The 72,089-nt window shown below is 38.7% G+C and overlaps 2 protein-coding genes across 2 annotated transcripts; one reads left to right on the top strand and one right to left on the bottom strand.

Annotated features, from left to right (window-relative positions):
* The first annotated feature begins 25,216 nt into the window (after positions 1-25,216).
* On the top strand, positions 25,217-39,673 carry LOC149395143 (Tetratricopeptide repeat (TPR)-like superfamily protein). The gene is made up of 23 exons (XM_089615565.1): positions 25,217-26,084; positions 26,319-26,380; positions 26,622-26,714; positions 27,963-28,035; positions 29,807-30,052; positions 30,422-30,486; positions 30,604-30,735; positions 31,696-31,737; positions 31,823-32,347; positions 32,461-32,618; positions 32,863-33,355; positions 33,501-33,563; positions 33,656-33,757; positions 33,861-34,181; positions 34,267-34,359; positions 34,440-34,541; positions 34,634-34,738; positions 35,258-35,391; positions 35,860-36,043; positions 36,460-36,591; positions 36,681-36,793; positions 37,043-37,115; positions 37,211-39,673. The coding sequence occupies exons 1-23, from the start codon at positions 26,015-26,017 to the stop codon at positions 39,143-39,145; spliced, it is 5,316 nt and encodes a 1,771-aa protein (XP_089471691.1). The 5' UTR covers positions 25,217-26,014; the 3' UTR covers positions 39,146-39,673.
* A 3,002-nt stretch (positions 39,674-42,675) lies between these two features.
* HHP2 (heptahelical transmembrane protein2) lies at positions 42,676-45,100 on the bottom strand. The gene is made up of 4 exons (XM_089613972.1): positions 44,666-45,100; positions 44,479-44,571; positions 44,300-44,378; positions 42,676-43,526 (listed from the first exon to the last, which is right to left on the bottom strand). The coding sequence occupies exons 1-4, from the start codon at positions 44,920-44,922 to the stop codon at positions 42,849-42,851; spliced, it is 1,107 nt and encodes a 368-aa protein (XP_089470098.1). The 5' UTR covers positions 44,923-45,100; the 3' UTR covers positions 42,676-42,848.
* Between the last annotated feature and the right edge of the window lie 26,989 nt (positions 45,101-72,089).

Genomic DNA, 72,089 nt, shown 5'->3' with positions numbered 1-72,089 from the left:
ATTGTCTAGAAAAGGCTTCTAGAAGCTTTTCCATTTATTCATGACAACATGAAAAAGGCCCATTAAGAATTTTCAATAAAATTCTTATGAAATGAAATTAATCCACAAGGCCCAATAAGACTAGTATTGGCCGAGTGATGCATGTCATCAAATGACCTTGTCAAAAAATTTATTGACATTCATTTCATCTTATGTCTCATAAGACAAAAATACCCTTTTGACAATTTTCATTCTTGTTTTGACTTAGCTTCCAGTTTAACTATTCCTACTCGATGTGATTCGTGACAGTGACCTCATGGACCCAAATGAACAAAGCTTGAGCTAAACACTTGGACTCGAAATTTCACAAACCTTTTCCAAGTTTAGCTTAATGTCAACTGACTCCACTAAAGAGTTGACACTGAAAATCTCTTGGTTCAAATGAATTTATTTTCTACTCAAGAATTCAACCTAATTATGATGAGCGGATCCACTGAATATTATCTATGTTTACCCTTCATGAATGTCATCAGCTAGTCGGGATTTACTAAATTACCATTTTACCCTTCTAGCTGTTATTTCCTCAACTCCTTTGTCGCTTGTGAATAAGTTAGAAACAATGTATTGACGAGGAGCTAACAAGTCACATTGTTTCATCCAAAAGGGTCAGGACTCAATTTGGACACTGGCCAGTTCATTTATTCACACTCCAAGGAACAAAGCATGAGGTGACATGCATTGCATTTCAGCAATCTTGTACATGAATTCCATATCTATGAGAACTTCACAAAGTTACTCATGACATTCTCACAACTTAGTACTTCACCAATAGGCCCTGTTCGGAATCACATAGTGAGTCCGAACTCTGACTTTCTCAAATGAGAATACTAAGGTGTGAAATGACATGTCTCATTTCAGGATTAAGGTAAGCATGATGCAATTCATACATAGTGACTTCGAGACATAAGAGGTTAAATGGTTTGTTCTTATCTTGTCTCTAGAAGTGCACTGGTCAATTCAGTACCTTCGGAAGATGCCTAGAAGAACTATAGAGTCTCCAACTCTCAATGCCTCGTAACCAGACATCATAGATTCTTCTAACAATCGTACTGAGGTCAATAGTCATTTGACCCTAAGATTGCGAATATATCGTTTTAAGCAAACTACGAAGAGTTTGGTCATGCAAATCTACATTTGTCTCTTTGTAAGTTGTTAAGTTTGTTTATGGACTAAAAGACTAAGGTTTTATCATAAAGCTTCAAACAAAGAAAGAATGAATGAACGTTTCAACTTTTTATTAATGAATAAGCAATTACAAGCAAGAGTCTTAGTAAGACTATATTACATCAAATGTACATAAATAGACACTACTACTCTTCTTGTGGGCACCATTGACAACACTGACTCCACTAAAGAGTTGACACTGAGAATCTCTGTGTTCAAATGAATTTATTTTCTACTAAAGAATTCAACTTAATTGTGATGAGTGGATCCACTAAATATTATCTATGTTTACCCTTCATGAATATCATCAGCTAGATGATATTTATAAAATTACCATTTTACCCTTCTAGCTGTTATTTCCTCAACTCCATTGTCGCTTGTGAATAAGTTAGAAACAATGTATTGACGAGGAGATAACAAGTCACATTGATTCATCCAAAAGGGTCATGACTTAATTTGGACACTGGCCAGTTCATTTATTCACATTTCAAGGAACAAAGCATGAGGTGATATACATTGCATTTCAGCAATCTTGTACATGAATTCCATATCTATGAGAACTTCACAAAGTTACTCATGACATCTTCATAACTTAGTACTGCATCAATAGGTCCTGTCTATATCACATAGTAAATATAGCACTCTGACTTTCTCAAATGAGAATACGTAAGTTATGAAATGACATGTCTCATTTCAGGATTGAGGTAAGCACGATGCAATTTATACGTAATGACTTCGAGACATAAGAGCTTAAATGGTTTATTCTTATTCTGTCTCTAGAAGTGCACTTATCAATTCAGTACCTTCAGAAGATACCTAGAAGAAGTATAGAGTCTCCAACTCTCAATGTCCCATAACCAAACATCATAGATTCTCCTAACAATCATACAGGGATCAATAGCCCTTTGACACTTAGATAATATGCAGTTTTAAGCCAACCATGAAGAGTTTGTTGATGCAAATCTATATTTGACTCTTCATTTGTTGTTAAGTTTGTTTTAGGACTAAAAACTATAGTTTATCATAAAGCTTCAAACAGACAAGGAAGAATGAATGAATGTTTCAACTTTTATTAATAATTCAGCAATTACAAGCAACAGTCTTCGTGAGATTTTATCACATCAAATGTACATAAATAGAGACTACTACTTTTCTTGTGGGCACCATTGACAACACTGAGTACCCATTTGTGCTTGTCCACAGTAAGGACTATGTCGAAGTTATGTTTCCAGTCGACGTAATTTTCCCCTTCGTGTTTGTTTGAGGAAAGGATGGTTGAGAGAGGGTTGAGAGACATTATGCTGAAAAGTTGAAACAACTTTATGATTAGTCTTTTTGTTTAGGATTTAAGTTTGTTTAAGTTTAATAGGATGAACAAGACATGAAAAATTTAAAGGTGTTATGAACGAAATGACACTTTACTCCTTCGAGGGAAGGCCGCAACGAGTCTCCTTTCATAAGTAAATGACTCATCATTAATGTATCGTGAGAATGTCAATACACCATATTTGACTAGCTGTTTTATAAAAAAGTTTGATCACTCACATCCTTTCGCAGGGCCTCGAGGGAGGATTACTAGGGATAGAGTCTAACTGTGTAACCAACCACTCAGTCCAAGTGATTGATTTTGAAAAAACAATCCACCGATGGGAGGCCTTGTCTCATTGTCTCACTCTTGGACGTAGCTCATTGAGCAATGATCAGAGCAAAGCGCCGTTGAGTACTCTCATTTAAGAGAGGGCCACGAGGGTGACTCTTAGTCTGGCGAAAATTGCACTTTTCATTAGTGTTGGGGATCGTGGGTTGTAAACAACAAGTATCACCCTCTCACTTAGTTTTTAGAGTTGGCATATCGTCTCTTATAAGTTCGGAAACGAATATCCTAGTTATAGAGCGATAGAGTGGAATTCTAGAAAGGAATCTTAGATCTACATGTTCAAGGAAGAGCATTGTTAGTGCATAAAGGCACAAGGTACATACTCGGATATTTTCCTATTTTCTATTCGGGAAAGTGCATGAGGGAAGTGTGAACTACAACTCACTTGAACACTTGAAAGTTTGAGATCACACATCTTTATTTTTTCGGCTCGTCTTCGAGGAGACCTCCCACTCAAATTTTCAAGAGCATATAAATTTTGAACATATGTGATATAGATATAGTATTGAATAGATTTTGAAAAACATATATGATTTGGATGACAAAATATTTTCAAGTTTGAAAGTCAAAACGATTTTTAACAATCAAACTAGTTTTTAAAGAAATTCAATTCAAGTAAATTTTTGAAAAAATCAATACATTTTAATCTTTCACATTATGTTTCTTATCTTATGAAAAAAAAATTCTCTAGGAAATTTTCTCATTAGAGTTCTATAACTCATGGAGTGGGGTCCTAAATCCGGATTTCAAAAATTCTAAAAAACTAGACTTTTGGAGCAGCTGCGTACCTCAGAGTAAAATCGCCATAACAGGCGGCTCCAATATCCTTTTGACCAAAAATAAATGGCATTGGAAAGAGGACAAATAGACCTTTAATTTGATTTAAGAATCATTAAGTTTCAAATTCTGAGCAGCGAGTTATGCCACTTTTCCAGTAGGTTTTTCTCGAGCTCAAAGAAAACTGAAAGTAATTAAAGTCCGGATTTGAGTGCAAAAGAATCGAGTGACCGAGTGTTTTAGAGAGTTGTTAAAGCTTTTATATGAGTCTTATTCACATGGTAATAACATAGTATAAAAGTAAATAACAACAAACATAAAACGAAACGAGTAAATAAACAAAACTCGCAAGACAATATAACTAGTCATGAAATTACCCGAAATTTCTCAAATTTAATAAAGCATGTTTTTCATTATGAAAAAATTAAAAACTTTTAGAACTGATTCTAAAGTGTTTTAATAACATCCCAAGGTCATAGAAAATCAACATGATTTTTAATTTAAAGAGACAAGCAATAAATTAAAATAAAATCTAAGAAAACAATTCTAACTTTTCAAAAAACGAGTAATCTTTCGAAAACGATTTTCAAGCTCATAGTTTTAATGACATGTACATGCTTAACTTTGACCATAGCTCTGATACCATTTTTTGGAATAGATCTAGTATTAAGAAAAGTTTAACACTTCTTCAAGCAGCGGAAAATAAAAATTTCTTTAAACAAGTAAAAACAATTCTTACTAACCAGGACAAAGAACAAGAACATGTTATTTTAAAATTAAAACTATCTAAGAGCATTTACTCATTTACTAACCTTTACGTAGCTTGATCGTTGAGAAGCTTGTGGAGGTTGAATCGCTCGTCTCCCTACGCAGCTCGTCTTTCTTCGTTCTTCGGGAATTCGAGTAACCACAAAAGTTTCTATCACATGAATAACTCGAGGTAAGAAGGATTTAGTGTGTGGGCACTTTTAAATACGACGACTCAAGAACAAGTCTTAGAGTCGAAGAGCTAAAATAAAACGCTAGGTCAAATGTGGACCTAGGTTCTAAAAACAAAAGCGAAAAGGGTTAGAGAGAGAGAGAGGGGCGCCCACAAAGTCTAGAGAGAGAAGCTCTCAATCTCTAAAATTATGTGTTTGAATTGTGAATGAGGTGGGGTATTTATAGGAGGAGTATTATCTTCAAAAGGTGGTTTCCTCTTTTCTATAGAATATCACATATTCATGAGCAAAGATTTGCGCTCCTTTTCCTCATTTAACATGTCCATCATGCCTTCTAGAAGGCCTTGGATTTGTTTCCTCTTTTGTTCCCTCCTAGCGTTGGCCGCCCATATCACTTTCCTCATAGAGGAAATTTGTTTCCTATTTTTCTTTTGGCAAGTATATTCATACATTAATGCACAAAATAAATCTCTATCTCTCCTTGGGTTGGACGAGCAAGGCTTCTAGAAGGACCTTCTAGATGTTTCTTTATTTGTTCATGACAGCATATGAAAAGCCCATTAAGAATTTTCAAGTAAAATTCCATGAAATGAAATTAATCCTCAAGGCCCAATAACATCATTATGGCCGAGTGATCCAATTCCATTATCATCATATGAAAATGTCAAAAAAACTTATTTATTGGCATTCATACCATCCCATGTCCAAAAAGACAAAAATACCCTTTAGACAATTTTCATAAAACATGTCTAGTTCTTGTTTTGACTTACCTTCTAGTTTAACTAATCCTACTTGAAATGACTTGTGACAGTGACCTCATGGATCCAAATAAACAAAGCTTGAGCTAACATACTTGGACTCAAAAGCTCACAAACCTTTTCCAATTTTAGCTTAATGTCAACTGACTCCACTAAAGAGTTGACACTGAGAATCTCTATGTTCAAATGAATTTATTTTCTACTCAAGAATTCAACTTAATTGTGATGAGTGGATCCACTAAATGTTATCATGTTTACCCTTCATGATCATCAACTAGATAGGATTTACAAAATTACAATTTTACCATTCTAGTTGTTATTGTTGGAATTGATCTAGGGTTAAGAAAAAATTTAACGCTTCGAGCAAGCGGTGGAATTTAAAAAATTTCTTTTAAACGAGTAAAACGATTTTACTAACCTAGACAAAGAGCAAGTACATGTAAATAAAAACTATTATGAGCATTGAATAATTTACTAACCTTTGAGAATCTTGAACATTGATGAGCCTTCGGAAGGTTGAAGCGTTCGTCTCCCCTCGCAGCACGTCTCTCTTCTTTCCTCGGCAACTCGAGCAACCACGAAAGTTTCTATCACTAAAATCACTCGAGAGAAAAGGAATTAGTGAGTGGGCACTTTTAAACACGACGACTCGAGATCAAATCTCAAAGTCGAAGAGCTAAAAATGCTAGGTCAAATGAGGACCTAGGTGCCAAAACAAAAACGAAAGAAAACTACAGAGAAAGAGAGAGAAAGGAGAAGTCAGCCAAGGTAGAGAGAGAAGCTCTCAATCTCTAAAACTTGGGATGAATGAAATGTGAAGAATGAGGGCTCTATTTATAGGAGAGGTTTTACCTTCAATAAGGTAGTTTCCTCTTCTATAGAATATCACATAGTCATGAGCAAATATTCCCTTCTTCTCCACATGAGTCACACGGCCAAACAACGCTTCTAGAAGCCTTGGATTTGTTTCCTCTTTTGCTTCCCCCTTACCCGTGGCCGAAATCCCACCTTTCTCATAGAGGAAATTTGTTTCCTCTTTTTCTTTTGGAAAGTATCTTGATACATTTATGCACAAAATAATCTCCCTTTTATGCACAAAATAATCTCCCTTTTTCTCCTTTGGGTTGGGCGGCCAAGAAGGCCTTCTAGAAAGCATTTCTAGATTTTCTTCACTTGTTCATGACGACATAAGAAAAGCCCGTTAAGAATTTTCATGTAAAATTCTTTGAAATGAAATTAATCCACTAGGCCCAATGAACACATCATGGCCGAGTGATTTAGGTCATCATATGACCATGTCTAAAAATTTATTGACATTCATTTCATGCTATGTCCAAAAAGACAAAATTGCCCTTTTGACAATTTTCGTAAAACTTGTCTCGTTCTTGTTTTGACTTAGCTTCTAGTTTAAGTATTCCTACTCGATATAATTAGTGACAGCGATCTCATGGAACCTAATGAACAAAGCTTGAGCTAAATACTTGGACTCAAAAGTTCACAAACCTTTTCCAAGTTTAGCTTAATGTCAACTGACTCCACTAAAGAGTTGACAATGAAAATCTCTCGGTTCAAATGAATTTATTTTATACTCAAGAATTCAACCTAATTGTAATGAGTGGATCCACTGAATATTATCTATGTTTACCCTTCATGAATATCATCAGCTAGTCGGGATTTACAAAAATACCATTTTACCCTTCTAGCTACTATTTCCTCAACTCCTTTGTCGTTTGTGAATAAGTTATAAACAATGTATTGACGAGGAGCTAACAAGTCACATTGTTTCATCCAAAAGAGTCAAGACTCAATTTGGACACTGGCCAGTTCATTTATTCACATTCCAAGGAACAAAGCATGAGGTGATATATATTGCATTTCAGCAATCTTGTACATGAATTCCATATCTATGAGAACTTCACAAAGTTACTCATGACATCTTCACAACTTAGTACTTCACCAATAAATCCTATTCATAATCACATAGTGAGTCCGAACTCTGACTTTCTCAAATGAGAATACGTAAGCTGTGAAATGGCATGTCTCATTTCAGGATTAAGGTAAGCATGATGCAATTCATACGTAGTGACTTCGAGACATAAGAGGTTAAATCGTTTGTTCTTATCTTGTCTCTAGAAGTGCACTGGTCAATTCGGTACCTTCGGAAGATACCTAGAAGAACTATAGAGTCTCCAACTCTCAATGCCCCATAACCACACATCATAGATTCTCCTAACAATCGTACTGAGGTCAATAGTCCTTTGATCCTTAGATTGCGAATATATCGTTTTAAGCAAACTACGAAGAGTTTGTTCATGCAAATCTACATTTGTCTCTTCATAAGTTGTTAAATTTGTTTATGGACTAAAGACTAAGGTTTTATCATAAAGTTTCAAACAGACAAGGAAAAATAAATGAATGTTTCAACTTTTATTAGTAAATAAGCAAATTTAAGAAAGGGTCTTCGTGAGACTATATTACATCATATGTACATAAATAGATACTACGACTCTTCTTGTGGGCACCATTGACAACAAACTCCCACTTGACTCAAAGGAGATGTGAGTAGTCGTTTATGCCTAATCCCTCTCGATGTTGGTCGAAGACCTTGTTCGCTAGGGCCTTTGTGAATGGATCTTCCAGGTTATCCACCATTGAGATCTTCTTCACTTCAACGTCTCCGCGGTGCACGATCTCTCGAATCAAATGGTATTTCCTCTCAATATGTTTAGAGCGCTTATGGCTTCGAGGTTCCTTTGAGTTAGCGACAGCCCCACTATTATCACAATAAAGGGTCATGGGCTCATCGACGTTTGGAACGACTTCCAAATACTTGAGGAATTTTCTAAGCCATACAGCCTCTTTGGATGCTTCACAAGTAGCTACATATTCTGCTTCCATTGTGGAGTCAGCAATACAAGATTGCATAATACTCCTACATAGAAAAGCTCCACCATTAAGGATGAACACAGATCCCGAAGTGGATTTCCTAGAATCCTTATCCGCTTGAAAATCGGAGTCGGTATATCCCGTCATAGTTAGGTCAGTACCTGAGTATGTAAGCATCAAGTTCCTAGTTCTTCGAAGATACTTGAGAACATGCTTAACAACAATCCAGTGCTCGGGTCCAGGATTGGATTGGAAACGGCTAACTAGGTCAACTGCGAAACAGATGTTAGGTCTAGTGCAAAGCATAGCACACATGAGACTTCCTACGGCTGAGGCGTAAGGAATTTTTCTCATGTCCTCAATATCTTGTGTAGTCTTGGGAGACTGGTCATTAGAGAGAGAGACTCCATGCCTAAAGGGTGTTTGTGTTGAAATTGATCAAGGGTTTAAGAAAAAGTTTAACGCTTCGGGTAAGCGGCAGAATTTTAAAAATTTTCTTTTGACAAGTAAAACAATTTTACTAACCTACACAAAGAGCACGCACATGTAAATAAAAACTATTATGAGCATTATAAATTTACTAACCTTTTTAGAAGCTTGAATGTTGAGAAGCTTTTGGAAAGTTGCAACGTTCGTCTCCCCTCGCAGCACGTCTCTCTTCTTTCCTCGGCAACACGAGCAACCACGATAGTTTCTATCACAAGAATCACTCGAGAGAAAAGGAATTAGTGAGTGGGCACTTTTAAACACTACGGCTCGAAAACAAGTCTCAAAGTCGAAGAACTAAAAATGCTAGGTCAAATGAGGATCTAGGTGCCAAAACAAAAAACGAAAAGAACTTAGAGAGAGAGAGAGAGAGAGGATGGGCGGCCAAGCTAGAGAGAGAAGCTCTCGAATCTCTAAAACTTGGAATGAATGAAATGAGAAGAATAAGGCCCCTATTTATAGGAGAGGCTTTACCTTCAATAAGGTAGTTTCCTCTTTTATAGAATATCACATATTCATGAGCAAAATTGCCTTATTTCCCTTTCTCATTTGGGCGGCCAAGAGAGGTCTTCTAGAAGCAAAATTGTTTCCTCTTTTGCTTGCCTTCTCCTTGCCTTGGCCGATTCCCTCTTTCCTCATAGAGGAAATTTGTTTCCTCTTTTTCTTTTGCCAAGTATCTTCATACATTAATGCACAAAATAAACTCTCTTTCACACTAGGGCTGCACACAATTTTATCTCCCATTCCCTTGGGTTGGACGGCCAAAAGGCTTCTAGAAAGCCTTTCTAAATTTTTCTTTACTTGTTCATGACAACATAAGAAATGCCCATTAAGAATTTTCAAGTAAAATTTTATGAAATGAAATTAATTCACAAGGCCCAATGAACATATCATGGCCGAGTGATTTAAGTCATCATATGACCACGTCAAAAAAAAATTTATTGACATTCATTTCATGCCATATCCAAAAAGACAAAATTACCCTTTCGACAATTTTCGTAAAACTTGTCTCGTTCTTGTTTTGACTTAGCTTCTAGTTTAGCTATTCCTAATCGGTATGATTTGTGACAGTGACCTCATGGATCCAAATGAACAAAGCTTGAGCTAAATGTTGGAATTGATCTAGGGTTTAAGAAAAAGATTAAACGCTTCGGGAAGCGGCGGAATTTTGAAAAATTTCTTTTCAAGTAAAAACAGTTTTTACTAACCTAGACAAAGAAGCAAGTACATGTAATTAAAAACTAATATGAGCTAGAAGTTTACTAACCTTTCTTGAAGCTTGAACCTTGAAGAAGCTTTTGGAAAGTTTGCAACGCTCGTCTCCCCTCGCAGCACGTCTCTCTTTCTTTCCTCGGCACCTCGAGCAACCACGAAAGTTTCTATCACTAAATCACTCGAAATAAAAGGAATCAGTGAGTGGGCACTTTTAAACACTACGACTTAAGAACAAGTCTTGAAGTCGCACAGCTAAACACTAGGTCGAGTGAGGACCTAGGTGCCAAGACAAGAAAAATCGAAAATAAACTAGAGAGAGAGAGAGAGAGAGGATTTTCGGCCACAAGTTCTAGAGAGAGAGTCTCTCAAATCTCTTAAACTTGGATGAATGAAATGTGAGGAAATGAGGCTCCTATTTATAGGAGAGGTCTCACCTTCAATAAGGTAGTTTCCTCTTCTATATAATATCACATATTCATGAGCCAATTTCCTCTTTTTCCCTTTGAGACACTCGGCCAACACAAGGCTTCTAGAAGCCTTGATTTGTTTCCTATTTTGTTCAAGGCTTACCTTTTCTCTCAACATGGCCGATTCCCTTATGCATGCATATGCAAATTTGTTTCCACTTTTTCTTTTGGCAAGTATCTAAATACATTTATGCACAAAATAAACTCTCCGATTTCTCTATAGGGTAGGCGCCCAACATGTCTCTAGAAGGAGCTTCTAGAAGCTTCTTCATTTATTCATGAGAACATGAAAAAAGGCCCATTAAGAATTTTCAATAAAACTCTTATGAAATGAAATTAATTCACGAGGCCCAATGATCAAGTCATGGCCGAGTGACATTAAGTCATCAAATGAACTTGTCAAAAAATTTATTGACATTCATTTCATCCTATGTCTCAAAAGACAAAAATACCATTTTGACTATTTTCGTTCTCGTTTTGACTTAGCTTCCAGTTTAACTATTCCTATCGAAGTGATTCGTGACAGTGACCTCATGGACCCAAATGAACAAAGCTTGAGCTAAACGCTTGGACTCAAAAGTTCACAAACCTTTTCCAAGTTTAGCTTAATGCCAACTGACTCCACTAAAGAGTTGACACTGAAAATCTCTCGGTTCAAATGAATTTATTTTCTACTCAAGAATTCAACCTAATTATGATGAGCGGATCCACTGAATATTATCTATGTTTACCCTTCATGAATGTCATCAGCAAGTCGGGATTTACTAAATTACCATTTTACCCTTCTAGCTGTTATTTCCTCAACTCCTCTGTCGCTACTGAATAAGTTAGAAACAATGTATTGACGAGGAGCTAACAAGTCACATTGTTTCATCCAAAAGAGTCAGGACTCAATTTGGACACTGGCCAGTTCATTTATTCACACTCCAAGGAACAAAGCATGAGGTGACATACATTGCATTTCAGCAATCTTGTACATGAATTCCATATCTATGAGAACTTCACAAAGTTACTCATGACATTCTCACAACTTAGTACTTCACCAATAGGCCCTGTTCGGAATCACATAGTGAGTCCGAACTCTGACTTTCTCAAATGAGAATACTAAGGTGTGAAATGACATGTCTCATTTCAGGATTAAGGTAAGCATGATGCAATTCATACATAGTGACTTCGAGACATAAGAGGTTAAATGGTTTGTTCTTATCTTGTCTCTAGAAGTGCACTGGTCAATTCAGTACCTTCGGAAGATACCTAGAAGAACTATAGAGTCTCCAACTCTCAATGCCTCATAACCAGACATCATAGATTCTTCTAACAATCATACTTAGGTCAATAGTCCTTTGACCCTTAGATTGCGAATATATCGTTTTAAGCAAACTACGAAGAGTTTGTTCATGCAAATCTACATTTGTCTCTTCGTAAGTTGTTTAGTTTGTTTATGGACTAAAAGACTAAGGTTTTATCATAAAGCTTCAGACAAGGAAGATTGAATGAACGTTTCAACTTTTTATTAATGAATATGCAATTACAAGCAAGAGTCTTCATGAGACTATATTACATCAAATGTACACAAATAGACACTACTACTCTTATTGTGGGCACCATTGACAACACTAAATACTTGGACTCAAACATTCACAAATCTTTTCCAAGTTTAGCTTAATGTCAACTGACTCCACTAAAGAGTTGGCACTGAAAATCTCTTGGTTCAAATGAATTTATTTTCTACTCAAGAATTCAACCTAATTGTAATGAGTAGATGCACTGAATATTATCTATGTTTACCCTTCATGAATATCATCAGCTAGTCGGGATTTACAAAATTACCATTTTACCCTTCTAGCTGTTATTTCCTGAGCTCCTTTGTCGCTTGTGAATAAGTTAGAAACAATGTATTGACGAGGAGCTAACAAGTCACATTGTTACATCCAAAAGAGTCAAGACTCAATTTGGACACTGGCCAGTTCATTTATTCACATTCCAAGGAACAAAGCACGAGGTGATATACATTGCATTTCAGCAATTTTGTACATGAATTCCATATCTATGAGAACTTCACAAAGTTACTCATGACATCTTCACAACTTAGTACTTCACCAATAGGTCGTGTTCAAAATCACATAGTGAGTCCGAACTCTGACTTTCTCAAATGAGAATACGTAAGCTGTGAAATGGCATGTCTCATTTCAAGATTAAGGTAAGCATGATGCAATTCATACGTAGTGACTTCGAGACATAAGAGGTTAAATCGTTTGTTCTTATTTTGTCTCTAGAAGTGCAATGGCCAATTCAGTACCTTTGGAAGATACCTAGAAGAACTATAGAGTCTCCAACTCTCAATGCCCCATAACCAGACATCATAGATTCTCCTAACAATCATACTGGAATCAATAGTCCTTTGACCCTTAGATTGCGAATTTATCGTTTTAAGCAAACTACGAAGAGTTTGTTCATGCAAATCTACATTTGTCTCTTCGTAAGTTGTTAAGTTTGTTTATGGACTAAACGCTAATGTTTTATCATAAAGCTTCAAACAGGCAATGAAGAATGAATGAACGTTTCAACTTTTTTATTAATGAATAAGCAATGACAAGCAAGAGTCTTCGTGAGACTTTATTACATCAAATGTACAAAATAAAGACTACAACTCTTCTTGTGGGCACCACTGACAACAAACTCCCACTTGACTCAAAGAAGATGTGTGTAGTCCTTCATGCCTAATCCCTCTCGATGTTGGTCGAAGCCTTGTTCGCTAGGGCCTTGGTGAATGGATCTGCCAGGTTGTCCACCGTTGAGATCTTCTTCACTTCCATGTATCCGCGCTGCACGATCTCTCGAAACAAATGGTATTTCCTCTCAATATGTTTAGAGCGCTTATAGCTTCGAGGTTCCTTTGAGTTAGCAACAGCCCCACTATTATCACAATAAAGGATCATGGGCTCGTCGACGGTTGGAACAACTTTCAAATACTTAAGGAATTTTCTAAGCCATACAACCTCTTTGGATGCTTCACAAGCGGCCACATATTCTGCTTCCATTGTAGAGTCAGCAATGCAAGATTGCTTAATACTCATCCATACAACAACTCCACCATTAAGGATTAACACAGATCCCGAAGTGGATTTCTTGGAATCCTTATCCGCTTGAAAATCGGAGTCGGTATATCCCGCATAGTCAGGTCAGTACCTGAGTATATAAGCATCAAGTTCTTAGTTCTTCGAAGATACTTAAGAACATGCTTAACAGCAATCCAGTGTTCGGGTCCAGGGTTGGATTGGAAATGGCTAACTACGCCAACGCGAAACAGATGTCAGGTCTAGTGCAAAGCATAGCATACATGAGACTTCCTACGGCTGAGGCGTAAGGAATTTTTCTCATGTCCTCAATCTCTTGTGTAGTCTTGGGAGACTGGTCCTTAGAGAGTGAGACTCCATGCCTAAAGGGTGTTTGGCCCTTCTTGGAGTCTTGCATCGAGAAGCGATCCATCACCTTATCAATATAAGATGCTTGAGAGGGCGACAGAGTCCGGTTCTTCCTATCTCGAAAGATTTGGATCCCCAGAATATACGCGGCTTCTCCTAGATCATTAATATCGAATTGCTTTGCCAGCCAGACCTTAACCTCAGATAACTTACCCACATCATTAGCTATGAGTAATATATCATCGACATATAGTACCAGAAACACAACTTTGCCTTCGTGTATTAACTTGTAAACACACGGTTCATCTATTGATTGCTCAAAACCGAAGCTCTTTACAGTTTCATCGAATCTAATATTCCATGACCTAGATGCTTGCTTTTATCCATAAATGGACTTAAGCAACTCACAAACCTTGGTGTCTTGACCTTCTTCCACGAAACCGTCTGGTTGAGCCATATAAATGCGCTCGTCAAGATTGCCATTCAGGAAGACAGTCTTGACATCCATTTGCCAGATCTCATAGTCGAGAGCTGCAGCTATGGATAGAAGTATGCGGATGGATTTAAGCATCGCGAGTGGCGAGAAGGTTTCTTCATAGTCAATCCCTTCTTGTTGGGTATAACCCTTAGCCACAAGTCGTGCTTTGAACATCTCGACGTTCCTATCCGGACCCCTTTTCTTCTTGTATATCCACTTACACTCTATAGGTTTAATCCCTTTGCGAAGGTCCACAAGTTTCCAGACTTTGTTGACATACATCGAGTGCATTTCAACTTTCATGGCGTCAAGCCAAAGGTTTGATTCAGAACCAGCCATCACTTGGCTATAGGAAACAGGGTCATCCATGTCGGAGACGGCTAGGAGAGAGTCTCCATAGGACATGTACCTTTCAAGCTTTTGAGTAGCCCTCCCACTACGTCGAAGTACTACTTGACGAGATTCTGATGAGTTAGGTTGTGTTTCAGTTGGGGTAAGAACAATTCTTACAGATGAGGTAGAAGCTTCCTCACCCAACTTTTCTTCAAGCACAATTTTGCTTCTAGGTTTTGCATCATTCATAAAGTCCTTCTCAAGGAAACGAGCATTCGTGCTAACGAAAGTCTTATCGTCCTCGGGACTATAGAATGTGAAACCTTTGGTTTCCTTTGGATATCCAACGAACAAAAGTAATTATGACCCACTATCCAACTTGCTAGTCTTTTTCCTCAGCACGTGTGCAGGGCAACCCCAAATTTTGATGCGGCCAAGATTTACTTTACAGTCAGTCCATCGTTCACAAGGAGTACCAAGAACCGTTTTGGACGGAACTTGGTTCAGAATGTAAGCGGCTATTTCGAGGGCATATCCCCAAAAGGAAAGAGGGAGTGATGAGTAACTCATCATTGATCTAACCATCTCCATAAGAGTTCGGTTTCTTTTCTCTGACACTCCGTTTTGTTGAGGTGTGTCAGGTGCGGTAAGCTAAGAAGTGATACCTTCTTCTTTAAGAAAGTCATCGAACTTTCTAGACATATACTCACCACCTCGATCGGATGGAAGGGTTTTGATATGTTTGCCAGTTTTCTTTTCCACTAAAGCCCGAAAGACCTTAAATATGTGAAAGGTCTCGGATTTGTGTTTGAGCAAATAGACAAAACCGTTTCTTGAGTAATCATCGGTGAAGCTAACGAAGTATTTGTATCCTCCCCGTGCATGTGTACTGAGCGAACCACATACATCAGAATGTACAAGTTCCAGTAACTCAGTGGCTCTTCGACCATTAGCTGAGAAAGGTCGCTTAGTCATTTTTCTTTCTATACAAGATTCACAAGTAGGTAGTGAACCTGTTGCAGAGGCTTGGAGTGGACCATCCCTCACAAGTCGTTTAATCATGTCTAGACTGATATGACCAAGTCTTAAGTGCCAGAGATATGTTGATTTTGTTAGATCGGAGGATTCAGATAGTTTGATCCTTTTTGGCTCCCTAACTAGATCATTATCTATTTCGGTGTCTAAAAGAGGAGGTTGAATGGGATAAATATTAAAAAGACCATTCTTCATGCATGCATCAGTGAAAAAAGAATTTGTAAAAGAAATACGAATTCCATTCTTTATAAACTTTAAATAATAATCTTGCTCGAAAAGTTGAGCAACAGATATTAGGTTTTCCCAAATGAAGGAACATAATAAACATTATTCAAATTTAAAATGCGATCTTCAAAAGACAGCGTCACGGATCCCATAGCCTTCGTAGACACCACGCTCCCATCACCCCACTTGAAGTAGAAGTCGCCATCCTCTAAGCTTTTGCTTTTCCTAAAACCAGTTAAGGAGCAGCAAATATGGTTAGTAGCAGCGGAGTCAATAATCCACGATGATACATTATTAGCTACTAAAAAAGCTTCGGTTATAAGTACAATACCTTTTTCCTTATTCTTGAGGTAGGCAGGACAATTCCTACGCCAGTGACCAGGCTCATTGCAGTGGTGGCACTTGTCTTTAGACTTGTCCACCTTCGGAGCCTTTGGCGTCTTCTTCTTCTTTTGAACCTTTGGTTGGTTCTTCTTCTCAGCCTTGCGAGGTCTCTTCTTAGATCCATAGGTGGAGGCAGTAGCATGTACCTCTCCTTGAGCCCTCTTTTTCATAGTGAGTCCCTCAGCGGTTTGAAGCTCCTTCATAAACTCGGTAACAGTGTACTCTAGCTTGTTCATGGAGTAGTTCAATTTGAAGGTATCAAAAGACTCAGGGAGAGTTTCCAAGATCATGTCTATTTTAGTCTCCCCATCAATCTCAGATCCAAGGATCTCCATTTCGTTTAGATAGCCAATGATCAGCATCATATGATCTCTAACGAGAGTTCCACCCTTCATGCGACAGTTCATAAACTGTCGGACCGCTTGTTGCGTAGCTTGACGTCCTTGCCCTCCAAACATCTCATGGAGATTGTAGAGCATATCGTGGCAGTCTCGATGTCACAATGTTGTTGTTGCAACACATTGTTCATAGATGCCAAAATATAGCACCTCGCAATCTCATCGGATCGAAGCCAGGCCGCCAACGCGTCTTTCCCCTCTTATGTTGAATCTTCATTCGTTTGAGGAGGACAGGGGATGGTGAGAACCCATTTGTGCTTGTCGATAGTAACGACTATGTCGAGGTTACGTCTCCAGTCGACGTAATTGTCGCCTTCGAGTTTAGTCGATGAAAGAATGGTTGAGAGAGGGTTTAGAGACATATTGCCTATAACAGTTGAAACAAGTTTATGATTAGTCTTTGGTTTAGGATTTACGTTTGTTTAAGACTTGATAAAATCCAAAGGTGTTATAAACCAAACGATAATTTACTCCCTCAAGAGAAGGCCGCAAAAAATCTCCATTCATAAGTAAATGACACATCATTAATGCTTAGCCAAGATGTCAATACACCAATTTTGACTAGCCACCTTTTAAATTGGTTTGATCATTCATATCCTTTCGCAGAGCCTCAAGGGACGATTACTAGGGATTGAGTCTAAGTGTGCAACCAACCACTTAGTCCAAAAGATCAACTTTGAAAAAACAATCCCCCAAGAGGAGGCCTTGTCTTCATCGTCTCACTCTCGGGCGTAGCTCATTGAACAATGATCGAAGCAAAAACGCCATAGATTACTCCCATTGAAGAGAGGGTCACAAGAGTGACTCTTAGTCTCACGTTAATTGCTTCTTTCATTAGTGTTGGGGATCATGGGATACAAACAACAAGTATAACCCTCCCACTTAGTTTTTGGAGTTGGTACATCAACTCTTATAAGTTCGGAAACGGATTTCCTAGTTATAGAGCGATAGAGCAGACAAATAGAAAAGAATCCTAGAGGTTCATGTTCAGAGCAGTGTTAGTGCATAAAGGCACAATGTACATACTCGGATCTTTTCCTATTTTCTATTCGAGAGAGTGCATGATGGAAGTGTGAACTTCAACTCACTCGAACACTTGAAAGTTTGAGATTACACATCTTTATTTTTCGGCTTGTCTACGAAGAGACCTCCCACTAAAATTTTCAAGAGCATATAGATTTTGAACATATGTGATATAGATATAGTTTTGAAAACATTTTGAAAACTTCTTTGATTTGGATGACAAAATTTTTCAAGTTTGAAAACGAAAACGGTTTTTCAAAATTCAAACTAGTTTTGTAAAAATTCAATTTCAATTAAACTTTCAAAAATCAAAACATTTTAATCTTTCACATTATGTTTATAATCTTGCAAAAAACATTTTTGCTGAAGAAAATTTTCTCATTAGAGTTCTATAACTCATGGTAGTGGGGCTGAAAATCCATATTTCTAAAAAACTGGGCTTTCGGAACAGCCCCGCAGCTCGGAGTAAAATCGCCATAACTGGCGGCTCCGATGTCCTTTTGATCCGAAACTAATTGCATTGGAAATAGGACAAACAGACCTTTAAGTTGTTAAAGCTTTTATTTGTGTTTTATTAACATAGTAATAACATAGTATAAAAGAAAACAACAAGCATAAAACGAATCAAGCAAATAAAAGAAACTAGAAAGACAAGATACCTAGTCACAAAATTTACTCGAAATTTTCTCAAACTTAAAAACACGTTTTTCAGTATAAAAAATTAAAAACTTTTAGAACTAATTCTAATGTGTTTTAATAACATCCCAAACTCATAGAAAAGCAACATGATTTTTAATTTAAAGGCATGAGCAATAAATTAAAAAAATATAAGAAAACAATTCTAACTTGTCACAAAATTAGTAAACTTTCGAAAACGATTTTCAAGCTCATAATTTTAATTACATGTACATACATATCTTTGACCATAGCTCTGATACCATTAGTTGGAATTGATCTAGGGTTAAGAAAAAGTTTAACGCTTCGAGCAAGCGGCGGAATTAAAAAAATTTCTTTTAAACGAGTAAAACGATTTTACTAACCTAGACAAAGAGCAAGTACATGTAAATAAAACTATTATGAGCATTAAATAATTTACAAACCTTTGAGAAGCTTGAACGTTGATGAGCCTTCGGAAGGTTGAAGCGTTCGTCTCCCCTCGCAGCACGTCTCTCTTCTTTCATCGGTAACTCGAGCAACCACGAAAGTTTCTATCACTAAAATCACTCAAGAGAAAAGGAATTAGTGAGTGGGCACTTTTAAACACGACAACTCGAGAACAAGTCTCAAAGTCGAAGAGCTAAAAACGCTAGGTCTAATGAGGACCTAGGTACCAAAATAAAAAACGAAAGAAAACTAGAGAGAGAGAGAGAGAGGAGAAGTCGGCCAAGGTAGAGAGAGAAGCTCTCAATCTCTAAAACTTGGGATGAATGAAATGTGAAGAATGAGGGCTCTATTTATAGGAGAGGTTTCACCTTCAATAAGGTAGTTTCCTCTTCTATAGAATATCACATAGTCATGAGCAAATATTCCCTCCTTCTCCACATGAGTCACACGGCCAAACAAGGCTTCTAGAAGCCTTGGATTTTTTCCTCTTTTGCTTCCTCCTTAGCCTTGGCCGAAATCCCACCTTCCTCATAGAGGAAATTTGTTTCCTCTTTTTCTTTTGGCAAGTATCTTGATACATTTATGCAAAAAATAATCTCCTTTTTCTCCTTTGGGTTGGGCGGCCAAGAAGGCCTTCTAGAACGCAATTCTAGATTTTCTTCACTTGTTCATGACAACATAAGAATAGCCCATTAAGAATTTTCATGTAAAATTCTTTGAAATGAAATTAATCCACAAGGCCCAATGAACACATCATGGCCGAGTGATTTAGGTCATCATATGAACATGTCAAAAAACTTATTGACATTCATTTCATGCTATGTCCAAAAAGACAAAATTACCCTTTTGACAATTTTCGTAAAACTTGTCTCATTCTTGTTTTGACTTAGCTTCTAGTTTAATTATTCCTACTCAATATGATTAGTGACAGTGACCTCATGGATCCAAATGAACAAAGCTTGAGCTACATACTTGGACTCAAAAGTTCACAAACCTTTTCCAAGTTTAGCTTAATGTCAACTGACTCCACTAAAGAGTTGACACTGAAAATCTCTCGGGTCAAATGAATTTATTTTCTACTCAAGAATACAACCTAATTGTAATGAGTGGATCCACTGAATATTATCTATGTTTACCCTTCATGAATATCATCAGCTAGTCAGGATTTACAAAATTACCATTTTACCATTCTAGCTGTTATTTACTCAACTCCTATGTCGTTTGTGAATAAGTTAGAAACAATGTATTGATGAGGAGCTAACAAGTCACATTGTTTCATCCAAAAGAGTCAAGACTCAATTTGGACACTGGCCAGTTCATTTATTCACATTCCAAGGAACAAAGCATGAGGTGATATATATTGCATTTCAGCAATCTTGTACATGAATTCCATATCTATGAGAACGTCACAAAGTTACTCATGACATCTTCACAACTTAGTACTTCACCAATAGGTCGTGTTCAGAATCCCATAGTGAGTCCGAACTCTGACTTTCTCAAATGAGAATACGTAAGCTGTGAAATGACATGTCTCATTTCAGGATTAAGGTAAGCATGATGTAATTCATACGTAGTGACTTCGAGACATAAGAGGTTAAATGGTTTGTTCTTATCTTGTCTCTAGAAGTGCACTGGTCAATTCAGTACCTTCAGACGATACCTAGAAGAACTATAGAGTCTCCAACTCTCAATGCCCCATAACCAGACATCATAGATTCTCCTAACAATCGTACTGAGGTCAATAGTCATTTGACCCTTAGATTGCAAATGTATCGTTTTAAGCAAACTACGAAAAGTTTGTTCATGCAAATCTACATTTGTCTCTTCGTCAGTTGTTAAGTTTGTTTATGGACTGAAGACTAAGGTTTTATCATAAAGCTTCAAACAGACAAGGAAGAATGAATGAGCGTTTCAACTTTTATTAATAAATAAGCAATTGCAAGCAAGAGTCTTCGTGTGACTATATTACATCAGATATACATAAATAGATACTACTACTCTTCTTGTGGGCACCATTGATAATAGTTATTTCCTCAAGTCCTTTGTCGCTTGTGAATAAGTTAGAAACAATGTATTGACGAGGAGCTAAGAAGTCACATTGATTCATCCAAAAGAGTCATTACTCAATTTGGACACTGGCCAGTTCATTTATTCACATTCCAATGAACAAAGTATGAGGTGATATACATTGCATTTCAGCAATCTTGTACATGAATTCCATATCTATGAGATCTTCACAAAGTTAGTCATGACATCTTCATAACTTAGTTCTTCACCAATAAATCATGTCTCTATCACATAGTGAATCTAGAACTCTGACTTTCTCAAATGAGAATACGTAGGCTATGAAATGACATGTCTCATTTCAGGATTGAGGTAAGTATGATGCAATTCAGACGTAGTGACTTCGAGACATAAGAGGTTAAATGGTTTGTTTTTATTCTGTCTCTAGAAGTGCACTGGTCAATTCGGTACCTTCAGAAGATACCTAGAAGAACTATAGAGTCTGCAAACTCTCAATGTCCCATAACCAGACATCATAGATTCTCCTAACAGTCATACTGAGATCAATAGCCATTTGACCCTTAGATTGCGAATATACAATTTTAAGCAAACCATGAAGAGTTTGTTCATGAAAATCTATATTTGACTCTTCATTTGTTGTTAGGTTTTTTTAAGGACTAAAGACTATAGTTTATCATAAAGCTTCAAACAGGCAAGGAAGAATGAATGAATGTTTCAAATTTTATTAATAATTCAGCAGTTACATGCAAGAGTCTTCGTGAGACTATATTACATCAAATGTACATAAATAGAGACTACAACTCTTCTTGTGGGCACCATTGACAACAATGGTGTGGGTGATGAACATGAAGAAGCTCCTTCTGAGCATGTACTTTCACAGTTTCTCAATAAAGCTCACAGTCATGAAGAGCCCAAGAAGAAGACATCTACCAAGAGAAAGGTCCTTGAAGTAGAAGATTCTAAGAGGGATGCTATTGTTAATGAAGCTACTAGAGTCCTACGAGATGAAGATGAGACGGAAAGTGATGAAGAACCCCACAAAAGGAAAAGAGATTATCCATCTCGAAAGAAGAAAGCTAGTCCAACTAAGAAGAAGAAGAAGGTTGAACATGTTCCTTCTTCTGTCCTTGAACAAGTGTCTAGTCTCTCTAAAAAAAGGAGGAGTCCTTCGAAGAAGAAGAGTGCTACTACTATTGCACATGATTTTCGCAAAAGAGGTGTCTGGTTTGCTTCTCAGGCCTTTGCTGAAAGGTGGGATGCTATGCTCAAGAGATCCGTGATTCATGAGAAAATCTTGCTTGAAGAAAAGTACACAGTTCCAGAGATCGTGTCATTATTGAAGGAGGTAAATATCTTTCCTACTGTCACTTCTTCTAGGAAGTTCTCTATTCGGCTTGTTAGATAGGTGATTGCCAATATCCCATAGAAGTTTTGAGATGTTTCTAGTCTAGATTTTGGTACTCTTAAGGTCAGAGGAAATGAGTTGTCTATTACTCCTGGGTCTACAAATTCTTTCTATGGGACAGACTCAGTGGAAGAGTTTTAGGGGGAGCAAGACTTTGACAAGATTGCTCGTGTGCTGACAAGGAAGGAGAGAACATGTTGGGTTGATCAGAATCTGTACTCTATAGATATGACCACTAAGTTCTCGTTGCTCTATGACATTGCCATCAAGAACTAGAATTGGTTACCCAATCTTCATAGGGGATCAATGAACAAATTTATGGGTCAAGTTCTGTTCTCTATCGACCATAAGTAGAAGATAGACATTAATCAAATCATATTTGATCAAATTGCTGCTCATGGAGCCTCATGAAAAGTCAACATTGCAATTGAGTTTCCTTCCTTGATCTATGAATTAGTGATTAGTCAACATCACAGTCTGAAGGCTGATGACGGTGCACTTTGTGGAGAGCCTTTGCGTTTCAATGCCGATCCCAAGTTATACACTGGGAAACATGAAAATGTTATTGATGGGGTGTCTGCTGCTCCAGATGTTCAAGGAGATGTTCAACCATCCTCCTCCAGTGTAGGTATACCTTTTTTGTTTCTTCTGCTATAAGACAGAGGATTATCATGGAGCTTGAAATAGAGATCAAGGAGAAGATTGCTGAGATCTAGGAGAAGATCACCATGTCAAAGATGAAACTTACTGCTCTCCTTCGTGACATTAAGTTGTTCAACAAGTTGTTCAATAGGAGTTGAACAGCCATTTTAATCACGTTAAGTAATTTCACCAAGTAGTGAAGACCCTAACACCAAGAATTCATGTCGAGACCCTCATGCGTCGAGCATTGATGCCTCATGCTGAGTAACGGCAACCGCGAGACCCTCCTACACCGAGCATCGATTCCCCATGACAAGTAATGATATAATTCCAACTTGTTAGAGATAAAACTTGCTTTGATACAAAGCATACCAACACTGTGACGATGAACTCGGACTAGTGTTTATGCCTTCACAAAACATTGATATTCAAGTTTAGTGTTTATGCGACCACACGCCAAGAGACGTGAACCTTTGAATAATAAGGATTCCGTAAAAATGTGTAAGTTTGCTTGATAAGTCGGTGATGAACTCGACCGAGTCTTATACCAAATGATATAAACTACGCGAACAATGTGCCCTACGACCCAGGACCAATGTTGGTGCCTTTGCAAATCTAAGATCTTCCATTTATGTGATTCTACAACCCAAAGCCTAGAGACGTGAACCTTGGAATAATGAGGATGCCGCAAACAAAGTAAATGAATAAATAAAGTAATTTGGCTTTCTGTTTTATCAAACCTCCTTAAATATTGAAATACAAAACAAATTCGAGTTCTTAGTTGTCTTAATATAAATAGGCTTGTGAGACATTATTTAGGCCTAATGATATTAAAATAAAAAAAATTCTAGCTTAATACCTAACACATATGGGTTTTCATTAAACATGATTAAAGCCCAAAAAACTCATAAAAAATGCTCTAACATTACCATACAAAGAAATAACTTAAGAAACAAAATTCAAAATGAGATTTCTTCTACAATGGTGTGAATGACATAAGTTGGCCGCCGCTTGTGCTCACTAGTACAAAAAACAGCATTGTGTGCGACTTTTTTCGCACTTAAAAGTCAAAAGTCGCACCCGATGGTCATGACTTTTAGGTGCAACTTTTAGGTGCGGTTTTCCGCACCCAAATTCGCACCCATAAGTCAGAAAAGCGAAAAAGTCCGCGGGAAGACCATTGGGTGCGACTTTTCGCACGCAAAGGCCTACAAGGTGTTCACGTTCTCCTCTTCCTTGATACGTTCTGCCCTTTCATTTGTGTTTGGTTTTCTAGTTTGCGTCGCTTCTTACTCTAGCTTTATATTTCTTTCATTCTACTTGGTTTAAGCCATGAACTCTTCTTTGAAGTCTTGAACCCATGAACTTAGAATTGTTATCATATAATACCGTTGTTTCTTCTTCAAGGATCATATCACCATCTTCATCATTTCTCCCGATCCACCAAAACATACGCGTGACTTTATCTACTGATCGACAGAAGTGCTTAGGAAGACAAAACGTTGCCATGGCGTAAACCAAGATACTTTGAATCATTGACTTGCCTAAGGTAGTATGATTAGACTTGAATAAAATGGTCTTTATCATCCAACCTTCTAGGCTACCATATGCACTTTTTTTTAGCTTAGCGAAGCTCTCTCCACGATTACGGCCAAGGGATAACGAATTTGTAAGATATTGGATATCTTGGTTACATTTAACCATCCCCAACATATTAGAAATCCTATTCGGTGATCAGCAGCACTATTGTTAGAGAGGATGGGCCCAAAATTTTGGATGTTGATTCTTTTCTCGAGCCATGCTAGGTATTTTTTAATGCATCGCCACAACTCATTTGGGGGGTGTGTGTTGTAGTCATTTTCTACGACACATAATTATTTTTGTAACGGTTTTCTTATCTTCTTGTAACTAGTAAAAATAATCATTATAGATTAGATACTTGAAATTTGGTTATGAAATAGACAGCTGGTCAAATTTAATTAAAACTCCTTACCATGTTCAACCTCTCGGATGTAATTACTGCATTCAAATGACTAATTAACCATAACATTAGAAAAACGGAATGAACTATTTTGTTAAAAAAAATTCCAAATAACTATCTTGTACACACGTGCCATTCACTCATACCCATGAATCTCAATCCTATCACGTATCCAAAGAAATAAGATTGGAGAGTCCAAACTAAGACTTTATGATATGATATGATATTAGCCTTTTATTTATTTAATCATATTTTCTATAAAAAAAAAAAGACTCAATATTGTAAAAAAAAAAAAAAAAAAAAACAAATTAGTTCCGTAATTGAATTCTGAAGAGCTAGAAAAATCTTTAAGGGAGCGCGATGGTGGTGATGATGTGTCCAAGAGAGAGTTGTGTGGAAGAGGCAAGAAAAACGAGAGGCCCCAAATCGCTGCTGATAGCCTTTTTCATTCTCACAGTCTCAACTTTGTACTCGTCTGTGATATAATACAAGGCACTGCCTTTGCCTCACCTTATCCTATCCCATCTCTCTCTCTCTCTCTCTCTCTCTCTCTCTCTCTCTCTCTCTCTCATTTATATCAATTTTCCCTCCTAATCACTCGTTCCCCTCAAATCTCACAACCCCTCACTCACGCCCCATTATTTTTCTCTTTGTTTCTCGATTTCTCTCACTTGCTCTTCTTTATTACATATCACTTACTCTACTACTATACTATCACTTGCACTACTACTACTACTAATACCAATACCCACCAACAACACTTTAATTCAAGTCCTTTTCCAATCCTTTCCCTCATGTACCATTATATATAAGAAAAAGAGAGCCTCATTTTCCTCTTCTTTTTTTTTTTTTTTTTTTTTTTTTTTTTTTTTTTTTGGTTCAAGGAAAAAAAAAGAGTATAAGCAGAAAAGCTAATGTTTGGCGTATTGGGTATTTCTTGGACTTGGATTTAAAAAGCTAGATTTTTTTTCCGAAGTGGGTTGTTCTCTTGATACAAGCCTATTTGAATTCTCTAGTTTTCTTGTGTTTGTGTTGACGAGCAAAAGAGGAATATTTTCATTGGTACCATTGTTGAAGAGAAAGAGTAAGAGACGGAGAGCCCATTGAAGAGCTGCACCAACTCCCGAGAGTTTTAGGAAAAAAATTACGAAAAGAAGAATAAAAAAATGGCTCCAAAAACAGGCAAAGCAAAGCCACACAAACCCAAAGGAGATAAGAAGAAGAAGGAAGAGAAAGGTTCAATATCCACTTGCTTATCTCATATTTTCTGACTTATGAATAGTTTTTTTTTTTTTCAAACCTTAATCTCGACCAAGAGAAAATCATGATGAAATTAAATATTTTCGATTCTTATTATTTTCTTATCTTTCGTATGGGGTCGAGTTGAAAGGCCGTGGATTGAGTTTTTTGTTTTTATTTATTTTATATTCTTTCAATTTAATTAATTAATTTTTTTTTTTCATTTTGCAGTTTTGCCAACAGTGATTGAAATCACCGTCGAAACTCCGGACGAGTCACAAGTGACTCTCAAGGTTTGCATAAATAATAAATTCCAATTAAGCACGTAATTAAACATGTAACGCTTTTGTTTAGTACATAATTTTGGACGCTATAGACTAATATTCAGCCACTTAGCGGCCTTGTTTAAGAAGCTACCACACATTTTGAGCTGTACATAATTCATATATCTTATTGTTCTATCATCGGTTCTCGAATTATTTTTCTTTCATGGTATTTTTGGTTTGTTTTGTAATTTTTGGAAAAATATTGCAGGGAATATCTACGGACAGGATTTTGGATGTGAGGAAGCTTTTGGGAGTACATGTAGAGACGTGTCACTTGACCAATTTCTCTTTGTCACACGAGGTAAGTTCTCATGAAATTTGAATATATTAAATTTTACCGACTTTAATTTTTACCACAAGGTCCACTTACCTAGTTATATATTTATTTATTATTGTAATTAATAATGAATTATCGTTTAAGTAAATTAGTAATGATATTCAACGTTCTTGGTCAAAGTATATTAGGACAATAGTGTAAATACTGATGTTGGAGCATATACAGTAATTTTTTGGTATTATTTATTGTGGGTTTCTCTATATTTTCTTCTTCTTCTTTTTCTTTTATCCTAAACAAGAATTAATCCAAACGTGTTATCTGCACATGAGTTCTATAAACTTTGTTCGACAAATTATTTTCAACCAAGATTGTTATTGCCCCACCATTTTTCTTGGTCTTTCTAGGTCCACTTGACTTGCATTTTTAATTATTAGGAAGAAAAAAAAGAATTAACATCACGAAGAAAAAAAAACTCACATTATTAATACCTAAATTTGTACATGAAGAAAATGGCATACATTTGTACAACTCACAAATTAGAGAAGTGAAATTTTAAATTTGGAATTGATATGATGAATAAAATTTAGAGATTAGACAATAAAATTAAGACTTTTATAATGGCGTCTGGCCTTTTGTGCTCGAGTTTTTTTTTTTTTTTTTTTTTTTTTTAATATTTTAAATACAATTTGAATTGGTATGCATATTCAGAGGAGTAAAATAGAAGATTCGTAATTTAGTACCCTGTATTTTATATTACTGACATATAATAGTAAAACAATTACGAGCTCGGTCTTTGTGTTTGTGAAAGAATGTTTGTTTCGTTATTTTTTTAGGATTTTTTTTAAAGAGGTGATAGAATGCTATTAGAATCTAGGAAATTGTAAACATATATTGAACTTTTGGCGGTGTCGGTATTTTATACATTTACGATTAATGGACTAATTAACGAGGCCAACAAATGCTCAACAACTACAATTAATAAATAAAAAAAATTCATTAACAATTCCAGAAGAATACTCCTTTGAATTAAAGACTATCATAAATTAACTCTTAAAATTTCAAATAACTTATTAATGTTATGTGGTAAGTTTTTACGTGGGACCCATGAAAGTAGTCCACCATATTTTGTCTTTGTTATTACTATTATGTTTTTTTTTTCCAAGGAATTTATGAACTTCTATTCATTGTTAACGTCAAAATATCACGTTTATGAAACTATTATTACTTAACTGCATGATGAGTTGACCGTTGACTATCTCAATATCATATCAGGTGCGGGGACCCAGATTGAAGGATTCGGTGGACATTCTTTCACTCAAACCATGCCACCTCACCATTGTTGAAGGTAATAATGTCTTTTCTTTCGACCAATACTAGAGGTCCAAACCATGGCCACATCTTTGCTTAACAGGCACTAGCTGCAGGTTATAACGAATCACCCAGTCGTTATTACTAGTTTTTATTTTTCGTCGTTGTCAAAAAAAAAATTATTGTTTCATTTTGAAGTTGATTAAAGATTTGTAGTCAATCGCTTTTTTTTTTTTTTTAAATAGCCAATCACTTATACATTGAATAATTTAATGTATCTAATTTCCCAAATATATATATGACTTAATTAATACATCCACATATAAACGGTTATCCGTATTTAGAGGAAAAAAAATAAGTTTTAAACATATGTTGCAAACAAAAATGAAAAACACTCGACGGATAGATAATGTGAGAGAGTGTGTGGGCCCCGCTTATTTGTGGACCCCACTTCTCTGAGCAATGATAAATTGCAAAAAAAAAGTTAAAAAAAGCTAATTTATTGTTGTTTGAAGTTAAAAAAATAAAAGCAAAAAATTGAAATTTTTTTATTTACTTTTGAGTTAAATTGACTCTTAACCAAACTAGCTTTTTCAAATAGTTTACAAAACACATAAAATTAACCACTGATAAATTAGTAAAAAATTGTTTGACCATTTTGACCGGTAAAATATTAGTCGAAAAATGCTACAACCTATCAAACAAAATACGCTCTTTTTTCGGTTTAGCATTTTTTTTTATAGATTATGAATTTTTTTTTTTTTTAAAGGGGATTGGATTATGAACTTTAAGTTTACTGAAGTTCCTCACTGAAATTTAACCTAATTCTTAATTATAGTTGATCTATTTTCTATAATAATTTGTTTACACAGAGGAGTACAGTGAAGAGGCCCCACTTGTTTGTGGACCTCACTTCTGTGAGCAACGATAAATTGTGAAAAAAAATTCAAAAAAGCTAATTTATAATTTTTTGAAGTTGAAATTATATAAAAAAAAAATTGAGTTGGGGCTATAGCCCCTTGGGCTTCATATGACATCGTGCTTGTTTGTAAGTGCGTCAGCAACTATTGACGAATAATTATGTTTTTTTAAGAAATTGTTTCAATTACCACCATTAGATAAGTTTTTTTTTTCCAATTTTCATCAAAAGCTTAAGTTGGTCAAAAATACTAGTAAGTCATTTATATAAATACAATTTTACATTCAACATGATGTCAATAATTGACATCAATTGTTGACATCTGTGAGTTTTGAATTCTCTATTTGTTAAGATAAATGACAACGATCGACATTTATCGTTGACATCTATGTCAACAATTGACATTAATTGTTAAAATTAACTGTTGAGGTTAAATTATATTTGTACACGTGACTTAGTAGTATTTTACTATTTTTAGTCAAATTAAGTTTTTAGTGGAAAAAAAAGTGATTCTTATTTAACAAGTTGATATCTTACGGAGGAAATTGGTAAATACTAACCGGAAATTTTTTTATTTACTTTTGAGTTAATTGACTCTTAACCGAAATAGTTGTTTTAAAAATAGTTTACGTAACACATAAAATTAACCACAGCTAAATTAGTAAAAAAATTGTTTGACCGTTTTGTCCGATGAAATATTAGTAGAGAAATGCTACAACCTATAAAACAAAATACGCTCCTTTTTTCGGTTTACCATCTTTAAAATAGATTATGATTTTTTTTTTTTTTTTTTTAAAGGAGATTAGATTATAACTTTAAGTTAACTGAAATTTAGCCTAATTCTCAAAATTATGGTTAATCTATTTTCTATAATAATTTGTTTACACAGAGGAGTACAGTGAAGAGGTGGCAGTGAGACACGTGCGAAGGCTTCTGGACATCGTGGCTTGCACTACCTCCTTCGGCCCAGCCGCTCCCAAACCCCCCAAAGACTCCGACTCCGACAAAAATCCCGCCGGAAAATCCCTCAATGTCGCCGGAGACATCGACCCCGCCGTCTCCATGTGCCCTCCGCCCTTGCTCGGCCACTTCTACGAGTTCTTCTCCTTCTCAAACCTTACGCCTCCCATTCACTGTGAGTCCCCCAATTGTTTGTCGAAATTCCTGCGTGAAAACGTTAATCTATCGAGCTTGAGTTCGTCTTGTATGCGAACGTGTGAAAGAAATCGAACCGGTTCTTTGTTTTGGTTTAGTTTGATTTCGTTCTTTGGGTTTTTGAACTTACGCGCTTTAAGAAACTATGAAATTTTAGTTTGGTTAGTGCATTTCTGTTGGTTTTAGAGTTACGTTAAGTTGTCGTGTTCTTGTTCATTTTGATGATGCATAGACCACATGTGTAGATTTGAAATGAGAGATTTGCTGCAAATTAAAGTTTTTTGAGACTTTTATTTTATCCTATTTTTATGGTAAATGTGTTAGTCATGTTGTGAGTTCTTTCTTGCAGATATTCGAAGATCTACTCGTCCCTTCCTCGAGGATAAGACCGTGGACGATTACTTCCAAATTGACGTAAGGTTTTATGGTAACTATTGCCTTGAGTGAATGCTTTGTTGCAGAAGGTTTTCGAGCGGGTTGATCTATGTTCAAATTTGGTCTTGGTCGATAAGAATAAATGCTGTTTTGCAGGTTCGAGTTTGCAATGGAAAGCCGACAAAAATTGTCGCTTCAAGAAAAGGGTTTTATCCAGCTGGGAAGCGCATTCTTTTGAGCCATTCTTTGGTTGGACTTCTTCAGCAAATCAGCAGGGCGTTTGAGGCTGTAAGTTTCGCCTATGTTTGGAACTTATAAAATGCAAGTGGAAAAAAAAATTTAAAATTAAAAACCCTAGTATTTAAATTACCTTGTTTGGGTTGAGGAAAATTGGCAGGTTGTTTTTTATTCTTTCATAAATACGAAAATCGCAAATGCTGAATCTGATTATCACACACACACACACACACACACACATGAGTTTCACGCTAATGTATTAGTACCAAACGAAAAAATGTAAAGCCCACCAAGCGAGTTGACTCAGCAACCAGTGCTGAGACAGTATTATCTTTGGGAGACGCCAAGAAATTCATGATCACGGTGATATTCCCCCTCGCAATTGTCATCCTCTACACCTTCATCGTCCAACTTCCCTATCTCCCTCTCACCAGTGGACATCCAAGACAAAACAACTCTGCCGCATCTGATTTGCCGAAGACGGCGGAGATTTCTGATCACCACAGTCTGAGTTTTCCAGAGACGGGTGGATTTCTGGCCATTAAATTTGACGAAAACAGCAACAAAAGTGCGGAGAAATGCTTTCCGGAGAAGCAGTTGCTTGTCTAGGACATCGTAGCCTTAGTTTCCATTGTCATTCGGGTGTTCGTTGAAGAGAATGCTTGGCAGGAATCGGCTGGAGAGAAGGGTCTATCAGGCGGCGAATGTGGTCACTGTAAAATTTGCGGAAGAATGTGTCACATGAATATGTATTACTTTTTCCTACAAAAATATTAAGGGAAATTGAAATCCAAAGGAATTAGCATGTTGCGAGATTACATATTCTCTATCTCGCACACGTGTGCGTTCTTTATTCCCTAATCGTTTAATAATATTAATGGGTTTTTCCTTTAAGTTTTCTTCAGACATCCAAGAATGGAAAATTGTACAATAATGAATGCATAAGTTTCGCGGGTTGCTTATTGTTACTTGATTCTCTCAAGCGGTTCATTTTTTTTTTCTGCCTTGCAGGCATACAACGGTCTTATGAAAGCCTTCACCGAGCACAATAAGGTATGTGTTTCTTCTGACCCTTTTATCTTTCAGCCAATGTCGGACGATATAATATACTATTGTATGTGTGCTTATTATATTTCAGTTTGGAAATCTTCCATATGGTTTTCGGTCAAACACATGGGTCGTCCCTCCAGTTGTTGCCGACAACCCGTCTATTTTCCAACCTCTACCGGTGGAAGACGAGAACTGGGGAGGGAATGGTGGTGGACAAGGAAGAGATGGAAAACATGACCGAAGGCCTTGGGCCAAAGAGTTTGCGATTCTAGCTGCGATGCCATGTAAAACCGCAGAAGAGCGTCAAATTCGAGACAGGAAAGCCTTTCTGCTTCACAGTCTGTTCGTCGATGTGTCAGTTCTCAAAGCTGTCGCAGCGATTAGGAGGGTCATTGAAAACAGCCAAGAGTCCTTGAACGACCCCTCTGCTTTACTTGTTCACGAGGAAAGAGTCGGGGATCTGAGTATTAAGGTGACGAGAGATGTGCCTGATGGAAGTACCAAGTTGGACAGTAAGAACGATGGAAGTCAGGTTCTTGGAATGTCTGGGGATGAGCTTGCTCGGAGAAATTTACTCAAAGGCATAACAGCTGATGAGAGCGCAACTGTTCATGTGAGAATGAGAATTTTTTTTTTTTTTTTTTTTTTTTTTTTTTTTTTTTTTTTTAATATGTGCATCGCTTTTTATTTATAATCTTTATACTTTTGTTTCTTATAATTTTACAGGATACTGCTACTTTAGGTGTGGTAGTTATTAGACATTGCGGGTTCACAGCTGTTGTGAAGGTTTCTTCTGAGGTGAAGTGGGAAGAGAAGGCTCTTCCTCAAGATATCGAAATTGAGGACCAACCTGAAGGTGGTGCAAATGCCTTAAATGTCAACAGGTGTGTTTAGCTTCAAAACTCTTGCTCACCAACATTTGAAATCTGATGGTCTTGTTAGGGAAATTAATTCCCATCGATTAAATACTATTTTTGAATAACTTATTTTTAGTGTATTGGGTGTTTGATTAAAAATAATGGATCAAAACTTCGCAAGGCCATTTTTTCTGAATATTTCTATCCAAGTTAGCGAATTCGTCAACCAAGGCCAAATGCATTTGCTTACAAGTATAATGTATGTTAACAGCTTGAGGATGCTACTACACAAGTCATCTTCACCTCAATTATCAAGTACGGGTCAAAAGGTACAGACTCCAGATTTTGAAAGGTCCTTGGTAAGGAAAGTAATGGAAGAAAGCTTAGCAAGGCTGCAGGAAGAGCCGGCTAAGTGCACGAAATCGATCAGATGGGAGTTAGGAGCGTGTTGGGTCCAACATTTGCAAAACCAGGCTTCAGGGAAGACTGATTCCAAGAAACCCGACGAAGCTAAGCCAGAGCAGGTCGTGAAGGGTCTCGGAAAGCAAGGTGGGTTGCTCAAGGAAATAAAAAAGAAGATAGATGTGAAGGGCGGAAAAACTGAACCAGGGAAAGAGGACTTGGACTCGAATAAGATTTCAGATGCCGGGAACCAGAAAGAACTCGAGAAGCGAGATGTTGAAAAGGAAATGATGTGGAAAGAGCTGCTTCCAGAAGCTGCATACTTGCGCCTTAAGGAATCAGATACGGGTCTTCACCTTAAGGTTTGTTGGATATTTTATCTGGATTAAATCAGGCTAAAATATTCCTCTTTATATCTTCCTGCCCAGCTGATTAATTATTTAATCCTCCATGTACATTTTCTGCTTCATGGTTCATATTCTCTTATACCCATCTTCTCACTGGCAGTCTCCTGACGAGTTGATCGAGATGGCACACAAGTATTACGCTGATACTGCTCTTCCAAAACTGGTCAGTTTTCAAATGATCAGTTTCTTCATCCTTTTTTGTCTGTCGGATGTCAAGGTATTGATATGCTTAATTGCGGGCCCTCTTGTTACTAGGTCGCAGATTTTGGCTCCCTTGAACTTTCGCCTGTTGATGGAAGGACATTAACAGATTTTATGCATACTAGGGGTTTGCAAATGGGTTCCTTGGGACGTGTGGTAAGTCTCAATTAGTAATTTCATTCATTATCAACGATATTGATTGCCCGACATTAGTACAATATACTTAACGTGCTTCTCACTGTGTGTTCTGTCATGCTAGGTTGAACTTGCTGATAAACTCCCTCATGTACAATCTCTCTGTGTACACGAGATGATTGTGAGAGCCTACAAACACATACTACAAGCCGTCATAGCAGCAGTTCATAACGTCGATGACTTGGCTTCCTCAGTCGCGTCATGTTTAAATGTGTTGCTGGGAACATCATCGGCTGAAAATGGTAATGAAAATTCTGTCAACGATGAGAAACTTAAATGGAATTGGGTGGAAAATTTCTTGAGAAAGCGGTTTGGGTGGAATTGGAAACACGACAGTGGTGAAGAGCTAAGAAAGTACGCTATCCTCCGTGGATTGTGCCACAAGGTATGTAGTTACGGCTTTCAATTATCTCTTTATGAAAAGCTTCTTTTAATTATTATTAAAATTAAAAATAAATATACATTGTCAGGTTGGACTTGAGCTCGTCCCAAGGGACTATGACATGGACACCGCAACTCCGTTTAGAAAATCTGACATCATAAGCATGGTTCCTGTGTACAAGGTACATCGCCCACTTAATTAAATAAAACGACCAAAAAATAATATTTGTAATACTATTAATCTCGGTGCTTCTTTCTGCAGCATATTGCGTGCTCATCTGCCGATGGGCGTACACTGTTGGAATCATCTAAAACTTCCCTGGATAAAGGTAAACTGGAAGATGCTGTGAATTTTGGAACCAAGGTATGAAATGACTTTACTCCGTTATTTTAAGCTATCTAGATGATCACTTAGCGTATATATTGTTGTTGAACCTTTTATGGTATTCCGCGTAGGCACTCGCAAAACTTGTGTGTGTTTGCGGTCCATATCATAGAATGACTGCGGGAGCGTACAGTCTTCTGGCGGTGGTTCTCTATCATACAGGTGACTTCAATCAGGTATACCTTTCAAAGCATTAGTAACAACGAATTTTTTTTTTTCTAGTTGTGAAAGCACTATAGAAAAATACATAGCAGAGTTGTGTAATTACTTCATGAAGTGGTCTAGCTGTGGTTTTTTCAATGATGAGGGATGATAAAGAATGCTAACTTTTTTTTTTTTAACAATAACTTTTATTCTTCCCGCTTACTTATAAAATTGGAAGTGCATGCTTTCTTGTTTATTCTGGAGCTATTTGGTGTTTCTTTCTTTTGCTGGCGACAAATTTTGATCTCAAGCATCTCTCTGTTTGATTCTTCGGTGGTTAGACCATTTGGAGATACCATAATATAATGACCGTCATTGGAGAAGAAAGATAAATTTTGGGTTCTAATATTTCAAGTCAAGTGAATCTGATATGTAATGCAAAAACCGTACGACACATATTGGCTATTTTGGAGTGATGAACTTATTTTTGATGCTATCAGTGTACTTTCTACTTTCATCTTTTAATCTAAAGAGATATCTTATTGAATCAGGCCACCATATATCAGCAAAAGGCTCTGGATATTAATGAGAGAGAGCTTGGACTTGATCATCCTGATACAATGAAGAGCTATGGAGATCTAGCTGTTTTCTACTATCGGCTTCAACATACAGAGTTGGCCTTGAAGTATGCTATCATGTTCAATCCCATTTTATCTAACTGACGAGATGGATTTATTTGATAATTAAATGACTTTTAAGCTAAAATTTTAATATGGAGATTGAATTAGAAATTAGAAATATAATTTAATATTTTAACGTACGGAAATTGAAAGGGATATTTGGTCTTTTTTCTCTTGAAGTTGCAATATTTTGCATCTAATGAATATTAAGACGGGTGAAACACTTGAGATTGTTTAATCCGAATGTAAGAAGCATCGGTTTTCTTTTTCCCTCTATAGAGAAATGACAGAAATTGCATTTGGTAAAATTACTGGGGATTAAAATAAGTAGATTTTCCTCATTTAGCAATCCACGTTGCCAAATGTTATGACCACTAGCATTAGTTGTCCTCCTATGTGTATCTCAGACTTCTAACATTGTTTACCTTGATATTTCGTGTCTCACCCGTGTCTTAACTATTCTCTGTTTATAGGTATGTGAATCGTGCGCTATATCTTCTACATCTTACATGCGGCCCATCTCATCCCAACACCGCTGCTACATACATTAACGTTGCTATGATGGAAGAAGGTTTAGGGAATGTCCACATTGCTTTGCGTTATCTCCACGAGGCTCTGAAATGTAATCAAAGGTTACTCGGAGCAGACCATATTCAGGTCTCATTCTCAGTCTATTAAATTCTTTCATTTTCTTGCTTGTACCATTATCAGATGCATACATTGAGAGCGACTTGGTTTCAAACACACTCAAAATAAATACTGGCTAGGTGCAGGGCCTGAAGGGCAGACTAGTCATTTTGATGCTCTTAATTTTAAAGGCCAACATTAATTGGGTTTTACCTCGAGTTGTCATTTTTTTCATTAATAAGTAGGCAGTTCCTAATTTTTCCTTAATCCCATCTCGTGTTTACGAGTACTATCAATATTTCTCTATATGATCATACGACATCAGTTTTTAAAAATAAATATTTCAGTTGATGTTTTCTAGCGTTGTTATCTTTTGCACTCTCTGTCCTTATAGACATTAAAGTAAGCCATAACTGTTTATTTAAATCGAAATTTATCTTTTACAGACTGCTGCGAGCTATCACGCAATTGCTATAGCACTGTCGTTGATGGAAGCCTACTCTCTGAGTGTACAGCACGAGCAGACTACACTTCAAATTTTACAGGCAAAGCTCGGGTCAGAGGACCTTCGTACACAGGTACAATCTTATTCCATATTCGATGATCTTGAAAATGCTCTGATTAGATCATTAGTATTCCAAGTTTTCTGAACCATCAAATTTTCTAGGACGCTGCTGCATGGCTTGAGTATTTCGAGTCCAAGGCTTTGGAGCAGCAAGAAGCTGCACGTAATGGTACTCCCAAACCCGATGCCTCAATCTCGAGCAAAGGTCATTTGAGGTAATAGTTACTAACTATCAAACACTATAAATGATTGAGTCTGTCGTTTTAGGGATGATCTTATCTTTATATCAGTAATTCGTGTATTTCTTGTACTTCTTTTGACTACCTACATTTGTGAACTAATTAAACGATAACATTGATGCATGAGTTTCTTTGAACCATTTTTAACTTATCATTTTCTGGCTGTTTTATTGCTCAAATCGATTAGTATCAAAGATTATCTGAGGCATATTATTCCTTAATCAGTGTGTCAGACCTTTTGGATTATATCACCCCAGATGCTGATATGAAGGCTAGAGAAAAGAGAGCTCGTTCAAAGGTCACAAATCTGTTACTGCTTTAATCTTGTACCACTGTTCATGCTTTTAGTTCCAACAATCTGAAAGCAACGTAAATTTTCTCCTCGAAACACAGGTCAAAGGAAAACCTGGGCAGGAAGTAAGCTCGGACGAGTATCCGAAGGATGAACTCTTGTCGCCCACCGCTCACTCTGCCGAGCATTCAAGCGATAAAGAAAACAAAGCTGAGGTTAAAATTGTCGAACCGAGAAACGAGAAACCCGATTCAACTCTGCCGGAACCGCCTGTAACGCTGAGTGCCAGCGAGGATTTGTCACCGGATGACAACTCGGACGAAGGCTGGCAAGAGGCTGTTCCAAAGAGTCGTTCGGTTACAAGTCGCAAGCCTTCTGGTTCGAGGAGACCGAGTCTCGCTAAACTGAACACTAATTTCATGAATTCATCCCAGACTCAAAGATACAGAGGAAAGCCCGCCAATTTTGCACCGGGTAAAACTTCCCCAAGTGAGCCTAATACCTCCACTTCGCCTGCTAATAATCCTCTTCCCATCACCAAAAAGTTCACCAAGAGCGCTAGCTTCAGTCCCAAACCGGCTAATAGTGGAGCAGAGAAGCTCATGAACCCAAAGTCATCCCCGGCTAGCCCAAAGTCATCCAAGTCCGCTCCAACGGCGAGCTCAATTAGTGTTCAGGCCTCCGGAAAGTTTTCCTACAAAGAAGTTGCCCTGGCTCCACCGGGGACGATCGTCAAGGCGGTGGTGGAACAGTTACCAAAAGAGAATGTTCGCGCTGGAAAAAATTCTCAGACCAGCCCAGATACCACCGCCTCAGACACCCCGCTCGATGAATCTACTGTCAAGGATGTGGAGGTAGACAAGGTTCAGAGACCCGAAGAAGTGAAGCAGATTTTAGTTTCCGAAGAGAAAACCAAGAAGACAGACATGGACGGCGTGAATATTAAAGCTAAGCATTCTGTTGTAAAGGAAATCGTGGAGGTGAGAAACATTGTCATCGTCGGAGATATGGAAGTAGATACAAATATCTTAGATGGCAAAAAACTCGGAAGCCTTCCGGTCCATGGAGTCGAAAATTCAGTTATTTCCAAAACGTCGAACGTCAGTGACGCGAAAGGCGAGCAACCTGAAAGTCAGGCTGGAAATACAAGTCCGTCGCGGGAGAAAGAAACCTCGGACACTAAACCCGGAGATGAAGAGTCGTATGATCTACCGAACGGTGAAAGTCCGGTGCCAACTGAAGGAGAGTCTCAGGAAGAGCCCGAAACCAGCAAGGAAACCACGAAGAAGCTCTCGGCCGCGGCGCCGCCGTTCAACCCGTCAATGATTCCCATTTTAGGTACGATCCCGGTCCCGGGGTTCAAAGAACACGGAGGAATTTTGCCCCCGCCGGTGAGCATTCCTCCGATGATCTCCGTTCCGGTCCGGAGAATGCCTCACCAGTCGGCGACGGCGAGGGTTCCGTACGGCCCGCGCTTGTCCGGCGGGTACAACAACAGGGTTAACAACCGAGGCTCCCGAGGAAAACCCGCTTTTCACAACGGCGAGCTCATTGTCGACGGAAACCACTTCAGCCCCCCGAGAATAATGAACCCCCATGCCGCGGAGTTCGTTCCGGGCCAGCCTTGGGTTCAGAACGGTTACCCCGTTTCCCCAAACGGGTTTTTGGCTTCTCCAAACGGCTACCCCGCGGGGTCTCTGAACGGGACTCTGGTCTCCCCGAGCGGCTCGTTGGAGTCGCCGGGTAATGTCGAATCGGGTTTAGAAGACAACTATGGCAACACTGCTGCGGAGGAGAATGCTGAGAAGTCCGATGCAGAAGTGACCGAGGCAACGGCCGAAGAGGAGACACGAGAAGAAGACCAGCCCGTGGATGGCGATATCGCTGATTCCAAAACCGACGCGAAACGAGGTCACGTGGATCTGATTGCTGGGGAAACCGACGCTGCCAAGGAATCCAACAATGGTGACAAGCCGGCCAAATGCTGGGGAGACTACAGCGACAGCGAAGCCGAGGTCGTTGAGGTTGCCGGTTGAAAGAGGTCAAGGTTCTGAAATTTCTTGGAGGCCAAGGCAAAAGCTAGTCATGGTGCAACGCTGTGAGGTAGCTGCGAGAAGATAGAGAGTTAGAGTGAGGCTACGGAAGCAATAAAGAGAGACGGAGATTTTGCTGTGATGATTCTTTCCCGTGGCGCGATGAAATAAAAGAATTCAAAAGCCCTTGGGATGTGAATAAATATGTGCTGACAAGGATTGGCTGTGATGAGAGAAAGAGAGAGCTTTTGCTGAACTAGAGTACTAAATAGGTTGATTTAAGAGTACATCCTTCTGAGAACTCGATTGGGTCAGTTTTTTTAATTTTCCTTTCCTTTTTCTTTTAATTATTTTATTTATTTTCGGAAATATATATTGTTGCCTGTCAAATGACCTTAACTAGAGATACTCTTCTTCCCATCCCTTTCATACTCTTTTTTAGGATGTTGATTGCTTGGAAGATTTGCATTAATAATGTTTCAGTTTTCTTGGTATATATAGGAATGACTGAATAAGCATATCTTTGTTTAATGTTTTGTACTCTAATCTCGTATTAAAATAAATTTCTTGTATACTTGCTATCCATACTGAAAGTACTCAACGTAATTAAGATAGTTGTTCAACTAGTAGGTGACACAATTTGTTGAACTAATTGTTTTTAGGTAGTTTTAATCATGGTGATAAACAAGTAAACAATCAAATTAGAAGCAGTAAAGGACAAGAGAGAATTGGTAACCCCGTTCGACGTCAAACTAACTATTCAGGGGGATTGATGCGTTCGCGTTAAAACAATCCACTATATCAATGGAATAGGAATATTAAATTTGATGACCCGCTCACAAACACCTCCGTATTTGACTCTTTCGATGGATGTAAATCCGACCTCCTCTCGGATTAGAGACTCTTTATGTTTCACCCAATCTGCTCTCGAATATTATTAAGCACGTCAATGCAAACACACGAACTCACGGATTCAGATAAAAACAATGATCACAAAATCGCAAGTACCAAGGGATAGTTGTCGATGTAAATCTCCAAGGCAGAGAGACTAGCTCAAGATTTTAAGGCGGCGTGAATTTGCCTAACAAGTGTGTGTGACCCCCCAAAGAACTTTATTAGGTCAACCCATAAATCTCTCGCGAGTCTCATAGAATCGGAAACCAAATATCCAATATATTTTTAATTGAAAACTGGGAAGTTTTCAGTTATATTCGCGTGGGAGGACAATCCGGCACAAGTAACCTGGGTCTTGAACATCTTCTTGCACTTTAATAAAATTGTTTTGCCAAAACCAAATCATGCCACAAAGGATCCAACAATCTCCCCCTTGACATTTTTTGCAAAACAAACACGCTATACAAAGTGTTTCGAGCAAACCAAAAGAAATAACCACCAGTTCTAATTCGTTCAAGCATGAAACAAGTAAAGCATTGTTTAAGGCTAGCTGTTACATAAAAAAAAATATATTAAGCACTCAACCAAAATACTCCCTCTTTTTGACACAAAAAGACAACTCAAGAGAATAATAAAGTCTAGATTGAGAGCAAAAATAGCTTAAAAAACTGAAAAGAAATAAAAGCAAGAAGAAAAAAAAATTACTTTCTTGCTCATGCAACGATATCGTTATCTTCATTCTCTTCTTTAACCATAACATCTTCCACCGGGTACTTGAAGTCTCGCAGGAGAGCAATCAGCTTCATCCTTGACACAGTGATCTTCTTGATTTAAGCAATCTTCTCCTTGATTTCTGACTCAGGCTGCCTGATAATCCACTGCTTCATAGCAGAAGACACAGAAGTAGATGTACCTGCAGAGAAGAAGGATGGTTGAACGTCTCCTTGAACATCTGGAGCAGCAAGTACTCCTTCTATCTCTTGAGGCCAATAGCATACATGACTTGACCCATGAATTTGCTCATTGATCCCCTATGAAGATTTGGGAACCAGTTAGTTTTTTTTTTTTTTTTTTTTTTTTTGCCATAAAGCAGAGAGAACTTGATGGACATCTCTGTAGAGGACAAGTTCTGATCTACACATCCAGTCATCTCTTTCTTGATCAGCGCATGAGCAATTTTGTCAAAATCTTGCTCCCTCTGAAAATCTTCCATTGAATTCGTGTTGTAAAAGGCATTGATAGACCCAGGAGAGAAGGACACTTCCTTTCCTCTGACCATAAGAGACCCATAGTCTAAGCTAGACTCATCTCCAAACTCTCTGACTAGTTGGAGAGAAAACTTCTTAGGGGAAGAGATTTACCTCCTTCAGCATAAACAATCTCAAGACAGTATACTTCTCATCAGCCAATAAGGTCTTCTCATGTATAATTGATCTCTTGAGCACAACATCTCATCTCTCAACAAATGATTGAGTAGAAAACCAAACACTTGTGTTTGAAATTAGCTTGAATATGCTCTCATCTATGACAAAAAACATGGCGGTCATGGCTTTGGAATTTCCATTGGCGACTTTGTGTTGCTCTTCTAACCACTTATCCTCTGGAAGAGTGGTTGCTTTTTCTTCTATGTCGGTAACTGTAGGAGCTTTCCATCCTTTTTCATTTGTGCCTTCTAATATCCATGATTCGGACCTTCCAAGAGTGGAGGTCGACTGATGTTGTGTCCCTATTTCATGTTCATTGTAACACAAGAAAACACGTTAGTAATCAAATCACACAACACGTTAGAGATAAACAAGCAAACAATCAAACTAGAAGCAGTAATGGACACAAGAGAATTGATAACCCTTTTCGGTGATAAACCACCTACTCAAGGGGGTTGAGATGTCCGAATGAAAACAATGCACTATATCAATCAGTCAAAAGAATAAGAATATTAAGTTTGATGACTCTCTCACAAACACATCTGTCTTTGACTCTTCCAATGGATGTAAATCCGAGCTTCTCTCAGTTTAGAGACTCTTTCTCTATGCACCCAATCTTCTCTCGAAGATTATCAAGCACGTCAATGCAAACACACGCACTCACAAATTCATATCAAAATAGTGATTCCAAAATTTCAAGTACTAAGAGCTAGTTGTCGATGTAGATCTCCAAAACAGAGAGACTAGCTCAAAGGTTTAAGGCGACCTGAATTTGCCTAACAAGTTGTGTGACCTAATTCGACCCCACAGAGCTTTATTAGGTCAACCCATCTAATCTCTTGCGAATCTCACAAAATCGGAAACCAAATATCCGATAATATATATCCAATATATTCTTAACTGAAAACTAGGAAGTTTCTAGCTATATTCGCTCGGGAAGACAATGCAGGACAAGTAACTCGGATCTTGTGAACACCTTCTTGCTGTTTTGCTCAAACAATTTTAACAAAATTATTTTGCCAAATCAAACTATGAAACAGAGGATCCAAAATATACCTGATAGTAATATGGTGCAAGTAAATAAGGTTAAACCTAAGGTTTTTATTTTTGGTTTCTTGAAAAACTATTATAGACGTCCGATTATATTTGATTAAGATACTGAGATACATATATCAGAATGTAGTTTATCATACATTTTCCAGACTTGGTTTCCTCTAGATAAAGGAGTGGAATCTCATAAAAGTAAAATCTTCCTAATTCGTACATCACTACCATCCTAACATACCCATGTTCCCATTACTACAATAAGATAAATCATAATCTAGTCTACCATACATAAAAATAAAAAAAAAGGGAAATTTTTCCAAAAATAAAAAAATTTCCGGCCACTAACACGCCGGAGACCCGTGGCGGAGGTCCATGACAACGAGCGTGGCAGCGCTGTGGGCGAGCGCACCGATCACAACGAAGACATGGAATATCTGATGGCTATGTCCAGCGATATCGAACTTCCCGGGCTGCCACCGCTCCGGGACCCGCCGGACATAGAAGGCCGCCCCCGCGGCGTATGCTCCCGCCATCGCCAGCTCGTACGACAGCGCGGCGGCGATGTGGCGGCTTCCCCAGTGCACCGCCACCGCATGTGCCGCGGGGACCACCCCGGAGAGCCCCATCGCGAGGAACAGGCCCGCCCTGTGGGCCCGGTACCGCGGCTTCGACAGAGCCGGTGAGAGAAGCGCCGCGGCCACGAAAAGGCCCACGGCCGAGATGGCGGAGAGGTAGAGCAGCCTCGCAGCGGGCTGGCACTCGAAGGCGTAGAAGATCGGAGCGAAGAAGGACGAGACTATCATCAGCGAGATTCCGGCGTAGTCGAGCCGCCAGAAGAAGAGGTTGAACCGCCGAGAGTGGGACGCCAATAAGTGGGACACCGAGCTGCATATTAGACACGTCATCGACCCCCCGAGGAACACGAACCACGGCCATATCGGAGTCAACACGTCATCGTCATCATTGTAGTCGTATTGGCTCGGTAGAGATGATCTTTGTTGCCTTAGATTGTCCGAGTCCTACAAAAAGTGAATTTTGTGGGGTTCTTTTTGTTTCTTCTCATGCAAAGGACGTGAGAGAAAAATGAGTAGGTAAAGTAGAGATATGTGTTATGTGTGATTAACAATCATTTCATTACGTTACGTAGCAAATTAGGTCTCGTAGGCCGTAACATTTTAAAATATTTTGTACACTTGCGAATTGCAATGTTTTTTTAAAGTCCACAAACTATATAATATATTGTTGCATTGATACCAAATACATTAGGAATTTGATTGCACTCATCTGACAAAGACACTCTCTGCCCAAAATATTTTCCGTACTAGAACATATCATATCACAATTAATTCTGATTAAAGGACATCTATATTCACAGAACTTACGCATCTTTCTTTACACTAAAATAATAGAAAGAAAATAAAATATATCTTTTTTTTTTATAAAGAAAATAAAATATATCTAAAAGAATATTTTGGTTCAATCGATCCCGTCCAAAACCTAACCCACACTGCAGTCTATAATCTAGTACATTTTTGGACTACTCTCAGGGCCCTTGCCTTTTGCTAGTTAGGCCCAGGCCTAAAATCCTAAAATTTAAAAAATAATAAAGGTTAAAAAAAAGCTCTATGTCATAATATCAAAAGCTAATAATTTGATGGTAAATTTTTTTTTAAGAGAATTTTATTCAAGGTCTCCAATTGTGTTTGGCCAGCATGACTACGCCACTAAGAAATATTAAATCCCATAAAAAAAATAAATAAATAAGGAATATTTAAATGAAATAAAAGCTCACCGGATTGGTAATGTTGATTGACACATTAAGATTTGTTGTCGTCGTCGTCGTCATCATAAACGGTAACGAAACGGAAGCTCTGTGTATGACCCATAAGGAAGACATAGAGAGGTTAAATAAGTCATTTAAACCGAAAACGATCAAAAACAAGTGTAAAAGACGATGATGCCCTTCCAAACCTCGATAATTTGCGAAGAACACCTCCGATATCCGTCTTCTCCGTCGAACTCATCGCCATCAATCCAGCGAAGATCAGAAACCCAAACAAATGGCTGTTCATAATATCGCCAACGAAATCACAGATTACTAAGACTTGTCAAACTAATTTAATTATATGAAAATTAAATCCAGTCCGTCCGTACGTACGTCCAGATATTCAAGGTCTCGTTGTGCCAAGAGAAGAGGCTGAGAAACATGTCCTTCAATGGCCATTCGCTTCGATAGTGGTCCAATATGAACTCGTTGTCCTTCAGATACTCCGGTAGTTCCTCGTACCTCACCAGTCTCGGCCTCCGCTTATTCTTCCTCGCGGTCGTCATTTCGATCGCCATTTTTGTCTTCTTTGAGCTCTCCGACTCAGAACTTCGATCTGCCGAAGCTTTTCTGTGGCGGCTCTTGATCATCGCCGGAGAAATGACAGCTTTCCGGCGATGATTTCGGTCTCCACTTCGCCGGTAGATCTTAGCCGTTCGATCTCGATCACAGGCTTTATTCTATCGGATTCTCTTCTCTGTTTTTGGTTCAGTTTTGTTCTGGGTTGTTTTGTTTTTGTTCTTCTGAGGGCTTTTATTTACAATATATACACGCAAAAAGAGTCTTTCAACCGAGTGATGTTTTGTTTCATACACTAATGAGGTGGTGATTCTATACGAATAAGACTAGAGCAGCATGAGACGTGGTCTTGTTTCATTGGTTTTTTTAAAGGTCGAATTGGGTTTGCATTATTTTCAACGGTAAGTCTGTTTTTGTAAGAGGGGAAGAAACACGTGTGGTTGAATAAAATAGGATGGAGAGGGAAATTTTTTTTGAATAAATTATAGAAATTTGTAACTAACTCATATTCAAACCTAATAATTTCACTTTGTCATACGTTTCAGATTTTTTTGATTTCTAATCATTTGCTTATGTGGCACATTCTTTCCCCTCTCTCTCTCTGTCTCTGTCTCTCTCTCTCTCTCTCTATTTTCACATTTACTCTCACTTTCTCTCTCGTCACATTTTTTAGCCATTGACAAAGGTCAAAAACATTAAAAGTGCAATTAATAGTCGTTAATAATTGTTAATAGATTTCTGCTTTAACTAATTATCGGTAATAACTTGTTGTTACGTTAATTGTTGGCTTTATTTTTTAGTGCAAGTTATTTGGAAAGATGTCGTTCTTCATGCTCCTTCTTCTGGTGAGACATCATTCCCTCTGTGTGCAGACAGTATTTCGGGCAAGTTTCCAGTATTTACAGATTGCCTCGCTGGTGACTTAATTGTGAGATATTCGGGTGAAGCTGGGTAAGGAAACCCTAGATACACTTCCAAGCTTGTACAGCTGCTATAAAAGCCATGCGCTTCCCCCTTAGCAGCCTCGACGTTTTTGATAAAATACTTAGCATTCCTAGACGTGCAAGACCGGCAGATTGGGAGGCTTTGTGTTTTGTTAAGAGCGGTGTATTCTCTCAAACACTATTCCAGAAAGATTGAGTGTCTGTGAGAGTTGGGTTCTGTGTTCTCGTGATTGAAGGCTCACGATCGTTTGAAGACTGAAAGTCATCCGAGCGTAGGCGGTTGCTCGAAGAGGGAATTGGGGCGGATCTCAAATCCAGGGGGAGTCCCTGGTATAGGTATTCACTAGTGGTAATAGTCTCTAGGTTTTATTGATTCGGTGATTGTAATCTATTTAAACCTTGCGTGTACTATTAACTACAAGATAGTGAAATCCTTTCCACTGGCAGAGTGCCCCCAGACGTAGGTGTATTGCACCGAACTGGGTAACCATATCGTGTGTATCTTCTGTATCGCACTGTTTGTTGTTTATCCATTATCTGTGTGCAAGCAAGTTGTCGGACAAATTGTCAATATATTGTGTGCGACATCTTGTCTTTGTGACTAATCAGAATTTCAATTGGTATCAGAGCAGGCACTTAGATCTCTTGGTGGTTTCCTGGGTATTTCTTTTCTGATTACCAGATATGGATAGTTCCAGAGAGGGAGGTTCGGTCAATTGTCCTCCAGTACTTGATGGAACCAACTATGGTTACTGGAAAGCCCGCATGAGCGCCTTCATGAAATCCCTTGACAACAGAACTTGGAAGGCAGTGATACACGGCTGGGAAGCCCCGGTTACTGTTGATGATAAAGGGCTCCTACAGGTTCAAAACCCGAGAAGGACTGGAGTCCTACTGAAGATGAGGCAGCTCTGGGTAACTCTCGCGCACTCAATGCCATTTTTAACAGAGTTGATAAAAATGTTTTCAGGCTTATAAACACATGCACGAGTGCCAAAGACGCTTGGGAAATTCTTGCTGTTGCCTATGAGGGAACCACTAAAGTCCGTGAGCAGAAGCTGCAGTATCTTACTACAAACTTTGAAGCTCTCACTATGCTTGAAGATGAATCGGTTGCTGAATTCAACGTGCGCATTCGAGACCTTGCCAACGAATCCTACTCTCTCGGCAAGCCCATGACCGATGAAGATCTCGTTAGGAAAACTCTGAGAGCTTTAAGCCCACGATTCAAAATGAAGATCACGACAATAGAAGAAGTCCACGACCTTAAGACTCTGAAGTTTGATGAACTCATGGGATCACTCATGACATTTGAGCTTTCACTCCCCAAGATAGAGAAGAAACACAAAGGAATGGCCCTCAAAAGCTTCATTCATGAACAAAAAGAGCAGGTATTCTCAGATTCAGACAATGATATTGACGATACTATAGCTTTGCTGGCCAAGAATTATAGCAGGGTCATGAAGAGATTCAATCAGATGACTGTGAAGAATGTCTCCCAAGATGTCAAGAATACCTTTCAACAAAGATTCCAGAAGAATGCTAACTCTCACATGAATGGAAAAAGTGTTGAACGCTCTGGAAAAGGCAAATGCATTCAGTGCCATGAATGTGAAGGTTTTGGACATATTTAGAAGGAGTGTCCCAACTTTCTCAAAAAGCAGAAAAATGGATACAACGCCACTTTGTCTGATGAAGAAGAAGAAGATAGCGACTCCGACCAGATAAGTAACTTTGTGGCCTTCACAGCCTCTATTCCCACTCATAACCTTGAATCTATTAATGAATCTGCTGAATCCTCACATAAATTTGTTATAGATGAGGAATTATCTAATGACGCTATGAATGATGCGTACAATGTTTTACACACTAAATGGGTTGAAGAGTCCCAGGTTCTTCACAAGCAGAGTGCTCTTATTCTCTCTCTGACTAAAGACAAGGCAAGGCTACTAGAAACCATTATTGATCTGAAACGGGAAGTCAGCCGCCTAAATGGAGAGCTGAACCAGATGACTAAATCTGTCAGGATGTTGAACTCCAGCACCGACAGCCTTGACAAAATCATAACCATCGGAAAACCTGCAAAGAACATGAAGGAGCTGGGATATACTCATGGTGCTTCCTCATCTCAAACTACCTTTGTTCCTCAAAAGCCTGCTAGCCAGATGTCGCGAAACATGTCACAAACATTTGATGATGACAAGTTTTAAAATCAACATCAGCGACATTCTTCTGGACCAACCAGGTCTCTTGTCAAAAGACCTCGTTGGGTCTGCCATCATTGTGGTCGAAGGGGTCATATTCGGCCTTTCTGCTACCGCCTATATGGGAGGAATCTTCATCAGCATCTATCCACTAACAGGCATGCTCTTCCTCGCCGTCAACCTTCGACACGGTTGGAATGTATCAGGTAGCGACTGAGTGCTTCCACATCTCTTACACATCTCTGAGTGCTTCCACCGATAGCGACTGGTACTTTGATAGTGATTGCTCTCGCCACATGACAGATGATCATGCCTTCCTGACCAACGTAAAACCCTACTCTAACTGTCACGTTACCTTTGGAGATGGAGTGAAAGCCAAGATTATAGGTAAAGGTTGTTGGAATCGATCTAGGAAAGAAGAAAAAGTTTAACGCTTCGGTAAGCGGCGGAATTTTAAAAATTTTATTTTTACAAGTAAAACGTTTTTACTAACCTAGACAAGAGCAAGCACATGTAAATAAAAACTAATATGAGCATTAAAGATTACTAACCTTTCTTGAAGCTTGAACGTTGAGAAGCTTTTGGAAAGTTGCAACGTTCGTCTCCCTCGCAGCACGTCTCTCTTTCTTTCCTCGCTAACTCGAGCAACCACAAAAGTTTCTATCACTAAATCACTCAAGATAAAAAGGAATTAGTGTGTGGGCACTTTTAAACACTACGACTTAAGAACGAGTCTTGAAGTCGAAAAGCTAAACACTAGGTCAAATGAGGACCTAGGTGCCAAAACAAAAAAAAACAAAATTGAATAGAGAGAGAGAGGAGAGGGGGGGCCAAGGTTCTAGAGAGAGAGTCTCTCAAAATCTCTAAAACTTGGATTGAATGAAATGTGTGGAGTGAGGCTCCTATTTATAGGAGAGGTCTCACCTTCAATAAGGTAGTTTCCTCTTCTATAGAATATCACATATTGATGAGCCAATTTCCCCTTTTCCTTCATGAGGTACAAAGCCAAGACTTGCCAAGCAAGTCCTTGGATTTGTTTCCTCTTTTATTTGCTTCTCCCTTGACTCCTCTCGGGCGCCCACATTGATTTCCTGTTAGGGGAAATTTGTTTCCTCTTTTTCTTTTGGCAAGTATCTTCATACATTCATGCACAAAATATTCTCTCTTTCTTTGGGTATGTTGGGCGCCTATTTCAATTCTAGAAGGGGCTTCTAGAAGCTCCTTCATTTGTTCATGACAACATGAAAAAGGCCCATTAAGAATTTTCAATAAAATTCTTATGAAATGAAATTAATCCACAAGGCCCAATAAGACTAATATTGGCCGAGTGAAACATGTCATTAAATGACCTTGTCAAAAAATTTATTGACATTCATTTCATCCTATGTCTCCAAAGACAAAAATACCATTTTGACAATTTTCGTAAAACTTGTCTTGTTTTTGTTTTGACTTAGCTTCTAGTTTAACTATTCCTACTCGATGTGATTCGTGAACGTTACCTCATGGATCCAAATGAACAAAGTTTGAGCTAAACACTTGGACTCAAAAGTTCACAAACCTTTTCCAAGTTTAGCTTAACGTCAACTGACTCTACTAAACAGTTGAAACTGAAAATCTCTCGGTTCAAATGAATTTATTTTCTACTCAAGAATTCAACCTAATTATAATGAGTGGATCCACAGAATATTATCAGTGTTTACCCTTCATGAATATCATCACCTAGTCGGGATTTACAAAATTACCATTTTACCCTTCTAGATGTTATTTCCTCAACTCCTTTGTAGCTTGTGAATAAGTTAGAAACAATGTATCGACGGGGAGCTAACAAGTCACATTGTTTCATCCAAAAGAGTCAGGACTCAATTTGGACACTGGTCAGTTCATTTATTCACATTTCAAGGAACAAAGCATGAGGTGATATACATTTCATTTCAGCAATCTTTTACATGAATTCCATATCTATGAGAACTTCACAAAGTTACTCATGACATCTTCATAACTTAGTACTTCACCAATAGGTCCTGTTTGGAATCACATAGTGAGTCCGAACTCTGACTTTCTCAAATGAGAATACATAAGGTGTGAAATGACATGTCTCATTTCAGGATTAAGGTAATCACGATGCAATTGATACGTAGTGACTTCGAGACATAAGAGGTTAAATGGTTTGTTCTTATCTTGTCTCTAGAAGTGCACTGGTCAATTCAGTACCTTTGGAAGATACCTAGAAGAATTATAGAGTCTCCAACTCTCAATGCCTAATAACCAGACATCATAGATTCTTCTAACAATCATACTGAGGTCAATAGTCCTTTGACCCTTAGATTGCGAATATATCGTTTTAAGCAAACTACGAAGAGTTTGTTCATGCAAATCTATATTTGTCTCTTCATAAGTTGTTTAGTTTGTGTATGGACTAAAGACTAATGTTTTATCATAAAGCTTCAAACAGAGAAGGAGGAATGAATGAACGTTTCAACTTTTTATTAATGAATATGCAATTACAAGCAAGAGTCTTCGTGAGACTTTATTACATCAAATGTACAAAATAAAGACTACAACTCTTCTTGTGGGCACCATTGACAACAAACTCCTACTCGGCCTAAAGAAGATGTGTGTAGTCTTTCATGCCTAATCCCTCTCGATGTTGGTCGAAGACCTTATTCGCTAGGGTCTTGGTGAATGGATCTGCAAGAGATCCACTTCACCTCCACGTCTCCGCGCTGCACGATCTCTCGGATCAAATGGTATTTCCTCTCAATATGTTTAGAGCGCTTATGGCTTCGAGATTCCTTTGAGTTAGCGACAGCCCCACTATTATCACAATAAAGGGTCATGGGCTCGTCGACGTTTGGAACAACTTCCAAATAGTTAAGGAATTTTCTAAGCCATACAGCCTCTTTGGATGCTTCACAAGCAGCCACATATTCTACTTCCATTGTGGAGTCAGCAATGCAAGAGATCTTAATACTCCTCCACACAACAGCTCCACCATTAAGGATGAACTCAGATCCCGAAGTGGATTTCCTGGAATCCTTATCCGCTTGAAAATCGGAGTCGGTATATACCATCATAGTCAGGTCAGTACCTGAGTATGTAAGCATCAAGTTCCTAGTTCTTCGAAGATACTTAAGAACATGCTTAACAGCAATCCAGTGCTCGGGTCCAGGGTTGGATTGGAAACGGCTAACTACGCCAACGGCGAAACATATATCAGGTCTAGTGCAGAGCATAGCATACATGAGGCTTCCTACGGCAGAGGCGTAAGGAATTTTCCGCATGTTTTCAATCTTTTGTGCAGTCTTGGGAGACTGGTCCTTAGAGAGTGAGAGTCCATGCCTAAATGGTGTTTGGCCCTTCTTCGAGTCTTGCATCGAGAAGCGATCCACCACCTTATCAATATAAGATGCTTGAGAGAGCGACAGAGTCCGGTTCTTCCTATCTCGAAAGATTTAGATCCCCAGAATGTATGCGGCTTCTCCTAGATCCTTCATGTCGAATTGCTTTGCTAGCCAGACCTTAACCTCAGATAATTTACCCACATCGTTACCTATGAGTAATATATCATCGACATACAGTACTAGAAACACAACTTTACCTTCGTGTATTAACTTGTAAATACAAGGCTCATCTATTGACTGTTCAAAGCCGAAGCTTTTCACAGTTTCTTCGAATCTAATATTCCATGACCTAGATGCTTACTTTAGTCCATAAATGGACTTAAGTAACTCACAAACCTTGGTCTCTTGACCTTTTTCCACGAAACCGTATGGTTGAGCCATGTAAATGCGCTCGTCAAGATTGCCATTCAGGAAGGCTGTCTTGACATCCATTTGCCAGATCTCATAGTCGAGAGCTGCAGCTATGGATAGGAGTATGCGGATGGATTTAAGCATCGCGACTGGCGAGAAGGTTTCTTCATAGTCAATCCCTTCTTGTTAGGTATAAGCGTTAGCCACTAGTCGTGCTTTGAACGTCTCGACGTTCCCATCCGGACCCTTTTTCTTCTTGTATGTCGACTTACACCCTACGGGTTTAATCCATTCAGGAAGGTCTACAAGTTTCCAGACTTTGTTGACATACATCGAGTGCATTTTAACTTTCATGGCGTCAAGCCAAAGGTTTGATTCAGAACAAGCCATCGCTTGGCTATAGGAAACAGGATCATCCATGTCAGAGACGGCTACGAGAGAGTCTCCATAGGACATGTACCTGTCAGGCTTTTGAGTAGCCCTCCTACTACGTCGAAGTACTACTTGACGAGATTCTGATGAGTTAGGTTGTGTTTCAGTTGGGGTAAGAACAGTTCTTACAAATGAGGTAGAAGCTTCCTCACCCAACTTTTCTTCTCAAGCACAATTCTGCTTCTAGGTTTCACATCTTTCATAAAGTTCTCCTCAAAGAAACGAGCATTCATGCTAACGAAAGTCTTATCGTCCTCGGGACTATAGAAGATGAAACCTTTGGTTTCCTTTGGATATCCCACAAACAAGCACAATTCTGACCTACTAGCAAACTTGCTAGTCTTTTGCCTTAGCACATGTGCAGGGCAACCCCAAATTCGGATGTGACCCAGATTTACTTTACGGCCAGTCCATCGTTCATAAGGAGTACCAGGAACCGTTTTGGACGGAACTTGATTCAGAATATAAGCGGCTGTTTCGAGGGCATATCCCCAAATGGAAAGAGAGAGTGATGAGTAACTCATCATTGATCTAACCATCTCCATAAGAGTTCGGTTTCTTCACTCTGACACTCCGTTTTCTTGAGGTGTGCCACGTGCGGTAAGCTGAGAAGTGATACCTTCTTCTTTAAGAAAGTCATCGAAATCTCCAGACATATACTCACCACCTCGATCAGATCGAAGGGTTTTGATCACTTTGCCAGTTTGCTTTTCCACTAAAGCCCTAAAGACCTTAAATATGTTAAAGGTCTCAGATTTGTGTTTGTGCAAATAGACAAAACCATATCGCGAGTAATCATCGGTGAAGGTAACGAAGTATTCGTATCCTCGACGTGCCTGTTGGCTGAGCGGACCACATACATCAGAATGTAATAGCTCCAGCAACTCAGTGGCTCTTCGACCCTTATTGGAGAAAGGTCGCTTAGTCATTTTTCCTTCTATGCAGGATTCACAAGTAGGTAGTGAACCTATTGCAGAGGCTTGGAGTGGACCGTCCCTCACAAGTCTCTTAATCCTATCTAGACTGATATGACCAAGTATTAAGTGCCATAGGTGTGTTGATTTTGTTAGATTGGAGGACTCAAAAAGTTTGATCCTCTTTGTCTCCCTAACTAGATCGTTATCTATTTCGGTGTCTAAAAGAGAAGGTTGAGTGGGATAGATGTAGAAAAGAGCATTCTTCATACATGCATCAGTGACAAAAGAATTATCAGGAAACGAAATACGAATTCCATTCTTAATGAACTTTAAACAATAATCTTGCTCAAGAAGACGAGCAACGGATATTAAGTTCTTCCCAAAGGTATGAACAAAATAAACATTATTCAGTTTTAAAGTGCGGTCTTCAAAAGACAGCGTCACAGATCCCACAACCTTCGCAGACACCAGGCTCCCATCACCCCATTTGAAACTGAACTCACCTTCCTCTAAGCTTTTGGTTTTCTTGAAACCAGTCAAGGAACAACAAATATGGTTAGTAGCAGCGGAGTCAAGAATCCACGTTGATACATTATCAGCTACTAAGCATGCTTCGGTAACTAGTACAATACTATGTTCCTTTGCTTTGAGATAGGCAGAACAGTTCTTTTTATCGGCCTTGTGAGGTCTCTTCTTAATTCTAGAGGCGGAGGCTTTTTGCTCAGTAGCATGCGCCTCTCCTTGATTCCTCTTTCTCTTAGTGAGACCTACAGCAGTGTGAAGTTCCTTCATAAGCTTGGTAACAGTGTACTCTAGCTTGTTTATGGAGTAGTTCATCTTTGAGGTATCAAGAGATGCGGGGAGAGTTTCTAAGATCATATCTATGACATTCTTCTCATCAATCTCAGATCCTATGATTTCCATTTTATTCAGAAAACTAATGATCAGTATCATAAAGTCTCCAACAGGAGTCCTAGCCTTCATATGACAGGTCATAAACTGTCGGACTGCTTGTTGCCTTGCTTGACGCCTTTGCCCTTCAAAAATCTCAAGAAGATTGTTGAGAATGTCGGCGGCAGTCTCGATGTCACGATGTTGTTGTTGCAACACATTGTTCATTGATGCTAAGATATAGCACCTCACAATCTCATCGGAGCAGAGCCAGGCCGCCAAGACGTCTTTGTACTCTTGAGTTGAATCATCATTCGTCAAAGGAGGACACGGGGTGGTGAGTACCCGTTTGTGCTTGTTAAAGGTATGTATTATGTCGAGGTTATGTTTCCAATTAACGTAGTTTTTGGTTTCGAGTTTATTCGAGGAAAAGATGATCGAGAGAGGGTTGAGAGACATTTTGCCTATAAAAGTTGAAACAAGTTTATGATTAGTCTTTGGTTTAGGATTTAAGTTTTTAGACATTTGATAAAATCCAAAGGTGTTATAAACCAAACGATAATTTACTCCTTCGAGGGAAGGCCGCAAAAAAATCTCCATTTATAAGTAAATGACACATCATTAATGCTTAGTCAAGATATCAATACACCAATTTTTGACCAGCCATCTTTTAAATTGGTTTGATCACTCACATCCTTTCGCAGAGCCTCGAGAGAGGATTACTAGGGATTGAGTCTAAGTGTGTAACCAACCACTTAGTCCAAGAGATCGACTTTGAAAAACAATCCACCGAGGGGAGGCCTTGTCTCATTGTCTAACTCTCGGACGTAGCTCATTGAGCAATGATTAGAGCAAAGCGCCCTTGAGTACTCTAATTTAAGAGAGGGCCACGAGGGTGACTCTTAGTCTGGCGACAATTGCACTTTTCATTAGTGTTGGGGATCGTGGGTTACAAACAACAAGTATGACCCTCCCACTTAGTTTTTGGAGTTGGTACATCGACTCTTATAAGTTCGGAAACGGTTTTCCTAGTTATAGAGCTATATAGCGGACAACTAGAAAAGAATCCTAGATCTTCATGTTCAGAGTAGTGTTAGTGCATAAAGGCACAAGGGATATACTCGGATCTTTTCCTATTTTCTATTTCGGGAAAGTGCATGAGGGAAGTGTGAACTTCAACTCACTCGAACACTTGAAAGTTTGAGATTACACATTTTTTATTTTCGGCTTGTCTACGAAGAGACCTCCCAATCAAATTTTCAAGAGCATATAGATTTTTAACATATGTGATATAGATATAGTTTTGAAAACATTTTGAAAACTTATTTGATTTGGATGACAAAATATTTTCAAGTTTGAAAATGAAAACGGTTTTTCAAAATTCAAACTAGTTTTGTAAAAATTCATTTTCAAGTTAAATATTCAAAATCAAAACATTTTAATCTTACACATCATGTTTATAATCTTATGAAAAACATTTTGCTCAAGAAAATTTTCTGATTAGAGTTCTATAACTCATGGTAGTGGGGCTGAAAATCCGGAATTCTAAAAACTGGACTTTCGGAACAGCCGCGCACCTCAGAGTAAAATCGCTATAACTGGCGGCTCCGATGTCCTTTTGACCGAAAACCGGTGGCATTGGAAAGAGAACAGTCAGACCTTTAATTAAATTCAAGAATCATTAAATTTCGATTTCTGAGTAGAGAGTTATGCCACTTTTACTGCGCGTTTTACTCCAGCTCGAAGAAAAAGAAATAATTAAAGTTCGGTCTTTTTAGGTGAGAAAAAGAATCGATTGTAACGGAACGTTTTAGGAAGTTGTTAAAGCTTTTATTTGTGTTTTATTAACATGGTAATAACATGGTGTAAAAGATATAACAACAAGCATAAGACGATTCAAGTAAATAAAAGAAACTAGCAAGACAAGAAAACTAAAGGCAATATAAAAACACGTTTACTCGAAATTTTCTCAAACTTTTAAAACACGTTTTTCAATATAAAAAATTAAAAACTTTTAGAACTGATTCTAATGTGTTTTAATAACATCCCAAACTCATAGAAAATCAATATGATTTTTAATTTAAAGGCAAGAGCAATAAATTAAAAAAAAATCTAAGAAAACAATTCTAACTTGTCACAAAATTAGTAAACTTTCGAAAACGATTTTCAAGCTCATAATTTTAAATACATGTACATGCATAACTTTGACCATAGCTCTGATACCATTTATTGGAATCGATCTAGATAAGAAGAAAAAGTTTAACGCTTCGGTAAGCGGCGGAATTTTAAAAATTTTCTTTTTACAAGTAAAACGTTTTTACTAACCTAGACAAGAGCAAGCACATGTAAATAAAAACTAATATGAGCATTAAAGATTACTAACCTTTCTTGAAGCTTGAACGTTGAGAAGCTTTTGGAAAGTTGCAACGTTCGTCTCCCTCGCAGCACGTCTCTCTTTCTTTCATCGCTAACTCGAGCAACCACGAAAGTTTCTATCACTAAATCACTCAAGATAAAAAGGAATTAGTGTGTGGGCACTTTTAAACACTGCGACTTAAGAACGAGTCTTGAAGTCGAAGAGCTAAACACTAGGTCAAATGAGGACCTAGGTGCCAAAACAAAAAAAAACGAAATTGAATAGAGAGAGAGAGGAGAGGGGGGGCCAAGGTTCTAGAGAGATAGTCTCTCAAAATCTCTAAAACTTGGATTGAATGAAATGTGTGGAGTGAGACTCCTATTTATAGGAGAGGTCTAACCTTCAATAAGGTAGTTTCCTCTTCTATAGAATATCACATATTCATGAGCCAATTTCTCCTTTTCCTTCATGAGGTACAAAGCCAAGACTTGCCAAGCAAGTCCTTGGATTTGTTTCCTCTTTTATTTGCTTCTCCCTTGACTCCTCTTGGGCGCCCACATTGATTTCCTGTTAGGGGAAATTTGTTTCCTCTTTTTCTTTTGGCAAGTATCTTCATACATTCATGCACAAATATTCTCTCTTTCTTTGGATATGTTGGGCGCCTATTTCAGTTCTAGAAGGGTCTTCTAGAAGCTCATTCATTTGTTCATGACAACATGAAAAAGGCCAATTAAGAATTTTCAATAAAATTCTTATGAAATAAAATTAATCCACAAGGCCCAATAAGACTAATATTGGCGAAGTGAAACATGTCATTAAATGACCTTGTCAAAAAGTTTATTGACAATTTTCGTAAAACTTGTCTTGTTTTTGTTTTGACTCAGCTTCTAGTTTAACTATTCCTACTCGATGTGATTCGTGAACGTGACCTCATGGATCCAAATGAACAAAGTTTGAGCTAAACACTTGGACTCAAAAGTTCACAAACCTTTTCCAAGTTTAGCTTAACGTCAACTGACTCTACTAAACAGTTGAAACTGAAAATCTCTCGGTTCAAATGAATTTATTTTCTACTCAAGAATTCAACCTAATTATAATGAGTGGATCCACAGAATATTATCAGTGTTTACCCTTCATGAATATCATCACCTAGTCGGGATTTACAAAATTACCATTTTACCCTTCTAGATGTTATTTCCTCAACTCCTTTGTAGCTTGTGAATAAGTTAGAAACAATGTATCGACGGGGAGCTAACAAGTCACATTGTTTCATCCAAAAGAGTCAGGACTCAATTTGGACACTGGTCAGTTCATTTATTCACATTTCAAGGAACAAAGCATGAGGTGATATACATTGCATTTCAGCAATCTTGTACATGAATTCCATATCTATGAGAACTCCACAAAGTTACTCATGACATTCTCACAACTTAGTATTTCACCAATAGGCCTTGTTCGGAATCACATAGTGAGTCCGAACTCTGACTTTCTCAAATGAGAATACGTAAGGTGTGAAATGACATGTCTCATTTCAGGATTAAGGTAAGCACGATGCAATTCATACGTAGTGACTTCGAAACATAAGAGGTTAAATGGTTTGTTCTTACCTTGTCTCTAGAAGTGCACTGGTCAATTCAGTACCTTCGGAAGATACCTAGAAGAACTATAGAGTCTCCAACTCTCAATGCCTAATAACCAGACATCATAGATTTTTCTAACAATCATACTGAGGTCAATAGTCCTTTAACCCTTAGATTGCGAATATATCGTTTTAAGCAAACTACGAAGAGTTTGTTCATGCAAATCTATATTTGTCTCTTCGTAAGTTGTTTAGTTTGTTTATGGACTAAAGACTAATGTTTTATCATAAAGCTTCAAACAGACAAGGAGGAATGAATGAACGTTTCAACTTTTTATTAATGAATAAGCAATTACAAGCAAGAGTCTCCGTGAGACTTTATTACATCAAATGTACAAAATAAAGACTACAACTCTTCTTGTGGGCACCATTGACAACAAAGGTCAGCTAAATCATCCTGGTATGTCTTATTTGACTGAGGCTTTATTGGTGGAAGGGCTTACTACTAATCTTATCAGTATTAGTCAACTCTGTTATTTAAATTTGCACGTCAATTTTACTCGTGATAAGTGTGTTGTGATAAATGAGAAACATGATGAACTTATGATAGGAACTAGATCTCGTGACAACTGCTACATGTGGACTCCCGCCTCAAACGCTCAGGTCAACAAATGTCTTATGACCAATGTAGACGAAACCAAGCTATGGCATCAAAAGCTTGGTCACTTGAATCTTAGGAGCATGTAGAAAATTGTTTCTGAGAAGGCCATTTTCGGTGTCTCCGATCTAAAGATTGTTGAAGGAAGAATCTGTGGTGAGTGCCAGATTGGAAAACAAGTCAAGAAGTCACACAAGATGGTGCAACATTTTACCACATCACGTGTTCTGGAACTTCTTCACATGGATCTGATGGGACCAATGCAGGTTGAGAGTCTTGGAGGGAGAGATACGTGTTTGTGTGTGTGGATGACTACTCCAGGTATACTTGGGTTGATTTTATCCGTGAGAAATTTGACACTTTTGCTGTTTTTGAAGCTTTATGCAAGAAGGTTCAGAGAGAAAAAGGTGAAAGCATTGGCAAAGTGATCAGAATACGGAGTGATCATGGGAGCGAATTTGAGAATATGAGCTTTACTAAGTTTTGTATTGCAGAAGGAATAGCTCATGAATTCTCTGCTCCCATCACGCCACAACAAAATGGGATTGTGGAAAGGAAAAATCGAATCCTCCAAGAAATGGCTAGAGTGATGATGTTGGCCAAAGACATTCCACCTCACTTTTGGGCCGAAGCTCTCAACACAGCTTGCCATATTCATAATAGAGTTACTATTTGCCCAGGTACTGCTATCACTCACTATGAAATATGGAGGGGGAGAAAGCCCAATGTGAAATACTTCCATGTCTTTGGTTCTATTTGTTATATCCTTGCTTACAGGGATCCTCGACGCAAATTTGATCCTAGAAGTGATGAAGGTATCTTTCTTGGGAACTCTAGAAACAGTCGGGCCTATCGTGTCTTTAACAAACGCACTAAGTCTATGATGGAATCCATAAATGTGGTGGTTAATGATGATCATGTTGTTTCTAATAATACTAATGATGAAGATGAAGTTTTTCCTAGTAACACAGATGACAGGACAGATGCTGGGAACATTTTTGATGACATTTCCTCTGAGAGCCCTAATGTCAGGACAGATGTTGGTGACAAAGTGGATGACATTGGTTCTGATGAAGATTATTTTCCTGTGCCTGAACAAAGAGTTCCTTCCAGAAGAATTCAAAAAAATCACCCTGCTCATGATGTGATTGGCGAGATGGGTGAAGGAATGCGGACTCTCCAGAAAGCTCCTGTAAATTATCGAGAGATGATTGGTAATCTCTGTTTTGTCTTTAAGATTGAACCTACGAATGTGAATGAGGCTATTGATGATGAATACTGGATTAGTGCTATGCAAGAGGAACTTGTTCAGTTTGAAAGAAATGAAGTCTGGGAGTTAGTTCCTAAACCTGACAATGTTAATGTTATTGGAACTAAGTGGATTTTTTAAAATAAATCTGATGAGCATGGAAATATAACTCGAAACAAAGCTTGACTTGTGGCACAGGGTTATACGCAGGTGGAAGGTGTGGGACTTTGATGAAACCTTTGCCCCTATTGCGTGACTTGAAGCCATCAAACTCTTGCTTGGCATCTCCTGTCATCTCTGCTTCAAACTTTTCCAGATGGATGTTAAAAGTTCTTTCCTCAACGGGTACTTGAATGAGGAAGTCTATGTTGCCCAACCTAAAGGCTTTGTAGATCCCAGCTCTCCCCAACATGTCTACAAGCTTAGAAAGGCTCTCTACGGCCTTAAGCAGGTACCTCGGGCATGGTATGAAAGACTAACTCAGTTCCTTGTGCAGAATGGTTCACTACTAGAAAAATGGCTATTTGCGTCGCCCCTATTGCATCACTACACTTTTTAAGCGACGCAAATACCATTTTTCTCGTCAAAACATGAAGTGGCGTGACCAGAATGAGCCACGTGTAATAAATCGGGCGTCAGTTTGTGAAAAAACGACGCTGGAATGGCGGGTTCCCATTGGGCGACGCTTGATGTAAAAGTGATGCCCCAGCTCTCCCTCTGACGAATGAAAATATTACACGTGGCTCGGCGACGCTCAATTAAAAAGCGACGCAAAAAATATGGGCCATCACTTTTAAACTAAGCGTCGCCCAAAGTAAAAAAATTAAAATCGGCAAATTAAAAAAATAACTTTGGCGACGCAATACCCATTGGGCAACGCTTAATAAATAAGTGATGCCACAGCTCTCCTCTGTCGAATGAGAATCTGCCATGTGGCACGGCGACGCTCAATAAAGAAGTGACCCCCAAAGTCAAAAAATAAAACCAGCCAATTAACGCTTCTTCTTCATCAGCGAATTTTTTTGCAGAGAAGAAAATAAAACCCGCTTATTTACAACCGCATCCTCACCGGCCGTTGAAGCTTCTAGTCGATCGTCTTCGTCATTTCGTCCAAAGCTGCAACTTTCAAAGGTAATTTCGTCTCCCCTAAAATTAATTTTAGGGTTTTTTTTTGGATTGAGAAATCTGATTGTTTTGGGTATTTATTTCCATATTCATAGTTTCCATCACCGCCGCTCACATTCTTCGTTTCCGTCGCTTATATTCACTCCGACAACTCAAGGTTTGTGTTTTTTTTCATTGTTTTCCTTTTTCATATTTTAACAGCTCCGTCGCTCATTTTTTTTTTACTCGGACCTGGACGTTGTTCAGTTTCGATCGCGAAAAGGTATAGACCGAAACTGGTCGCCACTCCGACTTTGTTTCCTCGACCGCGTCGCTGCTCCGACCGTGATTCCGAGCCCCTCATTCAGGTTAGTTTTTTTTTAAAAAAAATTAATGTAGATATGATAATGTATGATAATGTCATATATGTTATGTAACTGAGATTTTTTTTTTCCCGAGCCCCTCTAAGCCTTTGATTTCCTTGAGTGATTATATCATATATGTTATGTAACTGAGATTTTTTTTTTCTGGTGGTGCTGTGATATGATAATGTGTTTGAGATTTTGTTATTTTTTTTGGTGGTGGCCGAGTGACTTTGATATGAACAGACCTACTGCTTTGCAGTTTCTATATTTGAAATGAGTTTAAAACTGAATAGACTGTCTCTGTAAGTAGAAATAATTGAGCGCAATGTGTTCGATGTATTGACTGTCTATAATTTGTGTGCGACTGTGAGTATGTGTGTGTGTGTATATATATCCTTGAAGTGCTAATGTCTTCTAGCCCATGTAATGCTGATTTTGTATATGCTAATGAAAGAGATCAAGTTTTTTTCATTCCGATGAACTCATTTGTATTCGCGTGGTGGTACTGGTATATGTGGTTTATGATTTAAATCAATGCTGGATACAAGTTTAGGAACACATACAGGTATCATGTAGCAGGTATTCAAGTAAAGTAAGTAATCTTCCACAAACTAGAAAACTGAAACATACAAAAGTACCTATACCTTTATCAGATTAAGCACAATAATTTGATCGCCATATCTCTTCAAAATGAAATTTGGTTGCATGATATGTGAGATCGTACCTGTATACTGCAGTTTAAAACCTGTAAACATCACTTCAAATAAGAACCAGTTTAAAACACAAAAATAAAAAAATAAAAGAAACGAAGCTAGAAAAGTAGTCAAGTAAACAGATTCAGCACATAAACAGAAGTGCCACAAAGAAAAGAATTGTTATCATCAAACAAAGACAATCTTCTTAGAGAGAAATAAGTATAATGAATTAGCTGTCTCATGTTAAACATTTAAAAATTTTGCTGAGTTTTCGAGTGAAATTTTGTTTTTGTAAAGAAAGATAGTTTTGCTAGAACTTTCGAGGATTTTTTTAACGAAACGAACTTTTTAACCTCTGCCTGTTGGTAACCACCATTAATCACCAGATTTTTACAATTAGAAACTTCAATTCAAATTAGGGGGAAAAAAAAACCCCTAGCAAATATATACCTGATCTTGTCCCAAGGCTTGCTTAACGGGGGTGACAAGCATCTTAAGAAATATATACCTGATCTGGTCCCATTGTTTTTCTTGTGTTGTAGTTTGTTAATTGTTGTCCATTTTTTACATGCCTACAGTTTAAAATTCCAGCCGGTCCCCTGCAGCTGGAATCTACAATAAAATCAAAAGAAATAGTGGAATGATATGAAGAGAAATTCCAGCCGGTCTCCTCTTAGATTTTATGCCAAGACTCTAGGTCTAGGATCAATTCTTCTCATGGGTTATTTTAGGCATTCAATTTTTCATGATCAAGAGAAAAAAAATATTTATTTATTTTAGTTATGGCGATTTTCTAGTTCCTATGATTTTTTTTCTTTTTGATTTTTTTTATAGACTTGCTTTAAATATTTCTATTGATTTTTGCTTAATGTTTTACACTTATTTACATTACTAAATTACGGTGTGATGATTGTGTGTTTTGGTTTTTTTTTTTTTTTGGTGGTGGCCGAGTGACTCTACTAGGGTGTAGAAAATATTTTTTTTTGTTGTGTTGTGATTTTGAGCGTCCTTTGATTTTTGAGTGATGCTATTGATTTAAATATTGTTGTTTTGTTGCTTAGTGGTAACTTTATGTTGAAATTGGAAGTGGGGTAGAATATGTATGACAATAGTTTATTATGAAAATGAAATTGGAAGTCGTTTGTGGTGATCTATGCCGGTAGTTGTGATAAATTATTGTGATTACTTTTGTTGTTTTGATGTCCTTTCTTTGTAACCGGTGTTTTGTGAATTAGATTTAGATTTTAGATAATCGTATGATGGTATGATAATTTTAGGTTCGAGAAAACACCTTAAAATGCTTTTGTGAATTTTTTCGATTACATTGTTGTTTTTATTGAAGTATATATTCATTTTCATCATAGATCTATTATGGATAAATTATGGATGTCGGCTCGTAGAGATACGATGCAGTATGTGAACGGGGTGAAATGTTTCTTAAATCATTGTCGACATGCTTGCGAAAACATAGAAAGAATACCGTGTCCGTGTGTCAAATGTGGGAATTATAGCTTTGTTAACATACCCACTCTATATGATCATTTGATTATGAATGGCATTGATCAAAGTTACAAAGTATGGACACATCACGGTGAGAATTACATGCTTGAGGACAGTGAGAGATCTGAAGACCTGGATGTTGATGCTCCTCATATAGCTCAAATGGTTGAGGATTTGCAAGATGAGCTGCTTGACAATCCCGACGAGCTATGTTCGTTGTTAAGGGACGCAGAGACTCCTCTTTATCCGGGATGTGTCAAGTTCACCCAACTTTCGAGCTTAATACGGCTATTCAACATAAAGACTAAATATGGATCGAGCGATTCTATGTTTTCAGAACTTCTTGGCTTGCTGAATGATATGTTGCCTGAAAAAAATCAGTTATCGTCATCTTTGTACGAGGCCAAGAAAACTCTAGCAGCTATTGGCTTGGGTTATAAAAAAATCCATGCATGTCCGAATGATTGCATCCTTTATCGTAAGGAGTATGAAAATCATCAACAATGTCCCGTGTGCGAAGAATCAAGGTGGAAGAAGAAATCTGATAAAGATCAGGAGCAATCCACAATTCCGGAAAAATTACTGTGGCACATTCCAATCATTCCGCGTCTATGTCGATTATTCAGGAATCCTAAGCATGCAAAAACTTTAACTTGGCATGCTTCTCAAAGGATCGACGATGGAAAACTTTAACTTGGAAAACTTCTCAAGATGGTCATATGTCTTTGCCACGCAGAGTAAAGATTATGTTGACGAACTTCAAACTGAAGTTCATGACAATGATATCTTAGCCGAATCTCTAACTCCTACGAAATCTTTATATTCAAGTACCGATCACGTCGTAGATAATGAAGAAGAGTTATTATACTTGCGTGAAAATGTAGAAGGAATTTATGTAGATTGAAAATATGTTAAGGTAATAATTTTACTAGCTTGTGTGATGAAGATATTATTTTATGATTTACATGACTTATGTGAGTTAATTAATTTGGTTATTGACTTCTAACTTTTTTTTTTTGTGTGTGTAGATGCTGAAATGTCTTCAGGTTCTTCATCAACTGGTTCATCATCCGATGAACAAGTGCCTACCCAGAAGGTTCATAGAGGTCCTACGAAACTGCCAAGCTTAGTACGAGCGAGGAGTCAAGGAAATAGAGTTAGAGTTCACGTTAATGACTATGGAGAGCCTATCGGTGACACAGCAAGAGTTTTTGCAAATTACTTGGATGTTCAGGCAAGAAGTGTGTCAATTCTTTATGAAAATTGGCACAAAGTTCCGCGCACTCTTAAAGACCAAATGTGGAATGACATAATTGTAAGTCTCGTGCCCTCTTTATTGATTTTTAATTTTTGTAAATCCATTTTGTAATAATTGATATTAAATTTGATTGTTTCAGGCGACTTTTGACATTGAAGCAAGGCATTGTTATGCGACAATGAAAAAAATTGGAAAGCAATGGCGGGATTTCAAAACAAGGAGGACAAGAGAAATTTACGAATGCGTGAATCAAAACATAGATCCAGAAAGCATCGCTACACATCAAGAGAACAAGTATGGAATCCCGAGAGATGATTGGATACGATTTGTGAACTATCGTATAAGTTCAGAGTTTGCGGTAAGTGTATATTGTTAAGTTTGTTGTATATACTTGAATATAATTAATGCAATTAAATTTTTGTGACAATTAACTCTTATTACAGCAAACGAGGAAAACACAACAAGGTAGAAAAAAAAAATACAACTCCTCATCGAAGTGGACAACGATCATGCGCGGAAGTAAGAGAGAAACTGGTAAGTTGCAATATGAATGCCAATCATAATTTCAATGAAAGTGTATATTTAGTATAACTACATTTGTAATTGTAGAGGGCGAATAATCCGGAAGGCAACATTCCAAACCGAGCTGATGTTTGGCTTGAGATGCATAGAAATTCAAAGGGAATTCTTCCTGATGATATGCTAGTCGTCGAAAAAGAAATTGTAAGTATAATGCTAAATTAAAGTTTTTATTTCGTTAAAGTATAAGTGTATATTGTTAATGTATATATGTTTTTTTTGTAGAATCGATTAAAGGCATTACGAGATTCGGGGGGACTACAAGAGGTTGGAAGCGCCGATATTTTGTCGATGGCTACGAATTCCACAGACTATTCGGGACGCGTGCGAGGTGTCGGAGGATCCATTACACCGAGTCAATATTGGGGAAAATCAACACAAAGCAGGAAAGAAGCAGAACTCCATAGCCTAAAAGAACGCGCGATGCTCATAGAGCAAAACAAACTTCTTAACGAACAAGTTAAACTCTACCCGAAGAAAGAAAATCACTTGAAGAAAGGCTACGGCGGGTCGAACGTGAAAGGGGTGGAGGTTGGAGTGAAGGTCCAACTTATTTTCCCGACCAACCTAATCATATCTCTCCATTTCAACAATGGCAACAAACACCTCTCTGTCCAACGGATTTTGGTTCTTCATTTCCTATGTTTGGCGAGATACTGCAATGCCCACCTCATCCAATTCCTCATATGCCTCCTTTTGGATCACAAACACCATATTCACCACGAACTCCTCTGGTACATATAAATTGTTTTCAATTATTATCTCACAAATATTGAAACATTAGAATTTTTCTTGGTTATATTATATAGGATACAAATTCTAAAGAAGTTGAAGCCCCTGCGTCGCGCAAAAAAAAGCGAAAAAAGAAGACTCGAACTCAACCCGAAGAGCGAAGGTCGCCTCGTACACCTCAACGCTGACTATGCCAAATTTCACTGATGAGGTAACATAATAACTTAATGTATACATATATGTCAAGCTACATATATATCTAACAATCATGCACATATGCATAATAGGAACTTGTGGATAGTTTAGATTACGTAAATAGTGCGTCCCTACAACCTCCGCCCCCACCGCCACAGAAGCCAAAGCCGAGGAGGCCAAGTAAGCATGTACCCGAACCATATGTGCCGTCTCCAGTTCATGAAACACCAGTCCGATCTGAATTATTAAAGGTAAGAAATCTATTATTCTTAAAATAATTATTTTATTGTATTCATTTTCTTCTTATGTTTTAAAGGAAGAGACATGCCTACTTGCTATTGGGAATATCGAGAACATTGTTGCATCTGGGATTGTGATCTACGATGAAACACCAAATCCTACCATTCACTCGGTGCCCCTTAGAGATGACTGCTATAAAGTTTCGGTATTGTTCGTAGAACAGATACACATGAATGATCCATTGCCGATCCCCGTAAAGGATGAGTTGTTGACTCTCGCGCATGCGCTTAAATCTATTGTAGACTGGCCGAAACGACTCGTCTTGCTTCAAGAAGGACATGTGAGTAAATTTTAATTTATAATTTTATATAAGTACTATATATGTTATTGAAGAAAATAATTACAGGACAATGTACGAAAATCAAAGAAGAAGGGTAAATCGACCACCATTGCGCCGCGAACACAACAAAGATATGCCCCTGTGCCTCCTCCAGTGGCCCCGCTCACTCAAGAAAATCGTAACGTGCTTGATCAAATATTGGAAATCATGGTGAACTATCCAAATGATTGCTTGTACACCGTAGAAGGAGAACCATCTCTTTTTGGCATTCCTACGACGCTCCACATGTTAAAAGAAGATATCCAACATTTTATGCAACGAGAAGATATCGGGGTCTATCCGATTATGTTTTATATAAGGTATGCTTAAATAGTGTAATTCGAATATATAAAAAATTATGTTGTTAATAACTCTATTTTTTTTTATATTAGGCACTTGTTACAACAAGATCTACCGTACAATTATGATTTCGTTTGTCCGCATGAGGTCGCATACGATCGTAAGGGTAGCATCGAGGAGCGAGCATCTCACATTATGTCACGATTATGTCAATTGAGAGATAGGCGTGTTCTACTTATGCCTTGGAATTTTACGTAAGTTTGTTGCCAAATGTTTAATTTTTTTTTTTGGACTTATAAGTAATTGACTCTAAGAATTTAATTTTTTAGGCGTCATTGGACACTTATCGCGATGGATCGTGATGGTAATTCATACTATCTAGATTCTCTCGGTAAAACATCCCCGCCACCGGATTTGAAAAAAGTTTTGTCAAAGTAAGTAAATTCTATACTCTAGAATAAGTAGATTCTCTCGGTAATTCATATTTAAGTTTTGTACTTATAAACTTAAATATATATATATATATATATATATATATATATATATATATATATATATATTTGTAGGGCATATAACGATTATGAAGCCGGAGTAGATGTTAAGTGGCATGCTCCAAAGGTAAGTTAAGACAACTTTTAACCTCTACGCCCATATAATGTTTATGAATTATATTCCATTCTAGCTCCCTCTACGTGTTATAAAATCTCAATATATAATGTTTATGAATTATATATGTATTAATTATTTTATTTTAGGTACCATATCAACCTTCGTATTGGGAATGTGGATATTATGTGTTACTAATGCTAAATGCATTTTTTCGAGCTAAATCATTTTCACATGCGATTAACGTTGTAAGTATATTAATTGGTTGTTAATTTGTGAATTTTAATTTTATTATACCTATTTTATATTTCTAATAACGTGTTTATATTGTGATTTCAGTTATCCATGTCGGAATATACTTCAAAGGATATAGACCCGCTTCAAGAAGAATATTATAGGATTGTCATCGATGGTATGCCTAAAACTACTAGTGCATGACTAGTCACATTTGATTTCTAGAAGTAGTATAATTGTGAAACTATGTTGAGATAATTGCAAACTACTTTAAATGGTACAAATGTTTAACATATACTATATAGATTATAGACTATGTCTATTTTAGTTGTGAACTATGATTTTTGGTGAATGTGGTATACTAAGTTAATTTATACTGCTGTTTATTCTGTCTCAAATATGATTTAGAAGCTGTTTTGAACCTGCAGGAATTAATGGATAATCTGTATATTTTCGTAATTAAAAAAAAAAAATTATTTGCGTCGCTCGGTAACCAAACGTCGCCAAAAAAAAAAAATTTTAATCCGGTTGCGTCACTTTAATACCTGTTGCGTCACTTATAAATTGAGCGACGCAACACCTATTGCGTCGCTTTTATAGATATTGCGTCACGCTAAAATTGAGCGACGCAACGCCTATTGCGTCACTTTTTACCAAGCGACGCCCTTTTCAATTTGGGCGCCAGATCCGACGTGGCGCCACGTGGAACGTCGCTTGTGTATAAGTGACGCCCTAGACCTATTGCGGCAGTGGCTTTTGCGTCGCCCATAAAGTGACGCAAATGACCTATTGCATCACTTTTTGAGCGACGCAAATAGCGTGATTTGTAGTAGTGGTTATACCAGAGGTGGAGTTGATAAAACCTTGTTCATAAAGAAGGAAGATGGCAACCTCATGATAGCTCAAATCTATGTTGACGATATTGTCTTTGGAGGAATGTCGAACAAGATGGTGGATCTTTTTGTACGACAAATGCAGTCTGAATTCGAAATGAGTATGGTTGGTGAGCTTAATTATTTTCTGGGCTTTCAGATCAGGCAAATGAATGATGTTGTCGCACGAAAATGAACAACTATTTAAAACCTCAGGCGGTTCGATCCAAGGCCGGACCAAGTGATCGCACCCGGGCCAAGAGTGTGAACTCGAAAGTCTCGAGCTAGGTTTTCTCCGATCAACCCGCCTCTCGGGAGAGGTAGGGGGTGAGGAGGAGGAGTGACCGTGCCTTGGGTGTCGGCTACCTACGTACCCGTGTGTGGGATCAGGTCAGAACGTAGTTCAGGCGTGTGAGACATAGTATGAGGCGCGGAGCCTTGGTGGAGAGGCGTGCTCAACGAAGGAGACGAGGCGCGGAGGAGTCCTCGGCGACGTCTCAGAACTTCGGAGATCGCATATGCGAGAGAGAATGTGTGTTTTCTCTCTTTTAGAGACGTGGAAGACTCTAAGTCAAGACTTCCTTGTTGTGGCGGAGATTCCGGACGCGTAGGCGATTTTCAGTCGAAAACCGTTAGAGCACTTGTGGGCTCAAGATTAATCGTTCGATCAAGAGAGGCGGCACTCGGGAGTCCCCGGAAAGCGCTTCAGAATCTCTGAGAACGAGAAATCGAGGAGAATCCGCTTCAGGCCAAGGATGGCATCCAGAGAAGCAGAGAGAAGTCTCAAGTTCCTTGAGAAAGAATTGGGATGGCTTTCCCCTCAATGAGATGGGGTATTTATAGGTGTTTGAGGGCCTTAGAAGGTCCCTTTTTCGTCCATGTGGGACTAGGGGCGCGCGCGCCGTCAAGTGGAGGCGCACGGTGCGCGCGGCGCACAAAGCGCGGCGCGTGGGTCACCAGGCGCGGCGCGGGATGCGCGGCGCGGGCTTGTCTTGGCGCGGCGCGCGGCCTGCCCGGCGCGGCGCGCGGCTTGCTGTGCGTTGCTGGCCGGCGCGGCTGCGCGCGCGGTGCATGGCCCGTCTCGTCGGACTCTTGCGGGCCTTAGTGGTCTTCGGTTACCACGCTTGTCATGCAAAATATGAAGGTTTCTACTTGACGAGAGTGACTCGATTCGAGGAGGATGACTCGAGGCTCGACTCAAGGAGAATGACTCGAGGCTCAACTCGAGGAGCGACTCGAGGTTCGACTCGAGGAGAACGACTCGAGGCTTGACTCGAGGAGAACGACTCGAGGCTCAACTCGAGGAACGACTCGAGGCTCGACTCAAGGAGAATGACTCGAGGCTCGACTCGAGGAATGACTCGAGGCTCGACTCGAGGAGAACGACTCAAGGCTCGACTCGAGGGGCGCGAGGACTTGCCAGTCGACTCGTTACAGAAGGCTTGCCGCTCTTCAGGACCTCCGGCCTGACCATCGGCCCTTTAAACGGCGTGTCTTCTTGGCGTATCGGGTTTTCCGAAAATGACCGACAACATTAGCCCCCCAAGTTTATCGCTCGGGAGGCCCCGAGCGGTGAACTTTTAGTTGTTTCCGCCGGGTGTTTGAGGAAAATTTATTTCCCAGGGCTTCGCCATGGCGAAGCTTTTGTGATTATAGAAAATATTCTTGCAATTGCAAGTGCTCTCTCTCGCTTTTCCGTCTCTCTCAACACGATTGTGTGATCAACATGTGGAGGAGGATCCAAGCGGATGAGAGGCGTAGCTCAACGTGGGCGAGGCGGACACGTTCGCATCCATCGCTCTAGCCCCGGAGCAACGGGGACATGCGCAGGCATATAGGGCATGCACCTGTGCAGAGGCGTACCGGCGTGTCGCGGCTTGTTGATCTTTAGGCGAAGTCACGTCCAAGTCTTTCTTCGATGGCGTTTTGTTTGATGATATCTTCGACCCGGAGTCCATGCAACTCGACGGTGATTAGCATGGCAATTATTTTCTAATTGCGACATGTTAGGGGAAGATCATGGCATCCGTCTCGGCCAGCTTGGAAGGCGACTGCACTTTTGCGTTTTTCAAAGGCGTGCTCATTCCGAGGTCTCGAAGACGGAGGTTGATGCTGCGGGCCGATGCCTCGAGAAGACGGAGTGGCACCTGGTGGAAGGCTCTGCCGCACCGGAGGGCTTCGACTGCTCGGGGATCAATGATAAAAGTTTGACCACGCATCAAGCATAAGTCGGTCTCACGGGGCATCCGCCATTCCCGCCCTGGTGACGCTTCTTCGTCTGCGTTCGGTAGAGCGGCCCTTATTCCCCAGACGCGAGCGCGGGTCTCTACTTTGGCTGACCTGTTCTTCAGGTCGCTCCAGGTGTTTGCTCGAGGATCGGAACTCGACTCGAGGAGAATGGCTCGGCTCGAGGAGCAAGGCTCGACTTGAGGAAAATGACTCGACTCGAGGAACGAGGCTCGACTCGAGGAGAACGACTCGACTCAAGGAGCGAATCTCGACTCGAGGAGAATGACTCGACTCGAGGAGCAAAGCTCGACTTGAGGAGAATGACTCGTCTCAAGGAGCGAAGCTCGACTCGAGGAGAATGACTCGACTCGAGGAGCAAAGCTCGACTTGAGGAGAATGACTCGACTCGTGGAGCGGGGCTCGACTCGAGGATAGTGATTTGGCTCGAGGAGCGAAGCTCGACTTTAGGAGAATGACTCGACTCGAGGAACGAGGCTCGACTTCGAGGAGAATGACTTTACTGAAGGAGCGAAGCTCGACTCGAGGAGAATGACTCGACTCGAGGAGCAAAGCTCGACTTGAGGAGAATGACTCGACTCAAGGAGCGAAGCTTGACTCGAGGAGAATGATTTGACTCGAGGAGCGAAGCTCGACTTGAGGAGCATGACTCGACTCGAGGAGCGAGGCTCGACTTCGAGGAGAATGACTCAACTCAAGGAGCGAAGCTCGACTCGAGGAGAATGACTCGACTAGAGGAGCAAAGCTCGACTTGAGGAGATTCTACACGACTTCATTCGTTGTCTGGGACTCTTCCAGGTGGTACTTGCTCGAGCAAAGTCTCAGCTAGCTCGGGCCGAGCGAGGTTCTTGCTCAGAGGCGGAGTTCGCGAGTCTTTGCGAGCAGCTTCCATTAGTTCGCATGGAATGGGGAGTCTCCCAAGGCGAGCGTGATTATGCCCGGTTGGCGGT

Source organism: Urtica dioica, chromosome 5 (genome assembly GCF_054948205.1).
Source record: "Urtica dioica subsp. dioica isolate 48M chromosome 5, U.dioica_male_clone48M_v1_H2, whole genome shotgun sequence".
Classification (NCBI taxonomy): domain Eukaryota; kingdom Viridiplantae; phylum Streptophyta; class Magnoliopsida; order Rosales; family Urticaceae; genus Urtica; species Urtica dioica.
Note: the sequence above shows the minus strand (reverse complement) of the source record. Positions and strands in the feature narration are given on the sequence as shown.

Excerpts from the sequence above, each read along its gene's own strand:
- LOC149395143 (XM_089615565.1), top strand. The coding sequence starts at position 26,015 with ATGGCTCCAAAAACAGGCAAAGCAAAGCCACACAAACCCAAAGGAGAT. Across the intron at positions 30,487-30,603 it reads ACGATTACTTCCAAATTGAC|GTTCGAGTTTGCAATGGAAA; the intron begins GTAAGGTTTTAT and ends GCTGTTTTGCAG. Across the intron at positions 33,758-33,860 it reads TGGGTTCCTTGGGACGTGTG|GTTGAACTTGCTGATAAACT; the intron begins GTAAGTCTCAAT and ends CTGTCATGCTAG.
- HHP2 (XM_089613972.1), bottom strand. The coding sequence starts at position 44,922 with ATGATCAAGAGCCGCCACAGAAAAGCTTCGGCAGATCGAAGTTCTGAG. Across the intron at positions 44,379-44,478 it reads GTTCTTCGCAAATTATCGAG|AGCTTCCGTTTCGTTACCGT; the intron begins GTTTGGAAGGGC and ends GGTCATACACAG. Across the intron at positions 43,527-44,299 it reads CAATCAACATTACCAATCCG|GACTCGGACAATCTAAGGCA; the intron begins GTGAGCTTTTAT and ends CACTTTTTGTAG.